Here is a 60,948-nt window from a genome sequence, read left to right on the forward strand (position 1 = left end):
GGCAAGGACTGCCACAGAAAAGGCATATTTCCTGGTTGCCATAAGGTGGCAATGTTTAGGGGAAAGGACTAAAAGTAGTCCTACCTTATCTGGTAGGATGGATGGATGCCTTTAGGGATGCCTTTGGCCCTGTGCTGTATACAGCTTTAAAGCTAATACACAGCATCTATAATTGTACCCATGGAAGTTGCACAATAGAGGTGTTATATGGGTAAATCTAGAAGCACCAACCACTGCATGTGTCACCACATTCTGGTGGCTTCTTGTAGCTTCTAGATCAGAGATGTCAAACTCGCAACGTCACATGATGTGTCATGACGTATTGTGACTTTTCTCCCATTTTTCCATTCCAGCAATGGGGTAGGCGCGGTTTTGCCATGACACATCCAGCCCTTAGGCTGGCAGTTTGACACCCCTGTTCTAGAGGATCTTCAATGAGCTGCTATATAGAAGGCACTGCAGTAATCCAAACAGGAGATTATCATAGCATGAGGGACTGGGAGCAAAGCCGCCTGGTTCAGGGAAGGGTACAACTGTCATCTCAGATGAATCTGTGCAACCCACCCCCACTAGCCATGGCTGCTATCTGGTCCTTTAGCAGGAGCCATGAGTCTAGGAGGAACCCCAAACTGCACACAAATTCAGTCCGGGGTAATGCCACCCTATCCAGAGTCCAAGTTAAAATATCATATGGGCCTGGGTGACCAAGCTTAACTCATCTCATAGGGTCATTGTTGTGGGGAAAATAGGAGAAGGAATATTAGGTATGTTTGCCACCTTCAGTTATTTTTAAAAATAGTAAAGGTGGGTTATAAATACATAAAGACCCAGAGCCACTCCATCTTGCCAGGATTGAGTCAAAGCCAGTTCCTCCCCATCCATACCCTTACAGCCTCCAGGAACTCAGCCAGTATCATGACCGCATCACTGTCTGACTAATAGTGAAGATATATAATTGGATCTCATCACATAATTGGATCTCATCAGTATACTGATGATACCACACCTCATACTGACAGATGACCTCTCCCAGGGTAGATGTTGAAAAGGAAAGGCAAAAAGCTCAAACCTTGAGGCAAGCAACATTGCAGCGACCTAGGACTTGACCTCTCCTCTCCTACCAACATCGATTGGAACCACTCATGGAAGAAGGAGAAGCACCATAACACAGTGCTTCCCATTCCCAACCCCCAAAGTTAGTTCAAGAGGATACCATGGTTAATAATATCAAAAGCCACTATCCAGATGAGTCAGAATAATTGCACCATTCCCATTCTGAGCTCTCCATAGATTCTCAATAAGTGTGACCTTTCAGTGCTATGCTCCAACCTGAACCTGAAAAAGGTTCAGATAATCTGCTCCATCAAGGGTTCTTTGTAGGTGTGAACCACCCACCCTCTCATTAAACTTCCCTAAAAAGGGAAGATTGGAGACTGGACAAAAACTGTCTAATAGTCTGGGGTCCAAGTCCTTTTTGAGAAGGGAGGATACCACTGGCTTCTTCAGGGCAGGTGGTACCACATCCTTTCACAAAGAGAAGTTAATTGCTGCTTGAACCTGACCACATGTCATGTCCCAGGAGGCCTAAACTTAGTAGGAGGGACAGGATCCAAAATGCAGGTTATACTTATCTCTGTACTAGTGCTTAATCTTTGCTTTGCAAAGTGTGTTAGAAATATCAGAACACATCTTTAAATTTAATTTAATTTAATTTATTAATATTTCTATACCGCCCTTCTCCCGAAGGACTCAGGGCGGTGTACAGGGCAAGAATAAAACACAGAGATTTACAAAAAATAAAAGATAATTAAATACATGCCCGATTAAAAATACAATTAATACATGGTAAAAACCCCAATAAAAATAGTAAAAAGACCCCACTAATCCCACCTCAGGCCAGGCCGGCTTCCTCAAACAAGTATGTTTTCAGGTCGCGGCAAAAGGAGCGAAGATCGGGCGCTGTCCGGAGCTCAACCGGTAACTGGTTCCATACCTCCGGGGCACCCACAGAGAAGGATCTCCCCCTGGGGGCCACCAGTCGACATTCTCTGACCGGTGGCACCCTGAGGAGACCCTCTCTGTGGGAACGCACAGGGCGGAGGGAAGTAGACGCCGGCAGCAGGTGTTCCCTAAGGTACTCCAGACCCCTGCCATGTAGGGCTTTAAACACCATTACTAGCACCTTGAATCTCACCCGGAAGACAACTGGCAACCAATGCAGCTCACGGAGCAGAGGTGTGACATGGGAGTATCGGGAGACTCCCAACACAACTCTCGCGGCTGCATTCTGTACCAGGAGCCTCCAGGTGGTCCTCAAGGGAAGCCCCATGTAGAGAGCGTTACAGTAGTCTAGACGAGAGGTCACAAGCGCGTGAGTGACTGTGCATAAATCATCCCGGCTTAGATAGGGCCGCAACTGGCGCACCAGGCGAACCTGGGCGAAAGCCCCCCTAGTCACAGCCACCATGTGCTCTTCCAAGGTGAGCCGTGAATCTAGGAGGACTCCCAAGTTGCGAGCCCTATCTACAGGGGGTAATAATTCACCCCCCATAGAAAGAGATGGAATATCCGAATAGACCTGGGATGAAGGTATGCAAAGCCACTCGGTCTTGTCGGGGTTGAGTTGAAGTCTGTTCCTCCCCATCCAGACCCGAACCGCCTCCAGGCAACGGGACATCACAGCGAGGGCATCACTGGGGTGGTTTGGGGTAGAAAGAAAAAGCTGGGTATCATCAGCATACTGATGATACCCAACTCCAAAGCCACGAATGATCTCACCCAGCGGTTTCATGTAGATGTTGAACAGGAGAGGCGAGAGGACCGACCCCTGAGGAACTCCGCAAACAAGAGACCTCGCGGTCGACCTCTGCCCTCCTGTCAACACCGACTGCGAGCGTCCCTGGAGATAGGAGGAGAACCACTGTAAGACCGTGCCTCCCACTCCCAATCCCCTGAGACACCGCAGCAGGATACCATGGTCGATGGTATCGAAAGCCGCTGAGAGGTCTAATAGGACTAGAACAGAGGAATGACCCCTGTCCCGAGCCCTCCAGAGATCATTCACCAGCGCGACCAATGCCGTCTCCGTGCTGTGCCCGGGCCTGAAACCCAATTGGTACGGGTCTAGATAATCCGCTTCATCCAGGACCAAAGGGAGCTGGTGCGCCACCACACTCTCAACAACCTTCGCAAGAAAGCGAAGGTTGGAGACCGGACGAAAGTTGTTCAATACAGCTGGGTCCAAGGCAGGCTTCTTGAGGAGAGGCCTCACCACCGCCTCTTTCAAGACGGCGGGGAAGCTACCCTCACTCAAAGAAGCTGATATAACTGCTTGGAACCAGCTGCGTGTCCTCTCCCGGGCTGCATAAACCAGACAGGAAGGGCACGGGTCCAATAAACATGTGGTGGAGCTCAGTCTCCCCATAATCCTGTCCACTTCCTCCGGAGTCACAGAATCAAACTCCTCCCAGGTGATATCGACAAGACCGCCCGTGTCCTGATCGCCAGACTCTGCCCAGTCAGAGTCCACACCGGTCCGAATCCGAGCGATTTTGTCCGACAGATAATTATTAAACTCCTCGGCACGACCCTGCAAGGGTTCCTCCCTCACCTCCTGATTAAGGAGGGAGTAAGTCACCCTAAACAGAGCGGCCGGGCGATTATCTGCGGACGCGATAAGGGTAGCGAAGTGATTAGACCTCGCCACCCTTATCGCAGCGAGATAAGACCTAATGTAGGTTCTTAGTCGCAATCGGTCAGATTCGGATCGGCTGGACCTCCAACCGCTCTCTAGGCCCCGTCTCCGACGCTTCATCTCCCGGAGCTCCACGGAGAACCATGGAGCTCGACGGGATCTGCATCGGGTCAGGGGCGGCAAGGGTACAACTCGGTCAAGAGCCTCAGTGGCTGCCCTTTCCCAGGCTTCCACTAAGGCATCTGCCGAGCTGTGAGTGGGGGAGGCAGGTGGGGACCCCAGCGCTGCCTGGAACCTCTTGGGATCCATTAAGCGTCTGGGGCGGTACCATCTAACTGGTTCCACACACCCACAGCGGGGGGTAGCAAAACGGAAGACCAGCCGCAGGAGATGATGATCGGTCCATGACAGGGGCGTAATAATTGGAGAGCCCCCACCAAGATCATCTAACCACCGACCAGATAAGAAAACTAGGTCAAGGATGTGGCCTCCCTCATGAGTCGGTCCTGAAATTACTTGTGTCAGGTCCATGGCCGTCATGGAAGCCATGAACTCCCGAGCCAATTCAGATGATCCTCCCAGAGATGGTAGATTGAAGTCCCCCAAAACTATAAGTTTCGGGAACTCAATCACCAACCCAGAGAGGACATCGAGGAGCTCAGGCAGGGCTGCTGCTGCGTGACTAGGCGAAAGGTACACCAGCAGCAAGCCCAACTGCGCACCAGGGCCGCATCTCAAAAAGAGAGACTCACATCCGACTATCTGGGGAACGGTGGCCTCCCGCGGACCTAAGGTCTCCCTCATAACAACAGCCACTCCCCCACCCCTACCCTGAGCCCGAGGCTGGTGTAGCACCCGGAAACCTGGTGGGCAAATATCAGCCAGAGGAATACCGCCGTCTGGGCCCAACCAAGTCTCCGTGATGCAGGCCAGGTCCGCCTGCTCACACTCGATCAAATCACGGACGAGAGGAGCTTTATTATCGACAGACCTGGCATTCAAGTACACCAGCCGGAGCTCAGGAGGCTGCACATCCTCACTCCCGGGACCTCGGGGAAGAACAAGAGGGTCGGAACGCCTCACCACTTGCAAGTAGCGGAGAGGCCTTCCCTGAGATCGATACAGCCCTCTGTTCCTGCACCTGCTGCCATTCCCTAACATCGTGGGAATGGGCACTCCCACGACTTGCCCTGGAGCCCCGGGGGCAACCGACCCCCGCTCCTCCCCTCCGCGATCAATCCCGGCCCTGGCCTGAACAACGGTTGCTGGACTGCCCCCCGTATCCGAACAACCAAAAGAATTTCCCACCCCCCTCCCTAACCTCCTAAAAAATTTAACCAGAAAACTAATCAGGGGCCTCTTGTTTGGTTTATATCGGCGGCCCCTACCCGTGCCCAACCATCTCTCAGGGTCCCAGCAATCGGGTCCTTCATCAAGAGGAGGTGTAAAGAATAAGGCGGGTCGCTCCCAGGATGGGGGGGACCCCCTGAGAGCATATAAGACCGTGCTCGAATAAGTCAGACGCATGATCTTAAACAGGTCCGACAAAAAAGACAGCAAGGCAGACCAGATCGACACGGGAGGATCTCAAAATTAAATAAGTCGAAGGCAAATGACCAGAAAGCCAGCCCAGCTCCACTGCCACTAGAGCTGGGAAACCCCGGAGCAGATCGAATCCCGCCCTCTCACGGCGGTCGAGGCCGGGGAGCAGCCTGGTACATAGAACCGGGGAAGCAATACCACCCAGAGCTCTCACCTCTGAGAGGCAGCAGATGTAAAATCATAACCACTCTCCCACAGTGGTTATAACCTGGACCTTCCATTATAGGGGAGGGGGGAGAAGAGGGAGTTAGAGCCAAAGAGTCTATAAATACATCAGGATTAATAAGCCGGTATAGTCACAAAATGGTAGGAGAAGTTCCAATTATATAAGTCACTTCCATGTTGCAAAAGACTGGATGATAATCAGTCAAGAAGGAAACCACAACATGGTCTAATCATTTTCTGGCGGCGCAGAGATTAAATTTTGCCTCACAAATGTCCGAGGCAACAGCGTCCGCATTCCACCACCAGGTCAGGTCACCATGTCAGAGAGGCCAACTCCCTTCACTGTCAGCCCTCTCAGACACCAGCCAGACGACGTCTCCACCACTCCAGCGTTTTCACCCCCCCGCCGCTCCAAGCCGCGATTCATAGTCAGTCCAGCAACACGCGGCTCCCCAAGCAGCAGGAAGGCGTTCCGGAGCACCACCGAGCTGTAAAACAAATTAATCCAGGCATCGCAGGTCTCAGGAACGCCAGCAGGCTCCGAAGAGGGGGTCTCGAGACCCCCGCTGCACAGATGGTCAGCCGGTCGGCGCCACGTTGAGCAGAACTCCAGTGGAAAATCCGGCTCTTTCCGGGCACTTCAGTAGCCTCAGCAAGCTCCATCGGGGCTCCGTCCAACTCCTCCACGTTCAACAGCCTCCGTCGGAGTTTGCCGGGTCCCTGCGGCACCGACAGACAGCTGGTCAATGCCGTACAGCACGGGGCTCTGCTCAGCTCTTCCATGTCCAACCAAGCCATCCAGAAACTCCTCCGGGCTCCTCCGGGCTCAGCTGACAGTCCTCGGAGTCCTCGGAGTCCTCGGAGCCCTCGGAGTCCTCGGAGCCCTCGGAGAGTCCAGGCTCCCAGAGCCAAGGTAAATCATATAGGCGTTCCGAAGGCAGGCACCGAAGCTCAGCTCACCTCTTCCTCATCCACATCCTCACCCAAAACCTTCACAGGGCTCAAAAATCACTGCGAAGCTCCCCAGGGTCGCCACATTGCTAGAATTGCCGAAGCTCCTAACGGAGCTCAGCCGCGCACGTCCGCCATCTTGGGCATGCTCAGAAGAATCAGCAGGAAAAAGCATTACATCATTTGCAAGCCTTGTTCGGTGGCTGCGATGGCTATCCTTGCTATAGTGTCCCTGTGACTGAAAATATACTGCTCAAAAAAATAAAGGGAACACTTAAACAACACAATGTGCTGTATTTAATAGTAGGATGTCTTATCTTGTGTTCCCTTTATTTTTTTGAGCAGTATATATTCGCTTCACTTCTTTAGTGACCCCAGCTGAAATCTGCTGCACCTATGTATGCCCAAATGGGCTTGCAAAAATGTGGCTTCTTTAATACTTGGAAGAAGGGCCTTTGTTCAGCGAATGTGATTCCTGAATCAACCTTTTCATACAACCCTAGCATTTCTAAAGGTTAAAGGGGTTGTTTTGATAGGTAAAAGTAACACTGAAGATTTTTTTTTGAGGTCAGTGGAGGTGAATGCACTGAAAGCAAGGTTTCAGTAATTTAGTGTTCTTATAGGCCAAGTGATAACACCCTCTAGTAGCCTAATCTCCTGATTAAGAAATGATTAGGAGAAAGGTTGCCTGTCAGCCAGAATGCCTCCTGATTACATGGAGCACATACCACTCTCTTGGCTGAGGGTTATGCCTACAGACACAGCATGACTTAGGGGCACAGCTCAAGGAAAGATTTTGATGTCAACTGAAAAATACCACTTCTTACTGATCCGCTAATAGCAGCTAGACCTGCTGTACAGCCTCAACCTATACATGTTTACTTTCAAGTAATCCCAGTTTGCTTAATTGGGTTATTCAAAATTTTACTCAGGACCTTTCAGAATGTTAACATTTGCAATCCCAGACCGAAAATATAACTCTAAAGATTCTCTCAAGGACCGTGTTTTATTTAAAATGTTATTGCTGAAATTCAAAAGATGATGTTCAGAGGTGCTATATCTTTCAATTTCTCCAGTCTCCAAATTATTTCTTATTTCTCACATTAGATATTTAATTCCACCTTAGTTTGTACAGCCTTTGCCCCCTCTTTTTTACAGACTGTTAGATTTTCAGTACCAAAGCAGATTCAGTCTTCCACTTCCCCTCTGATTTTTTTCCTATAAGTTCAACCTGATTTATTCCATTGTTGTAGCAGTACACAGAAAGCAGAATTGCATTTTGTGTTCTTTTATCTCAGTGTCATGATAAAAAATATAACACATGAACCCAAAATTAATTTTCCTATTAGAGGAGGCATATAGAACAGTGTTTAGATAAAGCAAACTGACCTTATCCAAGGACCCAGGAAGAACATACGTGTGTGTGTGTGTATGTGTGTGTGTGTGTGTGTGTGTGTGTGTGTTTGTGTGATGTCAGGAGAAAAAGAGAAACAGCATCCAACTCATTAAATGAGCTCTTTCTCCTCCTACTGGTCAGAGAGTTGAACTGTTTTTAACCACCTTCAAAAAGTGTTTCCTTTGTTTTGAACTTCCTATATATGCTATTCTTGGTTCAATATCAGTTCAAGATATTTGTTTGCTACATGGGATAATGTATTTGGTAGCATTTTAAGATTCCATAGGGAAATGTATTACGTGTTGCGGTATTACGTTTATTGCAATAATCAGGGGGGAAATCTAACAGCTAACTCTTTTTAAAAACAAAGGATAAATTCTTAAACTTATTCAATATCATTTGTTTCCTTTTCTTTCTGAAACCATAGCTAATTTGAATAATTAAAAAGACCACCAAATTCCACTGCATTCTAGGGTTGCTGTTCCAAGTGAAGGAGAAATGCACATGGGACTTGAGTGGGATAATTTAGTGGCACATTTCTTTAATCAGCAACCTTGCAAGTTTTGTTTCTAAAGCAGGGGAACATTTCTAAATGAAATATTATTAAGTACAATTAACATAACACTTATGCATTGTTGATAAAAAGCAACGTACAAAGTACTGATGAGGTAAAGTTTATACAGTTGCATATATTTTTGTTAATCAATCCATACTTTTTATGGTGTCTGCATTTCTACAGAACAATCATCTACAGTGGCTTATTTATAAAGCAAGTGGAATCCTTATAAATTAATCTATTTTTTGAAGCACTGTTGTTATTGTTTTTGAAAGGACCTCTTTGAATACATTTGCAGTCATTTCTGTTTTGCACTAGCAAAACTATTAGCATAGTTTTATACACAGCATGAACTGAGCAGATGTAATCAGCCGCACACACAGAGAATGTATATTTTGCATTTGCTGAACAGCACTTTTTGGAACTGTAGCTTAACAAAGCAGCATTCACACTGTGATTTCTGTCATCCATTCCCAACCAGACAGGCATATGGATTAATGACGAGGAGCCTCCACCGGCCATCTTCCATTGTCCCTTGAGCCATCTTCACACCTATTCTCCAAGAAATCAATATCTAATTTCCCTGGAGTATTTCAAAGGTCACAGAAATATTTATTGATGTTACTGATATTTTTACTCTGATCTTGAGTTATTCTAGGGTCAAGAATGGAGCTGCATGTCGCAGATCACAATCACAGCAGGATTTAAATAAACAAAACAAATAGAAAAAATATTTTGTTTTGCTGTTTGGTCTAAGTCTAGGGAGATACCCATGACCTGGTCATCAACTAAAATAAAGGAATATTGATATTGCTTTATCCTGGATGAGGTCACACAGTGGGCAACCTGACCACACAACTTAATTGTAAACAAGAAAATTATCTTAAACTAGAGAAATACTACATGATCAGGTTGGATACTAAAGTAGTCACACAGCTAAGAATTTCTTCTCACTAAGGGCTGGTGCTCCATTTGAATGTTCTGTATTTCAGAAAATTATTTTCTATTAGTACAGTTGAGAATGACCCCCTCTTAATTAAAAGCAAATATTTTTTTCCTCTGGGAGAAGTAATGGATTATTTAGAATACAATAGATTCAGACTTTTAAAATGTTATCCTACTGTTGTTTTAACATAAACAATCCTTCTTTCAGAATAAGTGTCATTGATGTTCAGATGATTTGATGAGGGCTTGCATAAAGAATTCAGATAGTGTTCTCATAATGACAAAATAAGAACAGGGACATGAAAATAAAAGTTAAATTTGACACTTAAAAAACCATTACAAACAAGAAGTTTATGGATTGATTCCATTGTTATCTTCAGTAAGTTCATAATTTATATACCTCCCTAATTATATTATATGATGCTGTAATTTTTTCACCATGTGACCGTTGCAATTAATTCTATTTACTCATAAGAGAAAACTATCCAATTGGTTTAAGAGACAGTCATGCTTAAAATGTTAACAAAAAAATAATCTGGAGACCATAATATATCTCTGTCCTAAATCAAATATGCTAAAATGACAACTGAAAAGAATGTTCTTAAACTTAACTCTTTGGATATATGTGCATAATCTTTTCCATTTTAGTGGCAAAAAGTACTGAATTTATATTTTAACAATACGTAACGTTAAGGAACAATGTCATTATAAATAAACTTCTTTGAATGTATAATCAACTAAGTTCAAAATGTGAGCACTGCTTAAAATGGGAATATTTATCTTATTCTTATCTATATCAAAATGTGAGCACTGCTTAAAATGGGAATATTTATCTTATTCTTATCTATAAATGTGACATCTTTTATGTGTATAATATAACCTAATTTGCCAATTTGTCTTGAAAACATCATTAAAATTTGTGAAATAATGAGGAATAGATAAGATGCTGTGGTAACTTTATACTAGCGAATTGCAATAACAGTTTGTTAACAGAGAGTTGGAAACTTTGATTTTGTTTTATTTTAGTATTATCATTCTTCCTGCTAACTACTTTGTCACTAATACAATATATAGAAGACATTAATTTGCAAACAGATTTAGTAGTTTAAAATTTTGGGAACTAATGTTGTAGTAATGTATTAATTAGTATTCAACTAGAGGGGATAATATGTGTATATGTGGGGGGGTTTAATGCACTTTTAAAATGTTTAGTTGTTCTGTTTTTTTTGTGTGTTTTTCTTCTTTTTCTTCTTTTGGATTTTTTTTGCATTTTGTATTTTAACATTGTCTTGAATAAAATAAAATATATTTTTTTAAAAATTGTGAAATAATGCATTTTGTGGTTTTTTCCTCTGAGGAAAACTAGTACTAGTTGCAAACCATTATGGCTAGTCTCTGACCCACCTAGGATCCACTGGGACCAAAATACTCAAATCCTTTCTCTATAGTATTGATTTTAGAATTCACTTTAACCACAAATCATGGTCCAATGTAATATTATGAGTGTGCACCCATCTCCATGCAGAGTGTTGGTATTATACTGAAAATAACATTTCTATTGAAGCCACTAAAATAATTGTTTTAAGGGGATATACATTTCTAAACCACAATGCAAAAAAAAAAGTTTAAATCTGTTTAAATTATCAAGTTTTTAGCTTGGGAGTACTTCCTGAATCTCTTTTGTTAATTATACCTGGCGTATAAAAAAATAGTATTTTTCTAATAAACGTCAATATTTCTGAATTAATTTTTGGTAGCAATGTAGTAAAATTCGACTCAGTTTGACTTGATTATACACTTATTTTAACCTTGATTTTATCTTGGATAGACTACTGGAAAGGACTCTGAATGAAGCTATTCTTAAAGAACATCCATTCATGCAATTGGTGGAAATCTTAGCAGGTAGATTGGTTTCCACACAGGGCACTCTGATGATATCAAACATTTGACATCCTCATGATATAACAGAAAGAGTTGCATTGGTTGTCTTTATTTCATTCAGGATAATTTAGTTTGTCTATTAAATATCTAAACACTTTAGGGGTATTGCTGCTCAAGAAACATCCTATTAACAAATATTTCCAGAATTTCAGATTTGTTGACAGTTCTTTTCAGGAAATCCCTACTTGCAGGAAACACTGATCGAACATAATCACTTCCAAACATGTATTATGAGCAGAGTGCCGCTCAGCTTTGTCTCCCTGGCCCCACTCTCATCTTTTACACTTTTGAGATTCTGTAGTAATTTTAATGCTCAAAAGTTTTTGGTTCTTTTGTTATTTTTTTAAAAAACTTTATTTTATTCTTTGCTATGATCGATGGTACAGAAATATTTCAAATAATTTAATGAAAGAACTTCAGCTAATTTCTCCTTTCTAGTTAATAAAGAGTTGTGATGCAAGAAACTCAGACCGAAATCCATCCACAGTCATAAGATTTATTGGTTGTGGGACAATGGCTGTTAGGATAAATTAAGATAGAGAAATCAAATACAAGTCAGGAAGAAAATATTCATAGTAAATTAATTTCTGCTGATATTTTAGGTTGGTTATTCCTTTCATAATCTGCACAAGAGAGATTTTCTACCTGACGTTGGCAGTTCTAACCACTGCCTAGGAAACACCACTGCTTTCCATCTTCTAATGACATTCAGATGTTCTTACCTTAATTTCCACATACTTATAGGCACACTGAGAAAAAAAAATCAGTCTGTGCATCCCACTATTCTGAAATGCACTGGGATCTGTACCTTTCATATATTTTTCAAGCAAAACCTGTGCCACACCAAGCTTTTTCCTAAGCTACACTAGGCCTTCACATGTACCAATCTGCTGTTTAAATGTTCACCGAGCTTCTTCACGGGAGAGCAACAAACACTCTTTTCATTTCACATTAGCGACAAATCCATTGAAATAATCTGCCAGAAAGCCCCCATTTTCTGCCAGCTAGCAAAGCCTTGTTCTCAGTAATTGCAAAAGCCATTAGTAGAGGGAGGGGAGAAAGAGGGAGGGAAGCAAAACACAAAGGGGAATATATCCTGTACATAGCCTGAAGCAATTTCCCTCCCACACATATGATTCACTGTTGTTGCTGGCCTCACATGGGAAAAAGATGTCCTACTGAAAATATACCTTACGGGCAGCTCTGCCTCAGAGACTTCATCTATGCATATTGATAGCATGCACTTTGTAATGCCTAGAGTTGTTTTTAATGAGCCAGGATGAAATGTACCAAAAGTTTTCCTCTTCCCCTTCCTTGCAGATGACTTTTTTGTGTGTTTCCTGGTGGTCCCCTGTCCCTAGTGAGTAAGATAAAAGATAGCAAAGATAATAATTCTGCAGTGTCAAGCCACTATGAAATACCCCTGATGTTAAGAGATGAGATCCACCCAGTTAAACATGCGGATGTTTGCTTACTTTGAGCACAGCTTTCCTGGTGTAACACAGACTTATAGGAAGGACTGCAGAACACAATGTTTAGATGGGGCCCCAAAAGTCAAGTCGGGTGACTGCAGTAGGATTGAACATAAAAATTCCACCACAGTTTGATCACATTGTTGTGGCTACCAGCTTGTCTTTTTGGGCCATATCCTTTGGACATCCCTCATTATTTTAAATTACTACAGTAGATTAATGTTAGTGCAATCATTTCTGCTAACTGGGATGTGTTTGCTATGGTAGCACCAATTGAGCAGTCTATGTCATGCAATAGAGCAGGGCTGGGATTGTTGGGGTTGTAAAAAACATTACAAAGGCTTCTTTTATAGTGGTTGTGTATTCCCATCTCAAAACAGTAGCAAATCAGGCCTCCAATTTTTAGCAAAGTGTTCTATGGGTCGCTCAAAAGAAGATTTGAGGACTAAAACCACTTCTCCTGATCTTCTAAAGGGTGTTTCCAAGCATCTTACATGGACTTTATGTTTAATAGAAAAGGGTGTAGAGAGAATATTAAACACAAAAAGACATGCTAGCAACAGAGGTAGAGGTAGCTGTGAAGTGTAAGTTGCATATAGAGATATGTAAATATAAGGTTTGATTAGAAGCTTGGGAAATAATCTAATTTGTGAGGAAATTAATGTTTGATGAAGATTGATGTTTATTTATCCAATTTAAGCTTCATTTGTTAACTACTTTACATTAGAGAAATTAGCTGAAATAAGTTAATTTATCCCTGTATGAATACATCACATAACATTCACATTTAAAAAATCCCAGTAACTCAATTTATTTGTATTTTCTACAACAAAAAGTTTATTTTTAATAAGATAAACATTAAATAGGCAAATTGATAAAATCAATATGCTACACCAATGTGTGCATTAAATGTGAGGTGTATTAACACTGTGACAGTAATATGCCAGTAACCAATGGAGGTGAGCTGTGGTTCCTGATATATAAGTGACCTCAAAGCAAAGGTGTAGCTCTTCTCTCTGATATCAGTGAAGGAGAATATTTGTAGCTCAGGGTTGAAATGAGAGATCTTTGGTGCTCTCTAAACTTGTTTGTTTTCTTGCAGACATTTCATTACCCTAACTAGGTAACATCATCAATGCTAGTAAGGAGTGTTGTTTGCTGTCAGTTTATATTCTGGTGTTTTGCCAGTCTGTATGGGTGGGGCAGTCTTAGGGATTCTTTGGGCTTTACTGATAGCTCTTTGGCAGTTTACTGATGGTTCTTTGGCAGTTTCTTGATTGGGGTATTGCTTACTTGATTGGTTGGTCTGAAGGTGACTTTATTTTATTTATTTATTTATTTATTTATTTATTTATTTATTTATTTATTTATTTATTTATTTTTATTCCATTTATATCCCGCCCTTCTCCGAAGACTCAGGGCGGCTTACAAGCTGAGCAGTAGCCTTCATTCTATGTATATGCCTGCTTATTATGGCTTTCATACACCCCCCAAGCGGCATTATTACAAAGTCAGCTTAATTGCCCCCAACAATCTGGGTCCTCATTTTACCTACCTCGGGAGGATGGAAGGCTGAGTCAACCTTGAGCCTGGTGGGATGCAAACCTGCAATAATTGCAGGCAGCTGGTGTTACTTAAGGAGGCATTAGCCCACTGCTCCACCAAGGCTCTTATCTTTAGGGTAATGTTAGGGTGACAAAACGTCTGCAAGAAAACAAGCAAACACAGAGAGCACCAAGGACCCCCCCCCCGACATAAATAATAAATTACAAGTTAAATTGGGTGCTAAAGATCAGTCACCATAGATTGTACTATTAATACAGGAATATGTAGCTCCATATATCACTTAACACATAATGATCTTTGTTTGGACTTGGCTCAGCATATTGTATGAATATAAGAATTATGGCTGGTAAACCATGATTTAAAGCTTAATCAGGCAGTTCTGGTTTGTCCAGCAAAACACAATTAAGCAAACCTAAAATCCTTTTAAAGCAAGCTCTAAGAAACCAGAGTTAAACTATTCTGTCAACCATAAATATACCATGCAAATATTAAAGCCAACAGAGGCATCTGTAGGGTCTCTCTATTTCTCTCTCTCTTCCTTTCTCTGAAAAATGTTAAGATGGCAGCCATGACCATTTCTGTCTGCTCTTTAAATGTGTTGTTGTATATATACACAAATGGGTGGGACTTCAGTAACAGTTGTGATTACCAGTGCTTTTTTTTTAAAAGAAAAAGGTGCTGGAACTCACACATGTCATACAACTCGCCTTGCTACCCTACAATGTTCCATCCAAAAAAGGAGCCAGAACTCCATTCTGAGCGTTCTATGACAAAAAAAAAAGCCCTGGTGATTACCATCTTGATATTTTCTACCCTTCCATGACTGCTGCTGGCTCACATATTTAGTTATAGGATCTGCTACACAGAATTCATAGTTTAGGCATTACTATGATAAACAAGGGAAATATGTTAAAACTTTGCATTGTTGTTTTTCATTTGCACCCAGATTTCTTCTCAATAGAAGTTTTAACATTTTTCTTCTTCTTTAGATACCTCTAGTAATTGGCAGTATAGATATATCCCCAGGTATAGTGTTGTATTGAGGACAGGAAGGCCTGGAGGAATGTTGTCCATAGGGTCGCGATGGGTCGGACACGACTTCGCAGCTAACAACAACAACAACAACATAGTGTTGTATTATTTCTCAGTAACTTCTTAGTATAGGGTCACTAAAGCCAATGGGACTTCGAGGGGATCTTCATTTTTTTGATCATGGTCAAATATATATCCACTTATTACAGATAAGAACATCTATCCTGGGAATCAAATTTGAGTATGGAATATATTCAAATCTTGCTTTTTTTTCAGAAGATCATTCAAGGAGAATGATCTCGACATTGTCTTGAAATAAATAACAAAATATGAACTATATTATTTCACTCCTTAGTAAATGCAGTGTTTATCTTTTTTGCTTCAGGCAGTTTTTATTCTGTATACATTCTTTTTATGACCTATGTGCACTTATGTTATTAATGATAACATAGTTCATCAGATTATTTCATAAAAGTATTTATGCAAGCATAAATGATAACAATGCTTCATTTATATCCCTGATAAGTGCAACTCTCATTTTCATTTAGCTTTCTAATGAGCTAATCTGACAGACATTTATTTGCAAATTCTTTCCCAAAACAAACATTAGAGATCAAGGCTATAAACTGTATATAAGAAGTGATAACCTAAATACAAAAACCTTTAACATCTTCATTTCTGGTGTCTCAAAAATCTCAGACTGGTGAAGGAATCTTTTAGGAGTCAAAAGAAATGTGTTGAGGGATTTTCACTAATAGAGAATGGATCACCCACCACTTGCACAAGTGTGAAGTGATTCAGGTAATTATACAATTTCAAATGAACCACAGCTGAGACAGCAATACATTGATTTGATTTCCAATTCCAGACAACAATCCAGACTGGAGCTGATTTCATATTGACAAAAAAACCTACAGTGGCAATGCCTTAGGTAGAACAAAGGAATAGTAATAATGGGTTGCGGGGATGGAGAGAAAGAATATCCAGAGGGATCTTCTAAAATGTCTTTTCAGTTCTTATAGAGTCCCAGCATTCACTGGCTTTATTTTATGGAAATTGGTGCCACTTATTTATTAGTGTAAATTAGGCTAATTGGTTCAAATAGCTGAAGATATGAAAATTTTTTGGGGTGGGGTTGTTCTTTAAAAAAAAGGAGGGGAGGGAAAGAGTCAGAGTTAAGATGGGTGTAATCTAATATAATTGTTAACCATAAAGTGATTCTAGTTTAGTACATTAAATGACAGTCATACACATCACATATGAAACTTAATTTGGTTGTGGGTTTTATCTTCCAAACCTCTTCATTTGTTAACATAAGGAGTCAGAATGGGACATCAACATAGTGATCAGAATATTTTTAAAAATAAACCATGTTAGAGCAAAGTATGAATGACCATTTATGATTGTCTGGGGCCATCAGAAAGAAAAAAAAACATTGTTAGAAGTAAAAGAAAAACAAAACAAGAACTGTCAATGAATGGTAGATGTTTCAACATTTTCTTATAGGAGAGTCTGTGTGAGTTGAGAAACTGAAATAAATTTCTTCAGTTTACATTGTACAATTGACTCCTGGAGGGGATAAAAAAGACCAACTTACAGATAGGCATTTACCACTTCAGGGTCCAAGACTTCAATTTCTGCCCCTGCTGGCAGCCTTTAGCAATCATGGTACGTAAGGACCAGAAGGCAAAAAGTGAATTGAAATTCCTTCCACCCCAGGCAACTTGTCTGCATCCAAGCTGAAAGGCATCTAACAAAGAAAAAAAATCAGTGAGTGAATCAGTTATTTCTAACACTGAACCTGTGATTACTGTGGAATTTATCTCACTACAAATATAAGCATTTTATCCTGCAACAAGCAATGCAAAAGCATCAACATTAATATTGAAAGATCTGCCTCTATAGCCTGAATAGCAAGATGATGAAGTTATGAAGTTATGGTCCCTACTGAAGCAAGAAGGTCTTGGACGAGCCTCCGTGAGAGGGTGGCTCGTATATGTTATCATCGATACCAACCAATTACCATCTGCTGCCCCCCTAGAGGTGAGAGATCTAGGGAGGTATGCCTTCCTGAGTTGGTATTTGTCCATCCCATGGTAGATCTGGGCCCTTCGTGAGAGGGAGGTGCCTGTTCTATTTCGGAGTCATCTGATTGGTACCCAGCTCAGTGGCAGGGAGCTGGTGAATTGGACACCCTTGACCTTCCAGCTTTTCAACTTTTGACTGATGGACTGCCTGACTGGACTTCCCCGGACTAATGGTTTTATCTTATTCCAGGACAGCCTTATTGGCACTCAGGGGTGCCCCCCTCTCCTGGGTGCGACCCGCCTTCCTTTCCATCGTGCCTCTTGATGACGGGCCCAATTATTGGGACCCCGAGAGATGGCTGGGCAGGGACAGGAGCCTCTTTTCCAAATTTAACAAGAGGCCCCTGGTGTGTTTTTTAGCGAAATATTTTGTGGGGTTAGGGAGGGGGGTGGGTTTACAGGTACGGTTGGAAACTAGGGGGGTTCCACCTACCGTTTCTCAGACCATGTCGGGGATCGGTTGCGCCGTGGTGGGGGTTGGGCTGGGGGCCTACAGGGCCCCGGAGCAGGGTGTGGGATTGCCTATTCCCACGGTGGTAGGGAATGGCCGCAGGTGTATGAACAGAGGGCCATATCAATATCCGGGAGTGCGTCCCCTCTGTCTCCAAGCGGTGATGCGCTCCGACCCTCTGATTTCAGCCCGTGGTACTGGGAGCGAGGATGAGCAGCCACCTGAGCTCAGGCTCATGTATTTCAATGCCAGGTCCGTAATGAATAAAGCACCTCTCATTCGGGAGCTGATTGAGGAGGAGCATGCGGACCTGGCTTGCATTACGGAGACCTGGTTGGGCCCAGAGGGCGGTGTCCCTCTGGTTGATCTTTGCCCATCAGGCTTCCGGGTGCTGCACCAGCCTCGGGCTCAGGGTAGGGGCGGTGGAGTGGCAGTAGTTGCGAGGGAGACCTTATGTCCGCGGGAGGCCACCATGGTCCAGATTGTCGGGTGTGAGTCCCTCCTCCTGAGATGTGGCCCTAGAGCTCAGTTGGGCTTGCTGCTGGTGTACGTTTTGCCTAGTCGCGTAGCAGCAGCCCTGCCTGAGCTTCTCGATATCCTCTCAGGGTTGGTGGTTGAGTTCCCCAAACTTATGGTTTTGGGTGACTTCAACCTACCATCCCTGGGGGGATCATCTGAGTTAGCTCGGGAGTTCATGGCTTCCATGACGGCCATGGACCTGATGCAGGTTATTCAGGGCCCAACTCATGGGGCGGGTCACACGCTTGATATGGTTTTTCTATCTGGACGGTGGTTAGATGACCTCGGGGGGGGGTGTTTCTCCAACTATTATACCCCTGTCATGGATCAATCATCATCTCCTGCGGTTGGTCTTCCGTTTTGCCACTCCCCACCGTGGGGTTGCTGAGCCAATAAGATGGTTCCGTCCTAGGCACCTGATGGACTCTGAGCGGTTCCAGACGGCGCTTGGGCCCCCACCTGCCTCCTTTGCTCACAGCTGGGTTGATGCCCTAGTGGAAGCCTGGGAAAGGGCAGCCACAGAGGCACTCGACCAAGTTGTACCCATGCGGCCCTTGACCCGGCGCAGATCCCAATGGGCTCCATGGTTCTCCATGGAGCTCCGGGAGATGAAGTGTCAGAGACGGGGCCTAGAGAGCTGTTGGAGATCCAGCCGATCCGAATCTGACTGGTTACGACTAAGGTCGTTTACGAGAACTTATCTCGCGGCGATGAGGGCGGCTAGGTCTAACCACTTTGCCACCCTCATCGCGTCTGCAGATAATCGCCCGGCCGCCCTGTTTAGAGTAACTCGCTCTCTCCTTAATCAGAAGGTGAGGGAGGAACCCTTGCAGGGTCAAGCCGAGGAGTTTAGTTGATTTCTGTCGGACAAAATTGCTCGGATCCGGACCGGTCTGGACTCCGACTGGGCAGAGTCTGACGATGAGGATACGGGCAGCCTTGTCGATGTAATCTGGGAAGAGTTCGACCCTGTGACTCCTGAAGAAGTGGACAAGATCATGGGGAAGCTGAGCTCCACCATGTGTTTATTGGACCCGTGTCCCTCCTGGCTGACTTATGCGGCCCAGGATGGGACACGAGGCTGGTTCCAGGCAGTGATTACTGCCTCTTTGAGTGAGGGTAGCTTTCCCGCCGCCTTGAAGGAGGTGGTGGTGAGACCCCTCCTCAAGAAGCCTGCCTTGGACCCAGCAATATTGAACAACTTTCGTCTGGTCTCCAACCTTCGCTTTCTGGCGAAGGTTGTTGAGAGTGTGGTGGTGCAACAGCTCCCTTTGTTCTTGGATGAAGCTGATTATCTAGACCCGTACCAATCGGGTTTCAGGCCCGGGTACAGCACGGAGACAGTATTGGTCGCGCTGGTGAATGATCTCTGGCAGGCTCGGGACAGGGACTACTCCTCTGTCCTAGTCCTTTTAGACCTCTCAGCAGCTTTTGATACCATCGACCATGGTATCCTGCTGCGACGTCTCAGGGGGTTAGGAGTGGGAGGCACAGTTCTCCAGTGGTTCTCCTCCTACCTTCTGGGACGCTCGCAGTCGGTGTTGGCAGGGGGTCAGAGATCGGCCCCTAGGTCTCTCGTTTGTGGAGTTCCTCAGGGGTCGGTTCTCTCGCCTCTCCTGTTCAACATCTACATGAAACCGCTGGGTGAGATCATTCGTGGTTTTGGAGTTGGGTATCATCAATATGCTGATGATACCCAGCTTTTTATTTCGACCCCAAACCACCCCAGTGATGCCCTCGACGTGATGTCCCGCTGCCTGGAGGCGGTCCGGGTCTGGATGGGGAGGAACAGGCTTTGACTCAACCCTGACAAGACTGAGTGGCTGTTCGTGCCGGCATCCCGGGAAATTCCGATTATTCCATCTTTGGCCATGGGGGGTGAGCTATTACCCCCCGTAGATAGGGCGCACAACTTGGGGGTCCTTCTAGATTCACAGCTCTCTTTAGAAGAGCATATCGGAGCTGTGACTAGGGGGGCCTTTGCCCAGGTTCGCCTGGTGCGCCAGTTGCGACCCTATCTAGACCGGGATGTCTTGCGTACAGTCACTCATGCGCTCGTGACTTCTCGTCTAGACTGCTGTAATGCTCTCTACATGGGGCTTCCCTTGAAGTCCACATGGAGGCTTCAACTGGTGCAAAATGCAGCCGCGCGAGTTGTGCTGGGGGTCTCCCGATACTCCCATGCTACACCTTTGCTCCGCGAGCTGCATTGGCTGCCGGTTGCCCTCCAGGTGAGATTCAAGGTGTTAGTAATGACTTACAAAGCCCTACATTGCATGGGTCCAGATTACCTATGGCAACACCTGCGGCCGGCGTCAACTTCCCTCCATCCAGTGCGCTCCCACAGAGAGGGCCTCCTCAGGGTGCCTCCGATCAAAGAATGCCGATTGGTGGCCCCCAGGGGGAGAGCATTCTCTGTGGGCACGCCAGACCTATGGAACCGCTTGCCAGTTGAGCTCTGGACGGCCCCCGACCTTCGCTTCTTCCGGCGCGACTTAAAAACATATCTATTCAAGCAGTTCTGACCTGGTCTGATGGGTTAGGGTTGGGGTTTTAATATGTTTTAATACTGTTTTAAACTGGGCTAAATATTTAATCGTTTTTTAACTTTTGTATTTCGTTTTTTATATTTATTGCCCTGTACACCGCCCTGAATCCTTCGGGAGAAGGGCGGTATAAAAATATAATTAAATAAATAAAGAAAGAAAGAACATACCTAGTCACTTTGAAAAGCGGAGCAAATGCAGAAATGGAGGAAATTAACCCTTTCCTGGACCAACAATCCCTACTCTTGGTCACTCATGCTATAGTCACCTTCTGTCTTGACTATTGCAACGCACTCTACATGGGGCTGCCCCTGAAGAGCATCTGGAAGCTCCGCAGACTTCAGTGTGCACATGTATCACCTCTCCTGCAGGAGCTGCATTGGTTGCCAATTTGCTTCTGGGTGCAATTAAAGGTGCTGGTGGTCACCTTTAACGCCCTTCATGGCTTGGGACCAGGTTATCTGCCTCTTGCTGCTCACATCTACCCTACCCACTAAAGTGGGAGACAAGGTATGTTGCGGGTCCTGTCCCCTTGGGAGATATATCTGGTGGGACCCAGAATAAGGGCCTTCTCCGTGGTGGCTCCCTCCTTCTGGAACATCATCCCTCTGGAAATTACATTGATCCCCACTCTAACACTCTTTCAGAAGACACTGAAGATGTGGTTCTGCAAGCAGGCCTGGGGAACCTAGAGTGACATGGACCCATTAAATGGCTAGTTTGAATTTGTGTTGTCACCGGGGTGGGAGGTTATTATTTTATTTTTCTTATTATTATTTTTACTTCTTTTATATGGTGTAAGCCACCTTGAGTTGCCATGTGCAAGTAGACGGTGATATAATTTTTCTAAAATACATAAATAAATAAAAGAATTCTCAAAAACTATCAGATTTACACATTATACTGCAAATTTTGTAAGGTACCTTACTGCTATATATTATTTCTTCCTTTCATATTAAGAAAACTTAGGATCAACCAGTGCTTTTCTTATAAGAAAAAAGGTGCCGGAACTCACATCTTGTTAATCTTTTATTTACCTTTCGCATGTAGTCAATCACTGTATACACCCACTCACACATGTCATTTGTGTAATGAAACATATTGGTCACTGATCACAGTAAGCACTCAGTGCACGACCACACAACCAATCACAAGCCAAGCAATGCCACAAGCTGAGCAGTTCGATGAAGTACGCATGCATCAGACTCAACACACAAGCAGCCTGCATGCACCATTTTAATGATTTTGCTGCTGACCTGCTACGCTCGACAGGGCAATTCAAGTCCACATGGACGAAACATCAATTTTTCAAAAGTTACTTTTAAAACTTGGAAAATCCATCAAAAAAAGGTGCTGGAATTCTGTTCCAGTGAGCTCTATGACAAAAAAAAAGCACTGGGAACAATAGATAAGTAACTTTCATGAATGAAGGTAAATATACGTGTCCCAGGATAATGTTGCAGGATCTGATCTGGGTCAGTCACTAGAACCAGAGGTTTGGTCTTCTGAGCTTTTGGAATCGTGCTGGAGCCCAACTTCATGGAACTTCTCTCTAGCAAAGTGTGTTAACTAACTTCCCCTTTATTGAGTAAGTAGATATAAGTTGGAGCTGAGAATTGTGTTAAGGTAGTTCAGGACAGATAATCTCATATCTTCCAGTTTTAGAATTCAGTTCCCAAATCTCCAACTGGGATGGACAGCAGCAAAGGATTAGTTGTAGTTCAAAACATCTGGAGACAATACCAAATTGCTTATCCTTGAAACAAACTCATAATTACTATGACAACCACAAGGCTGGTATAACATGGATTTCTAAAACCATACAGCTAAAAGATTGATTTTTTCCAACACCAAATCTGAGACCATTTCTACCAGATGATGCAATTATTCATTGCTGTGCTGACTTGTAGTATTAGCTAATACTTGCTTTATTATCAGCAAATTGACTATTGGAGAATTACAAAATGAATGGTAAGATATTTTTTTTTCAAATGGCCAATTCTACAAAGACACAGACAAAGCTAGATACATTGCAAAGCGACTCAAAAAGGGAAAAGTGAGGAAATTAAACATTTTATGGCGCTGATTACTGTCCAATTATCTTTTGATTCCATAATTAGATATTTTTAACAAAACAACAACAGAACAGCAAATTAAACTTGAATGTGATATTTCTAATGAAACATTGTATTAAACAAAGGTTTTTAAAAAAGTAAAAACCAACCCTCACTCCGTATATTCATTATATGAAGGTCAATCAGTTATTCTTCAGCTACTAAAGATACAAATCTTGATCACCTCTGAAAATGCCCTGCGAACTGAAAAATAAATTGTTCTGTTTGTGACTTAAACACATACTGTACTTGCATACAAATAGATAAATCGTAGGTTAGCAGGAGTTCTAGGGGAATGGTATGCCAAAGGTAAAATGCATACACAAATAAATTCTAGCAACAAATACCAGGAATACTCTTGTGGCATGATCTTGCAGCTTTAGGCTATTATTATGTATCCTGAGATGGCAAGTTACTCTGAAAACAAATCTATGCTTGGAGCAGCCAACTTACACCACAAATCTTTTATCTTATGACAAAGTGATCAAATGTATGAATAGGTGTCTAGATGGAAGATGGCAGGTTTCTACAATTTTGTTCTAGAATTTAAGATTTCAGCTGATTTCCCTGGGCCTCTTGTTGAAAATTGTAATATTTAAACTGCTAACATTCTAAAATCCTTTAAAAGGGCAACATGACACTATTTATTTAAATTTCTTAGAAAATGTGTAACAAAATCTTCCCTGAAGATCTATGAGCAAACTTAGCAGCCCTGAAATAAGAGAAGAAACTCCCTTGTAATCTGTTAAAAAATGAACAAGCCAAAAAGTAGAACATAGTTAATTCTTGCTGTGGAAGGTTATATACTATACATTCCTTGAAGAACTACTGTAGAACTGGGCTTTTAAATTTTTTCATAAAAGACCCGATGGTAAAAGTGAACACAACAACAAAAAGTAACCAGTTTTTCTTATTACATGATACATCACATTTAAGTTTTTCTTATTACATCACATTTTCTTATTACATCACATTTAAGTAGTTCAGCAAAGTGAATAGTGAAAAGTCCTTTTTTCTTCTTCTTTCACTCGGAGAACAATCCATAAAAGGGAAAAAAAATTCCCAACCTGATGGGAGCTGAACTGGCAGGTTGATCAGAAAGAAGAGCTTGCAGTGGTAGACAGCTCAATTAATGTGTGTACTTGGTATGCAACTGTTATGAAAAGGGCAAATATAGGATGGAATTGGTAGGAAATAAAATTGAAATTATTATAATGTCTTCTATAAAAAAATAGTACAGCAATGTGCAAAATTCTGTGTATCGTTTTAGTCACTGCATTTCAGAAAAAATACTGTCAAGCTGGAGAAGATGAATGGAAGAACAAAGTGTTCAGAGGTCTGGAACCAGTGGTGAGATTCAGCCATGTGTGGGGAGTCCAGGGAAGCATGCAGCCATGGGGCTGGTTCCAGTGGTGGGATTCAGCTGGTTCGCACCAGAATCGGTAGCTAATTTTTTTATTGCCCAGGCCCAGAATGGACTTCTGGAAGTGGCATCCACACAGAGAACTGGTTGTTCACATATTTGAATCCTACCACTGCCTGGAACTGCTTCCTTGTGAGCAGATGCCAACTTTGGGAGACTTTGACTTAAGGTACATGGGGACTTGAAATGGACATAAATGGAATAACATCAAAAACACTAAGAACAATTAAAACAATAATAAAAACAAGTAGTATAATTGTTTCCCCATAGGGTGTTTGAAATAATTCAATTGTTTAAAGTTCATGTAACATAGGGATCAGTCTCTAGTAGTTTTACCTGGAATAATTGATTAGTTGGGTTGAATCCAGCTGCAGCGGGTGGTCTTACAGTACTAAGACATAAATAGCTGATAGGTGAAAAACATCACTTTGAATTACAACAGAAGCCAATAGAGAGCTAGCACAAGAAAACTGGTGCAAAGTGCTTATATCTACATGTGCCAGTCAACAAATGGATAACTTCATTCTGGGCCAATTGTAACTTTTAAGTTGTCTTCCAAGCTAGGCCCATATAAAATTAATAGCATTAACCCAAGCAAGTGGTGATAAAGACCCAAAGTCCTTTCTAATCAGCTGTAAATGCTGTGCAAACTGTTAAAAGTAATCACTTTTGTTCATCATTGTTTGAAATTCAAAACAATGAAATTTTGTTTAGGGGTGCCAGAGCCTTCAATGAACTTTCCCAAAATTGTTTTTTTTCCCCTCACTGACTGCATGGATTGTTACCCAGTTGTTTCTTCAGACTTCTATTGTATCTGTTACAGCCTCTCACTATTCCCCCACCTACCACCTTTTCAGCCCTGTTGTTTGGTATATTTTTGTGGCTCTGAAATGATGCTTTTCTCAATGCTTGCGGCATTGTGAAATGAAACTTTCGCTTACGTTAAAAAAATTTGAACTGTCCTGAAATTTTAAAGTTCCATATCCATTCAGAGGGACAATACTTGCCAGCTGATACTCTGGGCCAAATTAACGATGGTGCTAAGCAGGGTATGAAATAGTAGAGCCTTAAGCAGGTTTGGGACCTTGATGTACTAGCACAATTTTCTGAGGAAGTACTAGCACAATTTTCTGAGGAAAACTGAGTAGGAAGTAGCTTCATCACTTTCCTCTGTGGATTTCTATAGTGTTTTTTTTCCTTCCATCAACCACAAGGCAAACACAGCCTATGCCTCCTGTTATAGGTGACTTCAAAATACATTGGTTTATATAAACTGCCTGCTGGATGTTATTAAATATATTATTTGCAAGTAGTGTTTTTTAAAAAAATCATGCTACTTTTGAAACCTTCCTATTTCTATTAAAATATATAGCTGCCCTCAAATCACTTGGATCAGCAAAGACCAACAGTGTGGAGAGAAAAACCTGAAGCTACATGACATCAAGCGTACCCGATAGAATTTAAACATTAAGAAAAAGTACCCTTTAATCATTTAATTATGTGAAAGTATAACAGCTCAGGAACTAGATACTTATGAAGAAGCATATACCTCCAGGAGTTCATCTTCCCATAGTACATCAAAAGGAACAGTACACATTGGTATTGGTTATTGTAGAATCATATTTGGGAATCTGTCTCTTGACATAAAAGTACACCACTTTTATTTTACTAAGTAATTCCTCTTCTTTGGAATTCCAGTTGGCATTTGCCTCTATCACTTTGTACTAAAGAAAGAAGAACATAATCCTTTCTTTTTAAAATATATATTTCATAGCTGTCAAATTTTCTGTAACATATTTTTTACTGAAATTTCTAAATTAATGAAGATAGTTTGTGCTTTATAGAGAGAGCAGGCGAGACAGCAAAGTTAAGTAAACTTAACTTTATTAAGAACCAGGCAAAGAACAGAAGAGCAACGCTCTTATTTATACTAGCAGCTGTCAACGTATTGTCCAATCAGGGCTGAGCCGGTTTCCCGCGCCGTCTGCTTCGCCAATCCGAGCCGGCTGAGTTTGACAGCTCGGAGCTGTCATCGGTAGCGCGTGCTGTTGCCAGGTGATTCTGACAGCCAAGAGCTGTCAGACGGCGGGCGCCTGCGTAGTTCTGTCCGGCAGCTTTTGACAGCTGTCAAAAGCTGCCGCGGCTTTACCTCAGCCCTGTACTCTATTATTATTATGTTAACGTTAATAAACATGTAAATACATAACAGTTTGTTTGGTTTACTTTCCTTATGTGTAAATAGGTTTTATGTTTAGCTAATTCTTCTCCCAGTAACGTAATGCTGAAAAAGTGACAAATACCATATTCTACCAGTAACCCTATGTTCTTTTAATTTTTCAGTAACTGTTTATCTGGTTTACTTACATATACTTTGCATAAAAAATATGATGCTTCAGAAAAATAACTTAGCCATACTTCACAGGTTTGGGTGACATATGCTACCCTCATTGAAAGGCAGGCCATAAATTGAGATAATAGTAATAAATGATAGTTGAAAACAATGGTATAAATATGCCCATATGCAAATGAAATGGTAGCACTTTCAAAACCTAGATCATTATAATTTAAGAAAAATGATTGTTTTGATGAAAAAAAATAAAGTTATGTCACAAGAAAAGTCTCAGCCAAAAAAATAATAATAACCCCTACCAAAGTTCAAACTAGGTTATGTGAAAGGGATTAGTAGTTATGTTTGGGGAAGGCATTGATTTATCATGAAACATCATGTTCTTCTGGCTGTGCCTCATTTTTTGCATGTAATGGATGGAACATATTCTTTATTAGGTAGCGATAAACATGATAAATTTAAAGCAAATTTAAATTTATACTTAGTTTTTCAGGGTTTTTATTCCATCTCATATATAGAACTGGCCTCCGAAGAATAAACTGGAGAGGAAATGGCCGTAAGACTCCATGGGGCAGTTCATACCTTGTGGCGACTGAGGGATTAGGAAGTGTGAAGTTGTGACCTATTGATAGTGATATTTATTATATTTATTCATTTTCTGCTGAAGTTACCTATCATCAAGGATTAAATATAATGACCACTTCTCTTTATTTCAATACTAAAGTCTAAATTTCACAGCATCAAACCTCAATTACTTGGGCGAATGTGAAAGACACCAAATTAATGACACTTTGCAAATCACTGGAAATATGTATGGGAGATCTGATCAAGAAATAAGATCCACTTATATGAAAACCAGACTACATGTTAGATTTCGGCTTTTCAGTTTTATTGTGTGACTCTTCTCTTAGACTGAGGTTCTGAAATGAATAGTGATTAAAGAGCCAAATGATTGCTTGACAAAGCTCCACAAAAGTTTGAAAGAAGCATTGCATGAACAAAGTATCTCTTTCTGAATCATTAAAACAGCCACCTAAACAGGAGTGAGTGTATTTGTGTAAAAAAAAGGCAAGATGGCAGCCACAATCATATAGTCAAAGCCCTGCACCTTTTTTTGCATTCATTGATGTAAATATGTAAAAAAAATAGGCTGAGGTTTGATTACATGGTTTATTTTTTTATATGGTTACAAATGTCCCAGGAAGCATGCATTCAAACATATGTGCCTGTAGCCCAGGAGTCTTCAAAGAGGCTGACAACACTTTTAAAAAAGTTTTAAGGCTTCTAGAAAGAGAGCTTGCCTCATGCTAACCCTTTGCAAAATATTTTACATTTTTCTTTCTCTTGAATTTTCCGGATTCAAATTTTCCTTTTTCTTTTTTTAAGAAAAAAATCAAGAGATTAGACATATTTTCCACAATACATCTGACAAAAAAAATATCCATCTATGTTTTGCAAGTTATCTTGAAGCACAAGGAGAACATAATGCAAAGGGATTTAAATAAATATTCTACACTTCTGATATTTCTCTGCAAAAGCAACATATGAATCATTAGAACACTGGATGATGGATACTACACGGCTTCTGCTTTTTAAATGAGCAAAAATATAGCTGGCCAGCCATCAATGAAATTAATTAGTTGGTACATTTCATTATTTCTCTCAATGTATTTCCCCATATTCTATTACTTGCAATTAAATTATCCTTCCAAGAGAAATTAACATTTCATTTCAGTGGATTATTATGGCTACGTGTCATAAACCAGGTGATGTCTTTCAGCAAGATAATTACTCATTCTCTGAAGAGGTTGGAGGAAATTGTAGTCATCCTGGGACCATGAGCTCATCTCCAAGTCAGTCTTTCTAATTAGCAACACAAACAACTTCTCATCCTTCTGGCTTCCCATGAGGCTCACTTTTAACAGAGTACAAGAAACACTCAGCAAACACACACAAACCCAAAGTGTGCACAACTACTATCAATGCATTTATTTAGAAATAACCATTCTATTGATTACAATTGATCTTCCTACCTGAAGTTTATTCAAAAGTCACTTGAATCCTTTCCCCTCAGATAAAGGCAGTTTAATTAAAAATGCTACATGGAAGTTGTAGCCGTTTTCCAGTGGTGGGATTCAAATATGTGAACAACTGGTTCTCTCTGGATGCTGCTTCCGGAAGTCAATTCTGTGCCTGGGCAACAAAAAATTAGCTACTGATTCTGCCGAAGTGGTGCAAACTGGCTGAATCCCACCACTGCCCTTTTCATATAGAAAAAAGCACTTTGAAATTCTCAATAGATTGTCATGCCATAGAAACTGACATCATAGCAAGTTGATGTGATTTCTGTTAGCTACTGAAATTGAAAGCTTTCCCAGACAACTTAATTCAGTAAACAATTCTTCTTCTCTGTACTTTTGCTTGGACAAAATAAAATAATATGGCTATTACCACCAGTACTGAAACAAGGTTTAATATTAATATCTGACTAATTAACATAGAGGTGGGTATATCTCTAGGTCAGTGATGGCAAAACTTTTAGAGACCAAGTGCCCAAACTGCAACCCAAAACCCACTTAAATATCATCGGGTGCCGGGTGGGTGTGGCCCTTTGTGTGGGCGTGGCCCTTTGTGTGGGCATGGCCCATTGGGTGGGCATGGCTGCGGTGGTAACGGCAGACTGGGTGGGACTAAAAAGTTCAATCAATCAATTCCAACTTTGTGAGATCTTTTTTTTCCCTGCGAGAAGTTGAAATTGATTGATTGATGGAAATTTTTTCTTTCCTTGCACACGGCGGTGGAGGCCTAAAGCGAAAAGGTTTTATAAAACCCAGCTGAAGGCCTAGGACTGGGGTGATGACGCGCGTGCCTACAGAGAGAGCTCTGCATGCCACCTTTGGCACCCGTGCCATAGGTTCGCCACCACTGCTCTAGGTACTGCTCAGCTGCAATTCCCAGTAATACTAGTTCAACCATGCTAGCCAAAAGTGAGAATTCTGGGAGTTTTAACTGAACATCATATGGCAGGAGATAAAGGGTAAGGAAGATGATATTGACATACATATGCAGAAGTATTGCTTAGGCAAAAGGGCTAAAGCATTCTTTTTTTTTATTGAAAAGTTTTAACATACATTTTATCTTTAACAGTCCCCCCTCCCCCTCCCCTCCCCCTCCCTCCCTACCCCTCCCCCCCTTCCCCCCCCCCCGACTTCCCAGAGCTAAGTACAAGGTATAAAAACAAAAAAAAAACCAATCATAAACATCCATATGCTAACAATCATAAACTCTAAAATCTATCACTCTCTGGCTCATATAGGATAACTACAAACACTATTAGTATTAAATATATATAGAAAAAAAAGGAAAAAAGAAAAAGAAAAGGAAGACTTATTCAAATGCTACATGAAACTTTTTAGTCCTATATTTGTTCTGGATATACTCAATCCATTTTCTCCACTCCATAATATAACGTTCTTGCGAGTGATCTTTCAAATAAGCAGAAATCTTTGCCATCTCTGCCAGGTCAGAAACCTTTAAAGTCCATTCTTCTATAGTCGGCAGTTCCTCCTTCTTCCAATACTGACCTATTAAGAGTCTTGCTGCATTCTTTAAGAATGGCCAGATAACATTTGGAGGGGTCATACAGAAACCTCTCCCTAGTTTAACTGAATTACAGGTAGTCCTCAATGTATGAGCAAAATTGAGCCCAGAAGTTTAAGGTGTAAGTCACCAGGCTGTAGTTTTATTCAGTTGCCATCCCCCATCTGACAGATGTCTCCAGGGAATTGGACAAGTACTAAGTTTATTAATTTCACTGGAGGAATTTTGGACCTTTCAGTCTGACTTATCTCATAGGTTATGCTCACATTACATACTGAATCACCAATTAGCCCATCAGATTTTGGCTTAGGGTGTTGCTTGACATCAGTGTAGTTAATTAATTGTTCTGTGGATCCAGATTTGCTTAATAAAAAAGGATATAAAATATTATAAAGTCAGGTATCTTCCATTCTGAACTTGTGAATTTGATATTTTCTTCCCAAGTAAAGAGCTTCATAACTGTGTTTATTAAACTTTGCTCTCTTATTTTCTGCTCATTTCTCTAACTTTCCATGACCATTTTCTCACCACCCCCTATATTTTAGATAGTTGGGTACCATTCAGTTTTATGGTACCTAATATTCCTCTTTTTAATTCAAGACATCAATAAACATATTGAAAAGTGGAGGACCAAGAAATGATCTTTCATAGAATTATAGGGTTGTAAGGGATCTTGAAAAATATCCTAGTTTTCCCCCAGGGAGCAATCCCCATAAGATCCCTCCGGTGATGGACTACCTATGATTCCAAAGACAGGCTTAATAGTTCTCATAAGGAAAGTCCTCCTTATTTTTTTTTATTGAAAAGTTTTAAAAATACAGTTTTCCTTTAAAAAACCCCCTTCCCCCTCCCTCCTCCCCTCCCTACCTCCCCCCTTCCCCCCCCTCCCCCCCTCCCTCCTCCCCCCCACCTCCCCCCAACCCCCCTCCCCCCCGGACTTCCCAGAGCTAAATACAAGGTATTTATATATAAAAAAGCAATCATAAACAACCATATACTAACAACTATAAATTCTAAAATCCATCACTCTCTAACTTATATAGGATCAAACAAAACTTAGCATTATTAAATATATATAGAAGACAAAATAAAAAAAAGAAAAAAGAAAACGAAAGAAGACTTATTCAAATGCTAGATAAAACTTCTTGACCCTATACTTATTCTGGATAAACTCAATCCATTTTCTCCATTCCATAATATAATGTTCTTGCGAGTAATCTTTCAAATAGGCCGAAATCTTCGCCATCTCTGCCAAGTCGGAAACCTTTAAAATCCACTCTTGTATAGTCGGCAGTTCCTCTTTCTTCCAATATTGACCTATCAAAAGTCTTGCTGCCGTAACTAAATTCAACATCAACTTAGAGTCCACAACTGTAGCGTCAACAATTATTCCCAACAAAAAAAATTGCGGACAAAACTTTATCCTCTGTTTAAAAATCTTCTGCATGTTCCACCAGACTTTTATCCAAAAAGCCTTGACCTTTTTACATGTCCACCATATGTGAAAATATGTTGCCTCTTCATCACCACACCTCCAACATTTAGGCTGATAATTCGGATACATACTTGCAAGCTTTTTAGGATCTAGATGCCATCTATAAAACATTTTGTAAAAGTTCTCTCTTAGACTTTGAGCTTGAGTGAATTTTACATTCCTCACCCAGATCTTTTCCCACGTGTCCATTGTAATAACTTCCTGAATGTTTTGGGCCCATTTTATCATACAATCCTTAACAAGCTCTGTTTCTGAATCGATCTCTATCAATGCAAGATATATCCGTTTAATATGTGCTGGTCCTTGATTTCTAATTTGCTTTATCAAATTTTCATCAGTCGTTGCAAATCCATTTTTTTGGTCTTCTTTCCACCTGGCCTGTAACTGAATATATTGAAACCAAGTCTGAACAACCTTCTCTTCTCGCAAGAAACTATATGATTTCAAGCACCAAATATTCCTTTCCAAACTTAAAATTTCCTTGTAAGTAGTCTCATCATGTTTGAAACCAGCATGTATATTTTCTATTGCGTGTTTTGGGATTGCCCACAATGGTATCTTGCTGCTTAACTTATGTCTATACTTCTTCCAAACTCTCAGCAATGCCTGTCTTAAAATATGCATCCTAAACACAGTATCTACCTTCTTATCATACAACAAATATGCATGCCAGCCAAACAACAGATCATGGCCCTCAAGATTTAATAACCTCGATTGTGTCAAATTAATCCAATCACTTATTCCTACTAGTGCAGCAGCTTCATAATATAATTTAAAATTAGGCATTTTAAGGCCACCTCTCTCACGAGTATCCTGCATAATCTTAAGTTTAACTCGTGGCTTTTTCCCTGCCCACACAAATTTATTGATACCACGCTGCCATTCCTCCAAGTTAGAGTCTTTCTTAAGAATCGGTATCATTTGAAATAAGAATAAAAATTTGGGCAGGACATTCATTTTCACTGCTGCAATCCGTCCCAACAAGGACAATTGCAATTTTTCCCAACTCTCCAGTTCTTTTTGAATTTTCCCCCATAACTTTTCATAATTACTTTTACATAATTTACTTCATACAAAGCTTACCCAGTTGGATTATAAATCCTTTATTTTTATGGGGGACTGGAATGGAGTTATGGATGTACAGTTGGATAAGGCTGGAGCCTTTAAACGCATTCCAAGTCACGCTAGACTGCCTAAATCTTTTTTTGAAATGAAGGATGACCTGGAATTGCGAGATATTTGGCGTGAGAGACATTTGCGGGAGAAGGATTATACATTTTATTCTGATAGACACCAATCTTTTTCGAGTATTGATTTTATTTTGTTGACTAATGATCTTCTTTTGAGAACTAAAAAGGTGAAAATCTGCGCAAGAATTATCTCTGATCACAGTCCAGTGTGGTTGGAGATTGATAAGGAAAGAGGAGATAGACGCTCATGGCGCGTAAATGAGAATTTGTTTAGAAATCAGAGAAATGTGGAAGAATGCAAACAGCGGATGAAGGATTTTTTTGAGATGAATATGAATAAGGGTACCTCTATGGATATGGTTTGGGATGCTAGCAAGGCCTATATGAGAGGGGTGTTGATATATATGAATAATAGACATAGACGTGCAGTGGAAACTAGAAGGAAAGAACTGGAGAATGAAATAAAGGAAAAAGAAAAGGCTTTGATTTTGAACCCAGAGGAGGTGAAGATCAAGGAGGCTATTAGACTGTTACGAGGACAATTTGATAAATTAATGGCTGATCAAGTGGCGACCAATCTGCGGTTTGCTAGGCATAATACTTTTTGCAATGCTAATAAGCCAGGCAGATGGTTGGCTTATAGACTGAGGAAAAAACAAAGGGCATCTAATATAGATAAGATTGAGTATAAAGGAAGGGTTGTGTATCAACAGAATCTTATTAAGGATGCCTTTGTGGATTTTTATTCGAAATTATATACTAAAGAGGACATTAATGCAAAAGATATTGATACGTATTTGGAGAAGGCTAGCATCCCGGTTCTTACGCAAGTACAAAAAGAGGGGATTAACCAACTGATTACAGAAGAAGAAATTTTTACAGCTATTAAGGAACTGAAGGTGGATAAAGCACCAGGCACTGATGGCTTGACTGCGGCCTATTATAAAAACTTACAATTAGAGATGATAAAACCGTTAAAGGAACTGTTCCAGACAATCCAGAGGGGGGGAAAGGTGCCCCCGTCTTGGAGAACAGCTTTTATCTCTTTGATTCCGAAGGAAGACCAGGATGCTACTTTAGTTAAAAATTACAGACCGATATCGCTTTTAAATATAGATTATAAGATATTTGCTAAAGTTTTGGCTAATAGACTGATGAGGGTTCTGCAACAGGTGATTCATGGGGACCAAACGGGGTTTATTAGTGGAAGACAAATGAAAACTAATGTGAGACATATAGTTGATGTGTTAGAGTTTTTGGAAAGGCACAACCAGATCTCTGCTGCGCTAATCTTTTTAGATGCTGAAAAGGCTTTTGATCAATTGAACTGGCAATTTTTGTTGAAAGTTTTAGACAAAATGGATTTTGGGGAAATTTTTTTACAACCGATTAGGGCATTATACCAAAAACAAACTGCCCGAATTATAGTTAACAATAGTTTGACAACAGTATGTAATATTGAGAAGGGCACAAGGCAAGGGTGTCCGCTATCGCCCTTGTTATTTGTATTAACATTAGAGATATTATTGGTTAAGATTCGGAATTCGGAAAAAATTAAGGGGATACAAGTTGGAGATCAGGATTACAGATTGAGAGCATTTGCAGATGATCTGGTTGTTACAGTGACCCAGCCAGAGAACTCTGTTGTGGACCTGATGGAGATAATAACACAATATGGGAAGGTTTCTGGATTTAAAGTAAATATACAGAAAACTAAAATTTTGGCTAGAAATATGACAGTTTCGCAGAAGGCTCTCCTAGAAGGATTAACTGGATTTGAGATTGTTAAAAGGGTTAAATATTTGGGGGTGATTTTGTCGCCCTCTAATACAAAGCTATATAAAAGTCCTCCTTATTTTGAGTTTGGATTTTCCTTTCGAAAGCTTTTGCTCACTGCTTATAAGTTCACAGCTTCTTTTCAATGACAGTCCTTCAAGTATTGGAAAATTGTTATCATGTATCCTTCATCTTCTCTTTAAACTAAACATACTCTCTTCCCCTTAATGTTCTTCAACTATCTTCTCTGCATTTTTTCCAGTTCCTTGTAGTTTGATAAAGAATCATTTTGAGTATGATTTGTATCCACTTACTTGTGGCCATCCTGTCACACATGACTAGCTTGCTAATCAGCTTTATCTCAACAAGCCCAAACACATTATTCATAGAAATTTTAATAATAATTTTAACATAGCATGTTCAGAGTGTAGCTTGAATTTTGGGAAAACAGATTTCCCAGTTTTTAAAACAGGCACAATGACGGGAAACATCTGATCTCACTCCTGAGTTACAAGTGCATAAACATTTTCTTGCATAAGGAATAATCTATAGCAGCCTTAGTAATAGTAGGGCTGCTCTCCTTTCATATAAGCAGAGCTTTGACTCTGGTATCATTTCCATGGGTAGCTTGAGGACTTAATGACTTTGAGGGACATTTCTAGATGGACTCTTTGACCTCTACCTTCTCCTGTGGTCAGATCTCCCCTTTTCCCCTTTTAGGCATTTTTAACTAGAAAAGGTTGTAGGCCACAGAGTCACATACTCCAATTTTATTCTTGAGGCTACTAAAGCTTGTCACTTTACCTCTGGCAGGGCATGCCAGTCAGTAAACTTGAACTGCTCTGGACAGCTGTGAAGAGTGAAAAATAAGTGCTTTTGAAAACATTTGTCCTTGGTTGTGTGCCTTCTGTTTGTATTGCAGCTGGTTCACATTTGCTATGAGAAGATGTCACACAGCTGTTTCTCTGAAGCATCACCAACAGGCAAATGGCCCTAGCATCTCCCTGATCTCTGTAACTTGTTAATTTTTTGTCTCTGCTCTGTCATATTTCATTTCAACACATTAAGTGTTTATTTTAAAGTATTGTCTTTGGGCATGTACTCAAAAGTTTACAGGAACTATGTATGTTTTAAAATCTTACCATTTTGCTCCTAAATGGTTTTTTTTAAAAATTTCTTATGGGAATTTTGCATTCCTTTTAAACACAAAGGAAGATGGGAGGTAAATGACAATACTTCTATGATGGGGGCCTCCACAGATTCTTCGAGTTATGTACTTCATAAGAGATTATGACTAACGTACGGAGATGTGGTGTTTACATAATGAAATAACCATGTGTGTATACCATTTTAAATCATCATGGATGCTACTGCTTCTAATTAAACAAAAGAACCAGTCTCCTGAGGGGAATAAATGACACCATCTAAATTAATGACCTATAGACAACAATAATTTGCCCTTCCTGACATATATGAAAGATGTGTTTCCTTGCCAGTTGCCCAGCTGTTCTGTTAAAATTCAAGAACTTTCTGCTACCCTCAAATTGTGAGATTGCATTGCAAGGTCAATCTGCTTTGGGTCTGGATGGGCGAAAATGTTAAAAAACATGTGCAAAAAGAATGAATCTTGCATCCTGAAAACATAATGTTCTGTCCAAATACTGTTACTGTTTCTTAGTTTGCCTTAAGTCCAAGATTCTTAAGCAAACCTTAAGACTTGGCTTAAATCACATTTGCGGTATTGGGATGTTATACCTGCAAAAGCTTCAAAAGTGTTGAAACAGGTGATTTCTTCCCATGGTGATTCAGGATTCTTTTTTACATCCCAATCCAACCCATAGCCTTGGGTTTTTTTTCCATCTAAAAACTGATCAAGTTTGAGCCAGCTCACCCTTTTGAAATCAGCCAAGGTCTTCTATGTGCTGCAAAGTGGTTGGGTTACAGAAGTGTTGTAAGAACTACTTAAACTCTGTATTACAGTGTTTCCATAATGTGAAAATGCTAAGTAATTTGAATAAAGTGAATAATTTTTGAGATAAAGATTTACATTCTGTAATAATTTCCAGAATATTTCTTAGCTTGGTTCTTCTGTAGGAGGCAGGCTGGTAGTTATTTATTACTATTGTCTGAAGTTCAATTAACTTCAGATACTATAGCTGAACTAAAAAGTTACATGAGAAGCAGCCAACTTCTACTTCATATATATTGGCGATTGTCTGTCAGATTAATTATTTCTTGCCAGTGCCAAGAGATCTGCTGTTAAACATCTTCAAGATCACAAGACTGGAATTTATGTAATCCTGGTCAGAGCAGAATAAACTTATGATCTGAATTAAAAAGTTTGAACAAAAAACAAATGAACCTCAAGTAAGCTTGACTTCCCTAGATTAAAGGATGTAATATCACACAGAATAGCGTGGGTTCACTGCAGCATAAATAGAAAAGGGTCTGTATGTATAAAGCAAAAGTAGATACGGTAAGTTTTAAAAATGTAACAAAATCATGTTACTCTAACACATGTAAAGGGAGAGTTAGATGCATAAAAGTCCCACAGATTTCTTTTGGGCATATTTGGCACATAGAGGCAAACTTAGCTAATGGTTACTTAACTGGTTTTGGATCACCTGATTATGTGTGAATAGCATATTAATATAAATAGATCAACCTAACGAAAGATGGCAATTCCTTTAATCATAAACATCATCAAATAATGGTTTAGTGCTTACATAGACATTAAAAAGAAAGATAGAAAAATAATGCAAAACAATACATCTGTTGATGGCACAATAAACTGTATAAAAATTACTGATTGCTACCAATAGGCCCCTTGTCCATTACTATCCCTGCCAATCACCTGATGGGTTACTGAAGATTATGCGTGGGTATTAACAGCTTCACTTTAAATCTAGACCATGTTAAGGAAGTAATATCTCTGTAATTATTATTTCTGCTCAACTTCTCCTGGCTGGTTAAATATTAATCTCTAAGCTTAAATTTCATAACCTCTTATACGATTGACTAATATAAATATATTTTTCTATTCTTTCTTGAAAAAGTTATAAGTAGACGGGTGGTTGTTGGAAGAAAAATGAGAATCTGGTAGAGGTGCTTGGTGGTTTTCTTGCAGACATTTCATTACCAAACTAGTAACACCAGCACTACTGTTTCCAGCGTAGTAGCTCTGTATGCAAGTTAACAGATACTAATAAAAGACCCAATTTGTAACAGGGATTGCATTTTCAAAAATAATAATTCCACAACTAACTTGAATTCAGTCAATTTTTTTAAAAAACCTAATCCCAATGCACTGATAGATCCTTGAAATCAAATAATAACATGAATTTTGCTAATTAACCCTAAAGTTATAAATAAGATGTTCGAGGTATTTGTAAATAAAACTATAATTAACCTACCTCAGATATTTAATCAACCATCCCTCTGTTTAGCATTGTTCTTTCTTATTGTTGTTGTTAGTTGCAAAGTGGTTTCTGACCCATCACAACCCCATGGACAACATTCCTCCATACCCTAGTCCAGGGGTCTTCAAACTTGGCCCTTTTATGACTTGTGGACTTCAACTCCCAGAATTCTGGACTTCTGGAAGTCCAGAAGTCATAAAAAGGCCAAGTTTGAAGACCCCTGTCCTAGTATGTAGATATTTGCTCTGTCCTATTCTTTGAACTAAAAACTGTTCTTGTAAAAAAAAATCAATGCATAGTTCACTCATTTTTAGACTGATTGAATGGTTGTCTGAAGAAATTACTTAGCTTTACATTAAAAAAAAAATTATGGTCTTACACATCCTCTATTGCAGGTCTCAGTTTGCATAGTGAGCCATAGAATTGTTGGATTATAATAAATAAATTACCGAAAAGCCTCCAATTGCCCTCTAAAGGTAAGCACACCCAGGTCTCCTCCTTCCTCTGCATATAGATAGTAATCTAATTCAACCATGGTATCTTACCTCTTTGTATAAAATAATATTTTTCCATTCTTTCTAGCATATTACTTAGTATTTCTTGGACTAGATATGTCATTCTAGGGGTGGAACATTTTCATTGCAGTTATCCTATTCAACCATGATCTAGACTGCTTATTAAGATCATTATTCATTTATTCAATCAACAGGAATAGTCTTGTAGTCTTATTGATCATCTTGGGAAGTTTTACCCCTAAATGAGATATACAATTATCTTGTTAATTGTCAATGAGGCAAGTGTCTATTATTAACTCAGCATCCTATTTCACTACTTTGTTAGATGAAAATAACATCTGTGGTTTTGTAAATTTATACATAACAATGAAAACACAAGATACATGTAGTGCTATCTTCAGAGATTTAGAAATTTGGATTTCCAAGGGATAAGAATATATTAATCAGTTTTATATTGCTTATTTCTGAATGTTTCCTAAGAGTTCTTTTAGAAGTGCAAGCAAGAAGGATGATAATGGGCAACCCCATTTATTGTAGTGCCTTGATTGGTACTGTATCTCTTGCTACTAAACATTAACATTAATAGTGACATAATTCTGATTATATAATCAGTACAAGACAGGGATAAAATTCTCTCCCGTGTATGGAATTGCAGCTAATTTATTGAGATATTCCCATTCCACTGTAACAAAGTCTTTAGCAGCATCTAGTGACATCAAAGCAGAGATTTTATAAACTCTGTATGTTTCTTAATTTCCTTGTAAGAATGCCAATATATATCCTAGTACACTGATTAATTTATGCATTATACAAGATAATCCACATTCTCTGTCTGATTTCAAATGGAGGTACATTCTGAATTCTTTATAGCATTTTGTAAAATTATTATTGATTGAAATGTTATTAAATAACATATGTGGGATTAAGATGTTCATGAAATGCTTCTAAAATTCTAAAATTCTTTTTAAAAGTATTTATTATTATTAAAGTCCTTTATCACCTATTACCTAATTAATAAAGGAAGGGTTCTAATTTTGCTTTGAAAAATCACTTTTGTATCCCTGCCCTACCCAAATTAAGTGATACATTCTATGGAAGGATAAACTTGCCATTTTTGTGTTTTTATTTAAAATGTTCTCTTTGTCATATTAAAACATGTTTTTGTGGTTTATTTTACATTTTATACGAATGGTAGCAACTAGTTAACATTAGCTGAATTCATGTACAAGTTGACTAGTACAGGGGTGTCAAACTCAATTTCATTGAGGGCCGCATCAGCATTGTGGTTGCCCTCAGGGGGCCGGGTGGATATGGCCTGGGTGGGCATGGCCTACTGGGTGGGCATGGCTAGAGTGCATATGGCTTACTGGGTGGGTGTGGCCAGCTCTACATCGTTTGCATCAAGGGTGCCTATTGGGGCCTGGGCAGGAGTGGGACAGATCTGAGGGTCTCTGGCAGAAGGAGGGTCTCTGGGCCAGGGCCAAGGCAGTGGGGGCTGTTCCCTCACTGTTTCCAGGATGGCTTTGCGGGCCGCATGAAACCACTTCGCAGGCCGGATCTGGCCCCTGGGCCTTGTGTTTGACATGTCTGGACTAGTATGTCAACTACAATATTAACAATAAGTGCCTTAGAAAAGGAAATGACATACTTCTGAAAGAATGCTAATAAACTCAATTGGTTCCTTCATTTCTTACCAAAATGAATATACAATGCTGCACATAATGGTATAACATAGTTTTATCTAACTGCTTTATAATGTTGTTGAATGTATGCCAAGAATGTATGCACCATTGATTCAAACACTGAATATTTAATTTCCAACATTATATTTTAGGATATAGATATAGAAGACAAGAATCCATTGTGAAGATAGTATACCTGAATTACATCGATTCAAAGGCAGCAGATTTCTGATTCAATAATATTTCCATTTTAATTCTGGTAATAGGCATATATTCATTCAATCCTTTTCTACAGCTCATCTTAAATTATGAATCCTAGAAGGAATAAATATTTTAAAAATAGTTTTTGAATAAGAATCTGACATGAAATTGGCCTACTATGTAACATTCATTTTATTTATTGAAGATTTTTATGCTTGCTTTGATGTTTATTCCCTTTGAGGCATATGTCAAAGTAGAAAGCTATGTCCTATGACCCCAGTTCACATCTTTCAAACACTAGCAAAGCATTATTCCAGTTTCAGATGGAGCATCTTTGAAAATGGGACATCTTTCAAATGATGAAGAAATTAGGGGTCCTTGGTGCTCTCTGAACGTGCTTGTTTTCTTGCAGACGTTTCATTACCCTAACTAGGTAACATCATCAGGAGTAGCATTGATGATGTTACCTAGTTAGAAACATCTGTAAGAAAACCAGCAAGCTCAGAGATCACCAAGAACCCCTCATTTCAACTGTGAGCTACAAATATTCTCTTTCATTGATGAAGAAATTGATATGCATCATCATCATCCTGCTGTTTATATATATAAAACTCAAGCTAGCATATCTAATTGTCCTGCCTTCTGTTTTTCCTACAACAGCAACCCTGTGAGGTGGGTTGGGATGCGACATAAGAGTGGCTGGAACCCAGCTGGCTTGTTTCCTGGATTCCAGACCAGCACCTAACCCCTTCACCAAACTGGTTCTCCCTTTAACCAGGTCAGAGATTAAATAAAAATGCTGGTTTCTGGTAGCTAACAAGCTTAAATTGGGAAAGCACTGAAAGTTATGTATATACAGTACACGTAAAAATTCTGCTGATTTATTGTTGTTGTTGTTAGTTGCGAAGTCGTGTCCGACCCATCACGACCCTATGGACAATGTTCCTCCAGGCCTTCCTGTCCTCTACCATCTTCTGGAGTCCATTTAAGCTCACGCCTACTGCTTCAGTGACTCCATCCAGCCACCTCATTCTCTGTCGTCCCCTTCTTCTATTGCCCTCAATCTTTCCCAGCATTAGGCTCTTCTCCAGTGAGTCTGATGTATTACATGAGTTCTGCTGATTACACTTCACTTAACCAAATTATTTTAGTTTGGTAAGGAACACATCAGGCTAAAGGGACTTAGGAACTAGACTGAAATGCAGCTCTACCGATGAAGACAGATACAAGCAGATACCTTCACACAGAGTTCCAAGGGCTTCCTGTAAAAGCTTTGTGATGGCAGAGGTCTTATTCCTAAATGGAATATACTGGCTTTGCCATGAATCTATTTAAAGATTGGCTATATTTTATATTTTGATAAGTACAGAAAATTCCCTTCGCAGGTACTTTGTTGGCTGCCACATGTTTGAAGCAAAGTTTACTTTTAAAAAAGTGGGGGGATTACCAACTCTGTAACATTTCCGTTTTTTTCCTTCTATTATCCTACTGTCTCTCTCTCCCCACTCTCTCCCCTCCTTCACAAGACATTAGACTCCAGGGAAGGGATACAAAGCTATTATCATAATTATCTGGTCAGAGATCTCCATATTTCATTAAGCTTGCAATGAAGCCATGGGCTACACAATTTTTGCCCAAGGGTTAAATGTTGCACACCCAAGATTTATAGGGTTCAATTTCTTCTTTTTCCAGATCTTCTTTGTTTAATGTCCCCAAATTACATCAACCCAGCATTAGCATGCTACATTTCCTTCCGCTGGCATTAATAGGAATGCATTAAAAAAATGTTTCTGGCATGCAGTACTTTCCCCTTTCCCCGATTTGGAATCCTCTGGCAGACAAAATGTTTTTGGATAACAGACAAAAGCCAGGAAAATTAAAAAGCAGGAAGGATGGTTGACACAAACATTCCTTTCAGAAAAATTTCTGAGCTTCCCTGCTGGTCAGCTTTGGTATACCAAATGAAACTATAGAGATTTGCTGTAGTTTTGTTTTGTTTTTTAGTAGAAAGTGCTTGAAAAAAATCCTTTGATTTAATTCTGTTGTAGTTTATAAGAACGAAATGTACGGTATAAATATGCTGTCATAAAACATTTAAAAAAATCACATTTAAAGAAAAAAATCACAAGTCAAATTGTATATAGTTGTGTATGAAAAGTGAACCTTTAATGTTTAATAAAATAATTATTACTTATGCAAAACAATTCAGAAGTATCACATGCAACTGTATTAGACTGTAATTTTTGAGGCTCAATAAATTCATCTTTTTCATACCAATAAAAGGCTGTGTGATTTTTCCGACTTGTATGGGTTTGAAAGACATTGAGACTTAGTATTTGTTATGCTTTAAACCAGGGGTTCCGTGGACCGATACCGGGCTGTGGCATGCCAGCAACCGGTCTATACAAACAAGGAAAGCCCCATCTGCAGGATGCAGGCAGCACACAAAACCATGCCGTCTCCAGTCTGCGGAAAAACCTCTCTCCATGTAACCAATCCCTGGTGCCCAAAAGGTTGGGGACCTCTGCTTTAAACAACATTTTTGTTAGAGTTTTGCAAACTTTATGACATATAATCAAGGCCCTCCATTTTTGTATGAATCCTGCATGCAACACCAAAGGGAGGGACACGGCTTGCCATCTTTCTCTGGCCTTCTCTAAATTGATACATGGAGAGACTGCAGAAGCCACTTAATTGCATTGATTTTACGCCTGTGGGAAAACCACACAGGCTTTGCTGTTGGTGTTTTTGCAATATGTACATGTTGGGGGTGAGCCATAAACACCAGTGACTCTCCAAAGTAACACTGTATGCTTTTCTGAATAATTTTTCTTTCCAATGTATGCTTTCAAACACGCAATATATTTAGAAGTAGGTCTTTGTTAGTCACAGAGTACTTGAATGCAAAATATCAGTTACCAAAAAAATATTCTGGTAATATTTTAAAGAAATGAGATTAAACATTTCATTTATATAAAATTGGCACAGTAATGCTTTATTTGTTTGAATAAGTGCACTGAAAACAGATCAGCTTCCACCTTTTTTCTGATCCTTACACATTTTATTAGTTTTATGATGAGCAGCTATATTTTGTGAGATCTTTTGCATGGAAGGACATTATAAATTGGTACATATTTTTAGCATTATTGGGATGCAAAATAATTTCAGTTGCAAGATTATTAATGAGGAAGACTGTTGGTGGAGAGAAGACAGGAAAGAATTAATGTTTTATTGGTTGGGAAGGGACAGACAAATGCTCTGATAGGGCTTTTTCATGTCCCACGTACCACTGATTTTGTCATAGACTTTACAGTGAAAATACTAATCAGAATCGACAACAGCCAATTAAGTATCAGAAGAACAATCTAATAGTTTCTATGGGCAAATTAACATGAATTTTCTCTTTCCATCTCATCACTGCTTGTCTTAAAATCAATATACCTTTCTAAATTTTTTCAGATTCTCCTTACATTAATACATCAACAAGAATGTTTATGAAGTGGATATAATCTATGATGTTCCCTCAATTTAGAACATTGCTATCATTTCACAGCATAGGAGTGTGGTCTGATTAAACAAATAAGGGTAAAACAATGTTTTACAAACAACTTATGGAGAATTCATAAGTTTTTTTTTAAATGTTTGGTAAGGATTGGAATGAGGTGATTTCCCCACAGTTAGAATATCTGAGAAAAGTATTAAAACTACTCAATGTAAATTACCAAGGAACTTTTTAAATTTGATTTAGGGCTAGTATAGGCATGGAGTCAGAAAGAAAAAAAAGATAACTCTAAGCAGGGGTGTCAAACTGCATCAAGTGGAGTCCGTGCCCACCCCACCTCTGGCAATGCGAAAAAAGTCACAATACGTCACAATATGTCACATGATGTGGTGAGTTTGACACCTGTACTCTAAAGAATATAATTCTTCAGAAAGACAAAGATTTGTTTCAATAATAGATACGTTTTGGTTTTTATAGAACCTAGTTACTAAGATTTCTAAAGTAGAGATCTTGCCAAAACCTGTTTCTAATCATAATCTCATGAATTAGGTTTGTAGAGGTAAAGCTACTACTTTTAAATGGAGATTAAATGAAACATTGTTATAAAAACAATGATGGATTATAAAAAGAAATTAAAATAATGTTTGAACATAATTTAAATATGGGCATGAATTTAAGAATGGTGTGGAATTCAAGTAAAGTGTTTATGAGAGGAGACCATACAATATAACACCCAACTTTAAAAAAGGACCAAGAGAAATATAGACTATCTTGATGAGATTAAACAAGAAGAACAATTGAATCTCCAAAGCAGATAAATATTTCTCATCAAATTAAAATTTTACAACAACAGCTGTTTATGTTAACAATAAAAGAAATGGATATAAAAATGAATATAAAAGCAAAAAAAGTGTATTTGCAAATAAATCAGAGAAACATCTTGCATATAAATTAAGAAAAGAAAAATAAAACAATATGAAAATTTCACTGTATTAATAGATAATATGCAAAAAAAATCATCAGTATTATTCTATTTGGTATAAAAGACATAAGATTCCCCAGGACAAATTAGAATTGAACTATTTTATTAAATTTTGGAAGATATAAATTTTGGAGGGACTTTCATAAAAAGGATAAAATCAATTTAAGCTCCATAGACTGCATAAATAATTGTAAATGGAGATTTAACTAAACCATGTGAGATGTGAAAAAGAACAAGACGGGATTGTCCATTGTTTCCTCTTCTGTTTATTTTAGTTTTGGAAATATTGAACAGAGTCATAAGATTAAAGGATTAAAGATGTAAACGTGAATTTTTTTAAAAAAACTAAGACCTTTTGCAAATAACCTGGTATTGGTTTTAGAAGATGAATTAAATGGAATTGAAACATTAATGTGAAAAATCATGGAACTTTGTTTCTATATATAACAATTGCAGTAAGATTATTATATGCAGAAAGGTGGCAAGATTTAACTTTACTGACAAGTTGAGGAATGGATGGTGAAAATGATGGAACTTGCCGAGATTGCTAAATTGACAACTTTAATTAGAGATAAGGCATTATCCAAGGTCAATGCTGATTGGAAATCCCTTTTTAAGTTTTTGTGTGACATTATGAAAATGAATAAATTATGAAAATGAATAAATTATGAAATTATGGCTTTATGATTAGAAAAAAATACAGATTATAGAAAAAATGTAAGCAAAGTTGTAACCATAGAATAAGAGGTTAATTTAAATATATACTTATCATTGCTGTAAAAGAAAATGGGAATTTCTTTTTATTACTTTTTCCTGTTTGTTATTTTTTGCACTTTTGTCTTACCGTATTTCTTTTGTCTTCTCTATTTATTCTAAATATTAGTTCTTGTTAGTTTTATATATATATATACTCTTCTCTCACATATGATCTGATTAAATAGCTAATTCACTGATGATATTCCCCAACATTTGAAGTTATCTCAAGTGAAAAACTCACAACAGGTCTGTCTCTTTTATAGGTGGAAAACTATCTGTGGATATACTGGCAGGCTGATCTTTGCTTTCAGTGCTTCTTGCTAGTCATACAGATGATAGCACCTCATTGGTAGGATCTCTTCCTTTCTTATCATCACCCCTTTCCAGATCAATGAAGTGGATCATTCCAGGTTTCTGGAGTAGATCATCTGTTTCCCTCTGGCTCTTGGAGTCTTCTACTTCAAGGTATTTTCCTTTGGGTTGCTGAGTTGTCTTAGTAAAAGGTTCCTTGAACTTGTGCTCATCATCAGGGCAATAGACATAGTGATAAAGGGCACCCGCCAGGACAGCTCCTATAATTGGTCCCAGCCAATATACCTGTACAGAATCAGAAGGAGACAAAATTTGACTCAGAGAGATTGAGAATTGACTAATAAACAAAAGGGCAGATAGTAAAGTTCCTTTGGCAAACGACTTGCAATAATGTGATGGGTTACCCCTTCCCATACTTCCACAAGTAAATATAAAAGCCAGCAACTTTTATGGTTTAGCAGTATATACCTTTTCTATATATTCTGCATCGCACAAATACTCAGACCCAGCCAAACTAATCCAAATTTTTTAGATGTTCTTGCAGTGTTGTTATGTTATGCCTTTCCTCAAAGAAAATGTATTGGATGAAGAATGACTGAAAATTCTAAATTTTGATTTGGATCATAATCTGTTTTCTTTTTTATGAAAGCTATGATTCATGATGGAAAACAACAAATATAGGAAGGAGACCTGCAAAGGGGTGTGTGTGTCAAAAAAGTCAAGTTGACAACTGTAACTATGGAATTTAACCCTCCTTTTTAGTATGTCCCATGCATGGCAAATGTAAACAAGCAGTGAAGCTTCAATCTTGACTTTTTGACCCCTTCCCCACAGGCACAGTACCCCCAAAGTAATCTTGATTTAGCAATCTTAAAAAGAATAAAAGATATCTACAAAACAAAAAGAAAAAAAACATTTTTTACACAAAAGCCACTTTATAATTTATTTATTTTTTATAAAATAACCAAGCAAAATAACAATTATAGATATTAAGTGGTCTGAAAAAAAGGAATATTAAGTATAATAACTTACCCAATGATCTTTCCAGTTACCCGTGATAACTGCAGGCCCAAATGACCGAGCAGGGTTCATGCTGGCCCCTGTGTAACTGATCTGCAGTAGGTATACACATGCAAGTATATAAATATTTGGAGAGGAAGAGTATTATTAACCATTATCAAAAATGCAGTTAAAATTCTTATAGAATCATCCTTTTCCAGTGGCACAGAAATGATGGATGCCAATTCTAGGGCTCTTATGCATTTCCTTCCTTGTGTTGTGATTCAGCGTCAGCCTGTGATACCAGCAGCTGAGTCTGATGATTCTGAAGAGGAGGAGGAAGAGGAAGAGGGGTTTGGAGAGCCTTTGGTGTCAAGAGGGAGGCTCTGATGCACTGCAGGACTCTCAGCCTGGGCCCTCCCATCATGTTCCTCATCAGACTCAGCCATGTGAGCATGAGGTATTGGACATAGATGATTCACAGCTGGATCTATTCAGGGATGCTAGGAGCAGGAGGCAATCCAGCAGAACAGAGAAAGGCAATGAGGCAACTCGGTGAGAGGAGGAGAAGGCAATGAGAAGCCACGCCTTGGGACTGCTGATAAAAGGGGAAGGTGTGGGAGGTGCTGGTTGCTGAAGGCAACCGTTTGAAGACCTTCTGCTAGAGTCCTGGTCTGTTATCTCTGTTTAACTCTTGTTTGAACTTTTGGTTTAACTCTTGTTTGAACTTTTAATTTCTTTGTAAATAAATTTGGTTGGGTTTTTCCAGCCTGTTGACTATAAAAAGGGGTTGTCCCTGACATTCAAACAAGGCCGGTCATAGGCTGGAACAGAACACCTTGGGGGCATATCTGTGGATGAAAAAGGTTACCAGGGATGGTTTTCACCTGCTTGGAAAGGAAACTTGCTGATGGCATTGCTGGGCTTTTTCCATTGGAACAGGTTTCACTTGCTTCCTACCATAAGGGTGAGGTTTCTACATAATTCACTTGACGTCTGAACTCATGTCTGATCATGCCCTTTGAGGCCTTCTCATTAGATTGGCAACACATTTTCTATTTTTTTCTGCATTTTATAAGTGTGGATTTTGATGATAGGGTATCTTTTACACTGTGTACGTTTTTGCAGGCGCTTAGAAAGAGGCAGTTAGATCATTTCCAAGAGCTGTGCTTTCTCTTCAGCTTTAGAACAGGAGATCTGTTTTCCTTCCTTCCTTCCTTCCTTCCTTCCTTCCTTCCTTCCTTCCTTCCTTCCTTCCTTCCTTCCTTCCTTTTGATTCATTCAATTTCTATAGCTGCCCATTTCAGTTAACGACGCTTGGCAGTTTATAGTTAAAAAAATATATTGTACTTAAAAGACTAAAACATTTTAAAACCATAAAGAAACAATAACATATATGGATATTGAGACATTAAATGATAATAGATTCATACACTGCACTGTTAAAAATGACTGTGTTACTGTTATATGTATTAAACACCCTGATAAAATAGCATGTGGGCCACAGTTCATCATGCAAATACTATAAATATTAAAAATAAATTGAAGCATATGTGCGTGCATGTGCACACGGACACACAAAATATATCCTTATGTGGCATAGTATACTAGTTACTTGAGGGACTGCCTGTTCCCCATAGCATCTGCCCAACCTCTTCAATCTCAGAGGATTAGGGTGCTCCAGTATCCTTCAATTAAACAATGTCATCTGTTGAATTCTCAGAAGTGCAATGCCTTCTATGTGCAATGTTGCATCTGGAAAGAGTTTTTCCCCAAGACTTGGATTGCCCACATTCTGTTGCTGGAAAAAGTGTTGAAGACCTTGCCACATTCTGTTGTGTTGTATTGTGTTCTGTTCTGTTCTGTTGTGCTTGCCATCTTTGACCTTTGATTGATATTATTGTAATTACAGTGAGCTGCCAAGAGTCATTGGGAGTTGAATGACATATAGCAGGGGTGTCAAACTCAATTTCATTGAGGGCCCACATCAGCGGTTGCCCTCAGGGGGCCGGGTGGGTGTGGCCAGGATGGGCGTGGCCTACTGGGTGGGCATGGCTAGAGTGTGTATGGCCTACTGGGTGGGCATGGCCAGCTCTACATTGTTCGCATCAAGGGTGCCTATGGGGGCCTTGGCAGGAGTGGGACAGATCTGAGGGTCTCTGGCAGAAGGAGGGTCTCTGGGCCAGGGCCAAGGCAGTGGGGGCCGTTCCTTCACTGTTTCCAGGATGGCTTTGCAGGCCACATGAAACCACTTCGCGGGCCGGATCTGGGCCCCGGTCCTTGTGTTTGACATGTCTGACATATAGGATATATAAAATAATAAAATTTCCTTTATTTACTTTAGGCGTTTATTGAACAATAAATTGGACCAGTATTATTTCTAGTCACATACAAACTAAGCTAATTAAAAGTACTAATATAAAATAAGATAAATTAAATATTTACACACTAGTGGATGTGTTTTTCCATTTTAGAATAGAACAGAATAGAGCACTTCCAGTGTTCGAGCATTCACAACTTCTGGAGGCAGGTTGTTTCATGGATTAATTGTTCTAACTGTCAGTAAATTTCTCCTTAGTTCTAGGTTGGCTCTCTCTTTGGTTAGTTTCCATCCGTTGCTTCTGGTCCTGCCTTCAGGTGCTTTGGAGAATAGCTTGACTCCCTCTTCTTTGTGGCAACTCCTGAGATATTGGAACACTGCTATCTTGTCAACCCTCATCCTTCTCTTCATTAAACTAGACATACCCAATTCTAGCAACTGTTCTTTATATGTTTTATCCTCCAGTCCCCTACATATTGCTTGTATATTTATACACACACACCCAAAGAGTGAAAGAGACATATATTATAAGAATGTTATAAATTTTAATATTAATTTGACTCAAATTATTCCATATAAACTTGGTTCCACATAAATATTTTAAATAAAATTAACTGAAAGTTACAGCCTCTGACCACGTATGGGTTTCAGAATAATAAGCTAATAAGCTACTTAAAACACTGCTACTCTATATAATTTACAAGTACCTAGCTGAAAAAGCAAATAAAAGAAGCTGGCAACTTACAGCAAAGAAATGTCCTATTGCAACCGATAGTCCAATTGCCAGTGCCACAGAACCGGTGACATCATTTCGTTTAGAATCACAGCTGGCAAAAATAGTAAAAACCAGCTGGAAGGTAATTATCAGCTCCACCAAGAGCCCATGTCCACTGGAAAGTTCTGCATGTATCTGGAAGAGGAAACACACAGAGAGCCAGGCAGCATAAATAAAGTGTGAAATTGTAATTACCAACCCGCTGATTAAAACAGTTTCAAAGTAAATAAGTGTTTTGGAAGAAAGAAAATAGAATAAGGCAAGGAAATAATACACTTTTAAAAGCCTTTTAAGTAACAGCTTCTTGGGTAATCTGGCCTTCCTTGACAGGTAGCTCTGAAAGGCTCCTGTTAATAGCTCATTACCCCTTGGATTGTTGGGATACTGAGTTGTGTATTTTGTGTCCTTACATGAAACAGCACTGCACTAAACCATAAGATGATTTGCATGCCTGATTGTAACGTAGGTACAGCTAATATGGCTTATATATTATGATATATAGTTGACAGCAGTAAATTAAGCCAATATGATTTATTCCCCCAAACCATGATGTCCATAGGTTTGTGTGGTGTGTACACTCACCAACAGCCTTACGCTCAACATCAGCTGTGGCCCTTATTTATATGTGTATGTGTATAAAATACAAAACAGTCCCCTTCCATACTCTTGTTAAGACTCTTTTTCACACAAGAGTCTTAAGAATACAGTTATTTTTCTATTTTTCTTCAGCAGATCCATGATTTAGTTTTCTGTTATGAATCCATTAATTAGCTCTTACCCAAATAATTTCAGTTTCAAATAGAAATTGACAGCATGTAAGTGCAGTTTCATGTCCTGCAGTGAGGCTAATTGATGGAAGAGAACAAAGCTAGAACCAAAAGCAAAGTCTGTTTTTAAAAAGTTATCTAAAATATACAGTTCTTTTGTTTTGATATATCTATGCTTTTCTCTTAAAATATTTCATGCCTGAACATTATGATTATATGAATTCTTCTTTTAGTTAGAAATATCTACTAAGGAACAATTCCTAACTACAGAATAAAAAGTTGCAAATAAGATACATCAAATCTATTAGAATAAAAACAGTTCCTTGCTTTAACTTGCATATGCCTCCCCCCACCAATACTGTAGTCTACTAGGACCTGATACATGCATATAAAACTGTTGCAAAAATATTTAGCAGTTAGTTTACAGTAAAGAATGGATTTATGGAGCACAGGGCACCCTGCCTATCAAAATTTCTTATTAACATTTTTCTTAAAGGCATTCTAAATCCGTTCAAAGCAATACATTCCATGTGAGCCTGCAGTTTTATCAAAAGGTCACTCATGAATTAAAAAATAATCACAGGAACCACTTGAGAAACCACTATTCAAATTTTAAAGCAGTTTCTCAAAATACTTTCATTAGATTTAATATAATTTAAACAACCTCTATTCATTTTTGCCCTAGGCATCTACATCATCATCATCATCTATAACAATAAAAAGATGCTGAAGTGAATTTAAGCTATCCAGATCTTGTCCAAGGATACTTTCTAAAACATGAATGTGTGTATGAGACTTAGAATGTTTGTTTGTATGCTAATGCAGAAGCCAGTATAAATGTAATCTGAATGAAACAGTTGCTTTGTAAATTTATTAAAACAAGAATTACTTGAAACTTCCTCAGGGGTAAAAGTCATTTTTCCTCCTGAATGTATTAACTGAGCATTGTTCCCCAATAAAGAGCTCAATTAAAACCTTTTTCTGGGTTCCTCAATCTAATATCTGTGGGTGTGGTTTTCTCCCAATACTGTGGCAAAGTATCTACTACACAGTCAGTGTCTTTGATATAGAAAGAAAATGTCCTGGTGAAGACATTGGACTAGGCCTGGGGAGGAGAACCCAGTTTCAAGTCCACCTTTAATTGTGCAAATTGTCTGCCTGACTTTGGATCAGGCACACTCTCTCAAGCATGGGGAGGCTCTTCAGCCATTTTTCAGGAAGAAAGGGCTTTTTCCCATTCAGCAAATGCTGAAATAGGTTTGCAAGGTTTGGGTTCTTATTGTGTTTCATTAGAAAGGGTAATTCTCCATTCTTTCAACCTACCTGGGTAACTCCCAGTCCCCCAATTACACTTGATGGAGTGACAAGATAGAGAATTCCTGCCCCTGCGATGGCACCCAGGCATTGGGCTACAATATAGAAGACTGACTTGGCAAGGCTGATCTTCCGAGTGCAAACCATTGCAACGGTCACTGCAGGGTTAATATGGCCACCACTGATATGTCCAATGCACTGGACCATTGTCGCAATGCTGAGTCCAAAGCATAGAGAAATAAGGACCATGTCCACAGGCCGGGGTTTTTCACTTCCACCCCAGTTGATCGTAGAGCCAAGGCTAAGGAAGAGAAAAATGAGCATGGCCAAAAATTCTGCTGATACTGACTTCCAGAAGGACTTGGTCCAGATGCCTTTAAATGCTGCCATGACAGCCTCACAATTACACCATCGGCCACACTTACTGAAAAGGAAAACAAAGCAGCATAAGGACCTTATCTTGTCATTTAAGAAATGCTTTAAATGAACATGCTATCATTTTCAAAGAATTAATGACAGGAACAGCTTGTAAGAATCTGTCACAGATCTGTAATTAGCCAATAACAGTCCCACATCTGCATGGAATGAACAATGGTGAGGGGGGAGTGATCCCATCTGGTCATCTCTATACTACATTGTCATGCTTTATTGATACTCTCCATCTCCAATTCCTGTTTAAAGTTATTGCCACAGAAGTAACAAGTGATGGGCTTTTGTAAATAATCTTAGAACCTAGAATAACCAAGCACAGACATGAAAGTGAGGAATTAATCTTATTCTGTACCCAGTACCCATTCAGGAATAGTATGTGTGAGAAACGATGCCTTGCTAAATAACATTATCTAAAAATATATTGCATACACCACAATATGACTGAACATTCTTTGTACAGTATGGTTGGGGTGAGGAGGTCTGACTTGCAGAAGTACTGAGATACTGGGGGAAGAATTATCTGAATCAGGAAAATTAGGGATACGTGCCATGAAAAAATAAGACTCATTGCTATCCTACAACTCAAGAGCTCTGGTAAATTGTCTCTAGAGCTATCCAAGGTGCTGCACGTTCAGTCTGGATGCTTCAAGTCTTCCCTGTTGCTTAAAGTCTTATCTGCTTGAGTCAGCAAAAATTGAAGCCAGCATGAAATGTGCAGTGTCCATTGCCTCTGTTTCCAATTACTGGCAAGCACCTGATTTTTCCCTAATATAATGGATGTCACAGCCTATTCGATTTTTTTTATACCTTGAGTCTGCCTTTGGATGATGTTAGAACAATGGGAGCAAATGATAAATAAAGTAATAAAATATTGCAGTTTGTCCCATTCATAGGCTGAGATGAGATAAAGCCAACACTGTGAGGATATAGCAGGAAATATATATATATTGCCATGGCTCATTCTATGGTTAAATGCAAGAATCTGAGTAAGATAAGCATTGTTCTATATGGCTGCCTGCTCATTAAGACATCTGGAGAATGCATGACTTCTTGTTCTTTTCTGACATGACTTCTTTTCTACCAGCCCTACATTTCTGCTTTGATGTTTCCTTAGTTTTCCATACTGTTTCTTTGTCCACCCACTGCTTACTCCTACAAGCGTTGTTCCATCGACTGCTTCTATCTGAATTCTATTTTGCCTCTCATTCCTACCAGACCAGATGCGCTTACAATGCAAACAAGCTATCTGTCAATTATATCCTTTGGATATTCTTTTTACCGTTTGTTGTCTTCTATCTGTGCACATATTTTTCAGAACTTTAAAACTAAACACCATTACTTTTATTGCAGTCTTCTCTAACTTCAAGCTATGTGCTGAATGTATTTCCATCATTCCACAATCATGTAGCCCAAGTTAGCAAAGACAGTATATATAGAAATAACAAATTGGGGAAGGTTATTCTACATAATGCTTCCATGGAATAGAATCAAGACTTTGTTCATATAAGGTAAAGGTTTACCCTGTCCAGTCATGTCCGAATATACAGTAGGGGGTGGTGCTCATCTCCATTTTTTAGCTGAGGGAGTCAGTGTTGCCCAAAGACATTTCCATGGTCATTGGCCAGTATGACTATATGCTGAGGTCCATGGAATGCTGTTACTTTCCCATTGAAGTGGTACCTATTTATCTATTTATGTTTGCATGCTTTTGAACTGCTAGGTGAGCAGGAGCTGACTGTTGTTGTTGTTAGCTGCGAAGTCGTGTCCGACCCATCGCAACCCTATGGACAACGTTCTTCCAGGCCTTCCTGTCCTCTACCATCTTCTGGAGTCCATTTAAGCTCACGCCTACTGCTTCAGTGACTCCATCCAGCCACCTCATTCTCTGTTGTCCCCTTCTTCTCTTGCCCTCAATCCTTCCCAGCATTAGGCTCTTCTCCAGTGAGTCCTTCCTTCTCATTAGGTGGCCAAAGTATTTGAGTTTTAGCTTCAGGATCTGGCCTTCTAAAGAGCAGTCAGGGTTGATCTCCTCTAGGACTGACCGGTTTGATCGCCTTGCAGTCCAAGGGACTCACAGGAGTCTTCTCCAGCACCATAGTTCAAACGCCTCAATTCTTTGGCACTCAGCCTTTTTTATAGTCCAACTTTCACTGCCATACGTTGCAACCGGGAAGACCATAGCCTTGACTATACGCACTTTTGTTGACAGGGTGATGTCTCTGCTTTTTAGTGTGCTGTCTAGATTTGCCATGGCTCTCCTCCCGAGGAGCAAGCGTCTTTTAATTTCTTGGCTACAGTCCCCATCTGCAGTGGTCTTGGAGCCCAGGAAAATAAAATCTGTCACTACCTCCATTTCTTCCCCATCTATTTGCCAGGAATTGAGAGGGCCGGATGCCATGATCTTGGTTTTCTTAATGTTTAGTTTCAACCCAAGTTTTGCACTCTCCTTCTTCACCCGCATCAAGAGGCTCTTTAGTTCCTCTTCACTTTCTGCCATTAGAGTGGTATCATCTGCATATCTTAGGTTGTTGATATTTCTTCTGGCAATCTTAATTCCAACTTTTGATTCATCTAGCCCTGCCTTTCTCATGATGTGCTCTGCATATAAGTTAAAATAGGCAGGGTGACAGTATACAGCCTTGCCGGACTCCTTTCCCAATTTGATATAAATTTGATAGCTGATATATATTTTAAATATCAGTATACTACAATTTAATGAAGCTTTCAAAAGTTTACAGCGTATGTGATTCATACACTTTAAGAGCTTCCAATAACTATACTTTTGAGTTTTAAAATGAAATGTTCTTGGTTTAGGATTAGATAATAATAATAATAATAATAATAATAATAATAATAATAATAATAATAATAATAATAATAATAATAATAATAATAATAATAATAATAATTCTAGAAATGCTTCTATTTAAACAAGAGCATAAAACAAGCTCCATAAAGTGAAAGCAGGGTAGTTACAAACACCAAACAAGGTTTCTAAATTTCTCTTTGTACAGCATTCCTGGACTAATAACATCATCCTGAAAGACAAAAGAAATTAGCAAGTGATAATTTATCTTGGTCTGGAAATGAAGTAAAGGGAAATTTTGTATGTATCTGCTCAATGTTGCCATATTTTGTAACAGTGAAGAATCAGTATTCCCAAATCATACCGGATGTTTGCGAATTCCAAAACTACTTTTGCAGAAACATCTTGAAATAAGCAAGAAACTTGTGAAACAACTCCTTTCTTGATCAGACTAAACTACAACCAACAAGTGATTTCAGTTGTCTATCTCTTGTCAGTATCCAAAGCTGCAGTCCCAATTAGTCCAAATATTGTGCAGATATATTCAATAGCCAACATACCAGCACATCCAAAGTGCTATTATGCCATCTTTTTAAGTGATGTAATAATAATTGTTTGTGACAATTACTAATTACCAAGTGTTTTGCCTTGGTTGATATTCCTCACCCCTTTATTTATCTTGTTGGTTGATTTAATGGCAGGGATTGCCAGAAAGGGTAGATTTAGAAAACCATTCAAAGGTGCAGAGAGCAAACAAAGTGACTTTGACAGAAGGTGACTTGGGTTAGAGTTTTAAATAATGTTAGGGAAAGCCTGATCTGTTGCGCTGGGTTGTTAGCAACGTGAAGGTGTTTCACAAACTACAACCTGTATGAAATATGGCAGCCTGAAGCTTTATGGGATCTAGGTCACCAGATCACATTACATACAGTAGGTCCATTAGTGTGAATACTTAAACAAGCTATTTGTTTCTGGCCTGAGTGCAAGTGCCCCTTTCTAAATGCCCTCTTCAAAGGGATAAATATAAGCCCATGGCTGCTGGTTTCTTCCTTAAAAAAAATCGAACCAAAGTACTCTGCAAACACAGTTAAGAAAAAACAACAACTGTGGCTGTGGAAAATGTCAACTCCAAGATACTTTTCTTGCTGAAATTATTTTTGTGTGCGGTTTAAGAGTTCTTAAAGCCACCTCTGAAGATTAACATGCCTCAAAAAAAAGGTGGCTTTAAGCAAAACAACTCACTCCCTTGTCCATTGCTTGATGCCAAAATAGCATGGTTTGAATCTGCACAGAATGAACAACCATCCAGATTTTAGGGCTGCCTTCCCCCAACTGTGCTCTTCAGAGCAGTTAGACTTCAGCTTCCTTGATCTCCTAGCCCACAGGTCTGCAACCCGCGGCTCCGGAGCCACATGCGGCTCTTTCAGCTGTCTCCTGTGGCTCCCAGTTCTCTGCCATGTGCAGTCCAAAAAAAAAAAAGTGGGACTAAAAAAGTTCAACCAATCAATTCAAATATGCAGGGTAGGTGCATATCTCGCCTTGGCTCCACTCTTCAGTCAAGCCCTGTTCTGCGCATGTGTGCATGTATGCGCATGGGCACACATTTTTTTGCGGCTCCCAGTTTTTCCTTTTGTGAGGGAACCGGTTCCGAGTGGCTCTTTCACTGTTTCAGGTTGCTGACCCCTGTCCTAGCCTGGCTAGACGGTCTGTCTCGCTCTCAAGCAGGGAAGCAGCACAACAGGCATTTTCTTTAACTGCTTCACGAAGGCCTTCGGTTGAACCAGAGTCCCCTTGCTCCTCGCTGATCTGCTCTCTTGCATTCTGCCGGGCTTTGAAAGGGAACGAAGCCGACTTCTCTACCTAACAGGAGCTTTGCACCAAGACATTTCCATCCCGCGTCGGGTGGGCTCCTAGACTCGCCTTTCCCCAAACAGAAGCACCCGAGCCGCGTTTCCCCTGACAAGTTCGGAGCGACCTACTTTCCAGTCTAGCCTTTTCAGTCGGGAGCAGGGGGAGGGGGGCGGGCAAGGGGAAGGCACCCCAGATTATGTTTGCAGGCACGGACATGAAAGCCTTTTATCTTGGCGCGAAATGCTCCGATTTTCGGCAGGTCAGAGAAAGCGTAGAGGAAGGCAGAAGAGCACTAGAAACCCAGGGAGCGCGCGGGGGCATTCCCGGGGAGCGGAGCTGCCGGGGAAGATTTATAGCGCGCCACGGGGTCTGCGTCCAGAGGCGCTGCGATCTGTTTACGAGGCAGCGCAAACTGCTGGCAAAGGAGTTTTTCTAGGATCCTTTCCAAATACATAGGTGAAAAGGACGGGAACTGCCCTTGACATTTAGCAATTGCAAATCTTCCAGGTATAACGTTTCATACCGTTAATACGCTCGCCGAGCCTCCAAAAGTGCGCTCGCTCTCTCTCTCTCTCTCTCTCTCTCTCACACACACACACACACACACTCACACACACACACACACACACACACACAAGATGCCAACGGCACAAGAAACGCAAGCAAATGTCTTTCTTAACCCCTCCCCCCTTTTAAAAGTAACTAAAAGAACCATTAGAATCAGATTAAACCACAACGCAAGGTGCATTCTGCAACGACACTTGGGTGGGAAGCGGTAAAAGAACGGGGGATTATCAGAAAGTCGTGTGTAATTTCCAACAATTTCCAACGGGTTAATAAAAGCACAGCGGCACACAATCCAACTGCTTGGGGACAGGGGTTCCGCACTCTGCTCGTGCTTTTTGGGGAGCTGATTGGGAGGGAAGCGGGTGGGGGAGGGGGAAGAGGGAAGAGCTCCGAAGGGAAGGGTAAGGCTAAGGCCGTGTCCCGCAACGCTTCTGCCCTCTTATTGTCTGGGCCGGTTACCTCTACGAATTCTTCGCAGAGACCCTTCTCCCGCCTCGCCTTTACTCCCATCAAGAACTTCTCGCTCCGGCCCCTCAGATTTCCGAGGAGGGACCCGCGTGGAGCCTTTCCTATCTCTCGCTAGACCAGAGGTCTTCAAACTTGGCCCTTTTATGACTTGTGGACTTCAACTCCCAGAATTCCTCAGCCAGCTTTGCTGGCTGAGGAATTCTGGGAGTTGAAGTCCACAAGTCATAAAAGGGCCAAGTTTGAAGACCCCTGCGCTAGACCCTGAGTTGAAGTCCACAAGTCATAAAAGGGCCAAGTTTGAAGACCCCTGCGCTAGACCCTGAGTTGAAGTCCACAAGTCATAAAAGGGCCAAGTTTGAAGACCCCTGCGCTAGACCCTGAGTTGAAGTCCACAAGTCATAAAAGGGCCAAGTTTGAAGACCCCTGCGCTAGACCCTGAGTTGAAGTCCACAAGTCATAAAAGGGCCAAGTTTGAAGACCCCTGCGCTAGACCCTGAGTTGAAGTCCACAAGTCATAAAAGGGCCAAGTTTGAAGACCCCTGCGCTAGACCCTTCGCCGCGGCTTTGCTACGAGAGGTCGCTAGAACAAAGGTTGCCTCTCCTCCGTGGAAACCCCTCGCCCGAGGGAGACAGAAGGGATCCGGGCAAAGGGGCCAGGGGAGAATCGGGGCAAGGAAGGAAGGCAGCCCAGGGCGCATCTTTCTCACCGATCCCCACCTCTCACTCTCAACCCCGGCCGGTTATTCGACTCACCCCGAAGCTCTGGGCGCCGCTTCGTCGCTCATGCCTTCTCGCCTGTGGCGCGCCTGGCTAGAGACCTAGCCGCGAAAGAGGGGGAGTGGCGGAGCCCGGGGGGGGGGGCTTGGGGGGAATCGGGTTACTACTGCTCCTGTCTGGGCCGGTGGGCTTTCCCAAGTGTGCGCCGAACAGCTGGCCAGGCGTTGGGTTATATTTGAACTCTGAATAACTTTCCCATACCTGATCAACCCGAAAGGGGTGGAGCCGCCGCCCGAGCGGCCCAGGAATGGAGAGGAACGGACCTCGCCGGCCCTTGACTCGCGATCTCAGGCTGGAGCAGCCGGGAGAAAAGGCTTCCCGGGACTCGCCGGCCCTTCCCACGAGCGGTGCTCAAAGGGACGCTGGTGCCTGAGCCGGAGATCACCCCCCCCTTCTCCCTCCTGGCTCGTGGGAAAGCAGAACGGCTTGACCCAGGAGTGGCGCGCTCGCCGCACGCAAACGAAGTACTTGGCCTCCTTTACCTGGACCTCCCTCGCCCCAAACTCTGCTTGGCTTAACCACGATGTAAGCACAGTTCCTTGGGAATCACGCAAGCCATAAGTGGAGTCTGGCCCTCCTGAGGACTCTGAGAACCCCAGCAGCAGGAGATTTAGTTGGTCTGTCTGCACCTTACTTTCTTCTGCCTGCATCCTAGAACAACATTTAATTAATTTTAATTAATTTATTAATATTTCTATACCGCCCTTCTCCCGAAGGACTCAGGACGGTGTACAGGGCAAGAATAAAATACAAAATTACAAAAGTTAAAAGTAATTAAATACATGCCCGTTAAAAGAACAATTAATACATAATAAAAAAACCCAATAAAATAATAATAAACCCCCCCCCCAATCCCCCCTCAGGCCAGGCCGGCTTGTTCGAACAAGTATGTTTTTAGGTCGCGGCGGAAGGAGCGGAGATCGGGCGCCGTCCGGAGCTCAACTGGTAGCTGGTTCCATAATTCTGGGGCGCCCAGAGAAAGATCTCCCCCTGGGGGCCACCAATCTACATTCTCTGACCGGTGGCACCCTGAGGAGGCCCTCTCTGTGGGAACGCACAGGGCGGAGGGAAGTTGATGCCGGCAGCAGGTGTTCCCTAAGGTACTCCGGACCCCTGCCATGTAGGGCTTTAAACACCATTACTAGTACCTTGAAAACATACATTTTCCTCTATTATTTTCTTTTCGTTCAGGTCAGTGGCCCCATACAAGGAACAGAACAGAACAGATTTTTTTTTAAATTTAATAATACACATTAAATTCCTAATTCCTAATCCCCATTTTTCCAGCCATTGATAAAATACATCCCATATTTGAAAATATTCTGTGTCTTCTTTTTCTTTAATATTCAGTGTTAGTCTATCCATTTTTGCACAGTCCAGTATTTTCTGGATTATCTCTTCTTCAGTTGGTGTTTTTTTCATTTTTCCAACACTGAGCAAAATACAATTCTTGCTACTGTTAATACATGCAACATTAAATATACATTTTCTTATCATGTTTTCCTGATAACATACCTAATAACAATAGTTCCATTTTAAAATCTACATGTTTTCTTAAAATCTTTTCTAGCCAGATATGTATTTTTGTCCATTTTTTTTTTTTGCTTGAGGGCATGTCCACCAAAGATGGTAGTA

General features: G+C 40.3%; 1 protein-coding gene across 2 annotated transcripts; it reads right to left on the reverse strand.

Annotated features, from left to right (window-relative positions):
• Nucleotides 1-16,890: 16,890 nt before the first annotated feature.
• Nucleotides 16,891-59,454, reverse strand: AQP4 (aquaporin 4). 2 transcript variants are annotated; one of them, XM_083357879.1, is made up of 6 exons: nucleotides 59,290-59,454; nucleotides 52,422-52,836; nucleotides 50,302-50,466; nucleotides 47,270-47,350; nucleotides 46,268-46,522; nucleotides 16,891-17,070 (listed from the first exon to the last, which is right to left on the reverse strand). In XM_083357879.1, the coding sequence occupies exons 1-6, from the start codon at nucleotides 59,319-59,321 to the stop codon at nucleotides 16,984-16,986; spliced, it is 1,035 nt and encodes a 344-aa protein (XP_083214005.1). In that variant the 5' UTR covers nucleotides 59,322-59,454; the 3' UTR covers nucleotides 16,891-16,983. The 2 variants fall into 2 exon arrangements, with proteins under 2 accessions (XP_083214005.1, XP_083214006.1); XM_083357880.1 differs by lacking the exon at nucleotides 16,891-17,070 and having other exon boundaries at nucleotides 45,658-46,522.
• Nucleotides 59,455-60,948: the final 1,494 nt, after the last annotated feature.

The sequence above is a fragment of the Vipera ursinii genome (assembly GCF_947247035.1).
Source record: "Vipera ursinii genome assembly, chromosome: 3".
In the NCBI taxonomy this organism is placed as follows: Eukaryota; Metazoa; Chordata; class Lepidosauria; order Squamata; family Viperidae; genus Vipera; species Vipera ursinii.

Excerpts from the sequence above, each read along its gene's own strand:
- AQP4 (XM_083357879.1), bottom strand. The coding sequence starts at position 59,321 with ATGAGCGACGAAGCGGCGCCCAGAGCTTCGGG. Across the intron at positions 50,467-52,421 it reads GGGGACTGGGAGTTACCCAG|ATACATGCAGAACTTTCCAG; the intron begins GTAGGTTGAAAG and ends TTCCTCTTCCAG. Across the intron at positions 17,071-46,267 it reads GAAGAGATCCTACCAATGAG|ATGCCTTTCAGCTTGGATGC; the intron begins GTGCTATCATCT and ends TTTCTTTGTTAG.